Genomic DNA, 72089 nt, shown 5'->3' with positions numbered 1-72089 from the left:
AACATAAAACACCCCTCACCACCCGCCCAAAAAACTACTGAATGTTGTCTAATGACCCATAAGAGCTTGAATTTGGTTAGACATGTTTTGTTTTTTGTGATATAACTCCAATTAAATTTGGAGTGACAATCAGGTTGTGTTAATGTGACATGACATGCTGCTGCAACTCACTTTTCCAGCCACAGATGAGGACACAGTTTCAGACAGAGACAACACAGGGTCTGGCAGGAAATCTCCCATCAGTCTGACACACTGTGTTTTGATGACATAAGACAGATTTACCATGAAGTCTAAAGCACATTACAGAGAACCCAGTAACAATATCCCATAGCCTGTAATTACTGAATCAGTGCTTTGTAATTTTAAAAAATATTTATACCAGTGTAATTTATTCCTAAATCCCTCTTAAACACAAAGTTGTTAACTCCTTGTTTCCTAACCTGCTATTACCTTCTCTCATGTAAGGAACGAAGTAAGTAAGTATCAGCCCAGATGAACAAAAACATCACAGTGCAATTTGGCAACTTTAATCTAAAACATCACTCCATTGTCTTTTGTGCAACAAACACTGATGTACAAACTTTTCACTCTCACGATAAGGTCCCAATGGCTAAAGAATATTCTTTGGAAAATCAACCCACATGGCAAACACTCATTTTTAGAGTAATGGATAAAAAGCAAGCAAGTTTCAAAAATAAATGTCAAATGGATGTTAAGACATTAAAAGCTCAGTTTTTTCCAAACTTTTCTTTTTCTCCTTTGTGTGACAGACTATATGTAGCTTCACTTTGTATTTGTGAAAACAGGGAATTGACCTCACTCTTTGTTGCCTCTGGTGGCATAAAGGCCACTTTAAAGAATAACTGTGGTATTTTTACTTACTAAAAGGATCTGAATCCTTTTCCCACCACTGAAAGTCACACAGTAACACATACAAACTAAATGATTGAGGCAGAGGTATTCCGGCAACTCCAGTGTTCTGCCCAGTAAAATTACTGTTTTTGTCAATGGAGTCTGGCAACAATATATAGCAACGTTTCTGCTTTTAAAAAAAGGATCTTACTCTTTAATAAAAAGGTCTTTCTATGTAGGAATCCTATCCACAAAGCTGTCAGACACTTGTAATAACAATCTGAGCCTGTCAGTGGCAAAAAGAAACACTTTAGTGGACGAACTTTGACGTGGACAACTGCCTATTGGATTACATTGCAACAGCTACTTGTGGTTGTGAGGTGCACCAATCTCGCTCAATACTGCACTGATTCCAAAGATTTTTGTCACTATCAATTATTTACACCCAAAAACATGGGAAATAAGGTTAAAAAGCACTAGAGTTATCCTTTAAGGCTTATTGATGCCATGTAATATTACATCAGCTAAGCCATATTAGTAACCCTTGTAAGTCTTATTTTATCTCTGACTTTACTGAAACAAATGACCCATTTGAGAATATTCTCAATCCTCTGCATATTTGAAATATGCTTCCTCTCCAGCCTTGTGTGTGAACTAATGCCACAAATTCATAACAGTTTCTGAATTTATGAAAAAGCTACCTCTCCAAGCGTGAATATCAGCCAGAGTAGCAGCTCCATAATCAGAGGAAAACAAAATTACACTGGTGAAAGCAGATGTACGTCTTGCACGCTGAGCATGCTGTAACATATAGAAAATATTGCATCTGTCTATGGTTAAATAGTTCTGTAAGAGAAAAGAAGACATCAGATATCTTACAGAACACTGAGGTGTTTATTTAATTTTCTTTTTTATGCAGAACATGCACTGAATATCAGAGAGACTAAATTGATCTGATGATGCAAATGTAAGCAACAGTGATGGTATGAGCTGCAGAGACAGTTGTCACTGTGGTCAAGATTCAGACATGGACATGTGCAGTCTTAAAAACCCAGCCACTGTGCAGACAGGGAAATCAATACAGCATTTTGTTATCTATCTCTATCTTACAACTTAAAAGAGAAGGATTATATGTCATAGAGTGAGCCCAGGCAGACTTAGGCATAGATCTATCATTGTAGGGAGTCACAGGCCTTTTCCTGTGTAAATCATGTGTCACATGGGCAGCAAGTTCATTCTCCGGCCATGGAATACATTTAGGCCTTGGACACGGACTTCCATTTTTCACTTTTGATCGAGTGCTTCCCTGCAGTGCTGGCTCTGTTAGTAGATTATTTTCTAACATGACGCTTTCATTGTTCGTTTTGTTACTGTTGTCCATACAAGATCAAACACAGGAAAAATAACTTCATGTGCTAAAACAAGTGATTGATACATTTTAATTACTCCACTTCTCTTAGGAGTGCAACTGTCAGAGCCGCTGAGGTTTTAATGTGACAAATGCTTGACAGCGAGACAAGAAAGGCAAATGACACACCTGTGGCAAAGTTGTGAAGGTACTGAATTTCTCCCACCTGAGCACTCAGTCCTGCACATGTCAGGGGCTTCAGCGCAACCGCAGGATCGCCATAAACCAAAGCCTCAAATGGAGCCGAGACAGTGAATGATCCGACTTCATCGTTTACAGGACCCTCATCCTTGCGGATGTTTCTGAACCATCTCTCATGTGGAACATAATGCTGACCGTGCGAGGTGGATAAAGTGAAAAGTAGCCACAGAAAATATGAACCGTCACACACTGTAATACATCCTTTCAGGCAAAGATAAAGGCTTCTGCAGGAGATGTTCTGTGTTATCGTGCTTTACAAAAAAAGAGGAAATCTTGTTATTAATATATAATATCCAAGCAGTGATTGATTCTACATTAATGACTGCTATACAGAAAGACATAAAGACATAAAGAAATTGATCCCCAGCTTCAGTCTCACCTCTTGTGGTTGGCATAAGAAGGCAATCTTGTGGCGTAGCTACTGAGGTGGGAGCTCTATTTTACAGGTACTGTACATTCTCAGTTATGGGTACAAAGACAGACCAGCAGGTAGTCACTCATTCAAGACATCTATATTACATCTGTGAGATGGGGTCTTCCAGAGACAATCATTCCTACGATTCACTCTCAGCACACAAGAATCATCTTATGTCATGAAAGTATGTGAGCGCTGAAATTGTCAGACAGCTCCCACTCCTAGCTTTCATCATCTCTTCCCAAAGCATTTCGATTTAATTTAAGTGTGCTGGGAAGTGCTTTCATTTTGTTTTAATGAAGTTTTAAAAGTTGGCTGATCTGTAATGTAAGCTGCTGCTGCTGTGGCCCAACTTTCACTTACCTATCATCTGTTCTCTGTGTGATTGCCACAGAATACAATATGATGACCTGTCAAGCATTACACCATGTGTGGGATATTCCTGAGTTCACCCAGAAGTTAATCACTGGTGCGGAGAAATAAGTCTGTCCTGCAGTTTCTCTGCGATGATGAAGAGCCATACACATATTGAGCTGTAAGTACCCATGTCATCTATCCATCTATCTATCTATCTATCTATCTCTCTAGTTTTCACATCATTTCAAAATGACAGTACTGATGTTTTAAAACTAAAACTGAAAATTCAAACTATCTACAGTCAGTATCGTCAGCATCACGTGCATTAAAACAAAGGCTGCCATGACTATCCTGGATATGAGCACACTGTGTGGGAATTTGTCTCTTTAAGTCTCTCATTGCTGAAAGTGACCCAAGATTATGTGAAACAAAGACACGGTAAATGCCGTCATCTACACAAAGACAATGAGATGTTACGTCCAATGTCATGGCATTATGTTGGAGAATTTAAACAAAGAATTGAACCATAGACAATATCTGCTTGGGAATGGAGAAGGGGTCTTAGCTGCCACATCAAAATGGAGAAAAAAGGCATAGCATTTGAAAGCCTAAAGGCTTAAACTAATACAAAAAGTCTAATCAGACTAGCAATCCCTGATGTTAATGAAGGTGTCACACATTGCACAAAGAAAGTTGTGCCTGGCAATCTTCCATTTTTCGGCTGCCTACACCAGTGACATTTCATCTCACATTCAAAGAGCGCTGAGGCCCCTTAATGAAATGCATAATTAACATATTCTAATTGTGCTGAGCACAGTGATGGTTTTGACAGAGCTCACTTTCCATGTCTAATTCAATGCTAATTTAATCTGTTCTTTTCCCGCCGACATGACCTTTCTTGATTGAGTTTCACCGCAAAGAATTTTTTGATGGATTGATTTATCAACCTCTTGAAATGCAACAAAAGTGCCAGTTTTAGACAGACGAGAGAGGAAAATGACGACGATGATGGCAGACAAAATCAGGTGACTGTGGAGAAAAACAATTTGATATTTTAAAAATTAAATGAAGCCAGGCGAGCCATATAGAATTATGTCCGATGATACATTGTGGTATTAAAGCTCTCCTGTACAAAACATAGCGTTTTGAATCCTGCAGGTCTAATGGCATCATTTCTCAGTCACAAGCAGAACATTGCTTAAGCCATTCGGCTGGCGCACCTTTAACACGGGGATTAGGAGGAATCTAAAGGCGTCTTCATGACAGAAAGAGCAAAAGATACCAGCTCTATTCATGGATCTTTTTAATCTGAGTATTTACCAAAGGTTGATGCTGAGTAGGCAGCTAAGAGTATCTCAGCCCACTCAGCTGTTGAAATCCTCATTTTTTTATAATGGTATAGAGAAAGTGATATTCAACACAGGAAAAGACACTGACATAGCCTATAGGAGACTTTGTTTAGCTTTGAGCTTTGGGTCACAAATTGTAGCAAATTTGTAGTAAGCAATAATTTGCTTTCTTGATACACATGCAGTTCCCTCACAGTCCTTCAGATGTCAAATAATCCTTTCTCTCTTTCTTTTTTTTCTTTTTCTTTTTTGGCACTATTCTAAATGGAAATAGAAATGACAGGAATTCGCTCCAATGTCTGATTCTATGTCCCAGTATGAGGCAAAACCTAGGTAGTGAAATTAGGGGAGAAAGCTGGGGATGAGGAGGAATGTGGAGCTGTCAGTCAGTCAGTCAGTGGGAAGGGGGATTATGCAGAGCTCAGAGCAGTAATTGAACACCGTCGGGCCCGCCCTCATTTACATCTCTCCCTTCTGCTGGCTTTGATTGGCAGCTGTACATGAAATGCCACATCAGTTGAAAGTATGTTGTGAGCTGGCACTAACAATCCTGTGGCTCCGGGGAGACCTGCCATATTGTAATTTGGTTATCAGGCATGAAGGAAATAATTCTAAGTGCCAGGAAATGTGAGGCAGAATAAATGCTTCATTGCTGCAAGTTGCCCAGGGTGACAGTTCTTATTTAATGTACAAGAGCGTCCCGTTGCCTGTAGATTTGAGGAGCAGAGAAGGGGAAGGGAGATGTAAACTAGGAGGTGGAGAATTTTCACAAAGACGATGGGTAAATGGAAACCTGCAGACAGGAAAAAATACAGATAATCAATAAAGAAAAATCATTATGCATAATTTTGGGGTCAAGTTTGTGTTCTAAATAAAAAGCAACACCAAATGCACACCAGAATATATTTGGATTCAAGTCCTATTTTTAGTCTCAAACATGGAATTTCCAGACAAAAGGCATAAGCACAGAAGTAATGCAGATTTGTGCGTGTCGTTGCATCATTTGGTTGACATGTCGAGAAAATGGGTCCTGAACGCAGCCACTTCTCTTAAGTGGCTCGGGCCTTATTTGTTTTGATGCACTGTTTTTGCATGGGGAGTCTTTTCTCTTGAGATGGAGCTGTCACATTGTAAAAAGAAGCCCCTGATGCTGGCAGCAGCCCCCGGGCAAAATGAAAACAAGTAAGTGGCATAGATAAATCATGCCAGCCAACGTCTTGTTGATGAATCAGATAAGACCAGAGCATCTCAGGAACACTGGGCTTAATGGAGGTCCCAGCGGCAGCTGTGGGTGGGTTTATAATGACTGTAGAGTGTTTCTTTTGTTTACTCGCAATTATAACACAGAACCCAGGGTGAGATAGATAGATAGATAGATAGATAGATAGATAGATAGATAGATAGATAGATAGATAGATAGATAGATAGATAGATGCCCATTAAATCAATTAAAAAGTCATAGCAAAACAGTGATCCAACTTGATACCTAATAATCAGATTCATACTTCCAGGTGATTGTCTGTGCAGTGTGAATGGGAACTGCTGGTAGCAGCAGCAGCTGTAGTGTGTGTAGTTTAAAGTTTGATAATTAGACATTTGGCAAGGTTGAGTTTTCATCAGTTTTCACCCGAAGAGTTGCACAGCGCAGGATGAAGCCTGGCTGATGTTGCTCAGGCGTTATTTTTACCTCATGTTCCCATACTTGCACTCTGGTGACTTGACGGTAGAAAAATGACAAGCTGAAGTCAGGGACTGTCCTAAAAGTGCAATGCAAAATGGCCAAGAGAGCTTTTTAGATTTTCACAAATAGCTTTTATAGACACTTGTAAACAAATTCATATTCATCTTGCAACCCTGTCTCCCAGAAATTACAGTAATACATTTTTTTTTAAAATGTCTAATTATGTTGTTGTACAAGTGTTTCTTCATGTGAAGGATGGGCCAAGTTTTCATACTGCACAGGAGTCACAGAGAAGTGGTCAGGGTGGGCGGTGGTGCATAAAGTGCAGGACTGTGACACCAGAGTTCAGCCTGTGGTTAGGTTTAAGCAACAAAAGTACTTTAATTAATGTTAGGGAAAGATAGAGATTTTGGTTAAATGTTAACAATTTCTGTCCATATACAACCATGATCTTTCCCTAACCTTAACCAAATTCTGCAAGGTCCTAAAGGTAACTGTGAATAACTCTGCTTTAGTTGTTGCTATGAGTGGATGTTGCATTGCCAGAGCAGAATATGTTATCAGTGAACATTTTGCTAATATGCTTAGTTTGGGCAAATGGGTTCATTAACAGTGTTTCCACATCCAAATTGTATTTGCTGTTGCAAATTAGTGGTAAATAAACTTAATTTCTGGGAGACAAGGGTACATCTAGACCTCCACCTATTACATACATAACCTCCATCATGAAAAATGGCCCAATGCAACACTGACAAATATTTTCCCCAATGTTAAAAATCCCTAGATAGATAGATAGATAGATAGATAGATAGATAGATAGATAGATAGATAGATGTGATTATCCTATTTGTTGCTACAGGGCTAATTATTCATAACCTAATAGGGTTAAGGGAAAGTGGCCTCTGCCATCATCCCTCATGTGAACGGACTGACTGAAAGACATGATGGCTGACATCCCCTGGCAGAGTGTGGATCATTTGTCCGCAGGAACAGGGGCCGCTCAGTTCCAAATGCCATGGTGTGGGGTGCCCAGACAATGGGCTCAATGCTGGGCTATTATCCCCTGTGTCAGCAGGGATTGGCCTCCCATTTGAAGAGGTCCACTCGTCTGCATCCATGCCACTTTGAGGAGCATCATTAGGTGGGCCTGTCAATTTCCAACCTAGTGTTATCTGGATGCTATAAATACCGTGCATCCTTCCTCCTTATATTTGCCTTCATACCATCCATCCAGCTGTCTGCAGTCCTGAGTAGATGGTCCGCTCGGTGCCAAACAATCTCTGCCACTTGTTTTTAATCAAAATGATAAATATAGTTAAGTTCATAGCTTAATGATAGCATATTCTTCTTTATGTGTCCTTTGTGGAGAGATCAGCATATTACATACATCAGCATGCATCTTTGTTTAGAGACATGTTTATCACTCTTTCTGACCCTCTCTCACTCTTTTAATTTTAGTACATAGTCCAACATAGTTAGACAGAGTGACAGGTGACAGGTGCTATCTTGTAAATCTGATATACATCAGTTTAAATTACACCTCTGTTGATCATCTGTCAAACTCATGACGTGATTCAAACTGGTAAATACTGCTGAATGTATAGTGAACTTCATGTCACACTGGATTTCTACTGTACCTGATCAAACGGGCCTGTGAAGGGCCAAGACAGGCTTAGACCATCATTAGTCCATAGTGAGGTTGCAGACTACTAGTAGCTATCTCAGCTCATGGCCAAATTGGCTGGATGTCAGTCTGTCTGTGTCTTGTGAGGTGTTAAGAAGCCTAATGATGCCTGGTCTTGGCTGCTCCATTGTTTGGATGTTGATCTTCCTCTGCAGGTGAGGTAGGCGGCTGAATGTTACTGGACTGTAATCCAACACAGGGTGAATATCAGTGATAAGATTTTTTTTTCATGTTATATGACATACCAGTGTGACGTATGGATGTGCCTCAGTGAATAGAAAGTCAATCAAAGCCACTGGATTTACACTGAAGCCTCAAAAATTCCCTTAAGTGTTTGAATTTTATAATTTGGAGAAATGAGTCTGAGCAGGAGAGAGAAGGTGAAAGGGGATCTGGTTTTGAAATGTTTTGTTTGCACAGATTTATATATGGTGCTGTTTCCTGACACATCTCTTACTCACGCTTTTGGCTTGTCTTTAAACCTCCCTTTGGCATTGCCAGACTAAGTTATGTGGATTGTCTGTGAAGATGTGATATCTTGGAAGCACTCAGACTGCCCCCAGAGAATTGGCCTGTAAACCATCATTAGCGAGCGGAGAAGTGTAAGTCTTTAAAACGTTAGATCCAGCTGACGTGCCATATAACCCCTTTTATTCCTGGTGACAAACCAAACCATCTAAAATCATGTATAATTATGGCGAGGTAAATCCAATTTACCCCTTCTGAATGTAGGGTTTTCTAAATACATGAATTATAGATTCAGAAACATAAAGCAACTGCAGTATTTCACAAAGAGTATCTCTGGATTTGGATTTCTATTCCACTTGTGTGGTGCAAATAAAAGATGAAATTCAAAGTGATTAATTGATTTATTTGGATGATTTTTAGATGTGATGGATTCGGCTCAATAGACTCGTGGCAAAGTCGTGGGATTTGTACTGTGTGTCTGATCTTGTGGACTTGAAAAAAATGCCCTGACTTTTGATGCAGCCATGGCAAGACAGAATTTCATATTTAGCTTTGACATCTTGACAATTGGGGGAAGAGAGAGGCAACCTTCACAACTTTCAAGCGCACATAAAACTTAGATCAGTTGTATTTTTAAAGGTGCAAAGGGAAGTCACCATACTCAACCGAATCAACATTTCAAAGTCTTCATGGAGCCCTTGACTTTTGTGGCAGATCACAGAGAAGTGGATTGGCAAGACTCATTTACATTGTTCAGAAATGTGCTGCTGGTCTGTCTTGAAAAGAAAGATACCCTTTAAGAGGCTTAAATATAACCTTTTGTCTCATACTCCACACAGGGAAAAAGTTAAAAAATACATAGCTGGGAACATAAAAACCAATATAAAATAAATGAGTGTTACATGCAGTAATAAGAAGCCAAGAATAGGACAGATGGAGATGTTAATGTTCTTAAAATAAAAAGAAGAGTTTGAGTGACTCCTTGAGCAAGCCAGATCTGTGGACCTGTCAGTTGATTAGTCCTCTTGATTACCATTTATAAGAGGCCCCAGCGCTCTATTATTTGCATTCCTATTTAGCCATGATTTTGCGGAGGGCACACCGTGATTAAACTTGTCAAGAGGCCTGATTGACAGGGTCAAATCTTCACATTCCATTCTGCTGAAATGAGAGGGAAAAAAAGAAAGTAAAATAGACACTGGATGTGTCAGTTTCCCTTTCCTTTCCTTTCCTTTTCCTCTCCCAAGCTCAGCAAACTCCCCCTTTCTCTCACTCCCTCCCTCTCCCTCCCCCTCTTTCCCTCTTACAATCTCGGTCAGGAATGTTTTAATTTTAGGGATAGATTCTGCCTGTCAAGCGAGGCTGGATGGCCTGTAGTTCAGACGATGAGATGTGATGGGTGTAAAACAATAAAAAAAAAGAGCAGGAGATGGGAGAGAACAAAGAGGAAAAGAGCTCACTTTATTGGACAGATTTAATTACACTGAATAGAGATTAAGGCAGGCAATCCACTGAGGTGTGAAATTAACCCTTGATTACTGATGAAGCTCTGAACAGAAGCTGAAAACAACAGTTAAAAAAAGATTGACCACTTGGCAGTGGTAATTATTTCAGATATCACTTTAAAAAAAAAAGAATCTGGATAGGTAATGTTGGCATGCATAAATGGACGAGGATAGGTAACTACATTATTAACCAGGCTGAAAACGCTAACAGAGAAAGACTTGACATGATCTGAAATCTAGCAGCTTGCTTGCATCAGAGATTACTAACCTTTCTGTTAGACCGGGCTCTTTCCCTGGAGGGGAATGGGGGCACAGAAGAAGAAAAAAAAAAAAACAATTAAAAATGCAGAAATGAGTTGATGCAATCTGCTCATGCTAAATGATGTTGTAGACTTATTTTCATGAAATCTCAAATGCTGTTGTACGTTTTAGAAAACGGACAGTTGTGAACTGCAAATACCTGAAAGAAAGGATTTCATATTTTCAAAATAAACTATTGTAGGCAGTTTGAAACACTCGGTTCATTAAATATCCAGATATCTCAGGGTAATTCTCACTTCTTTGGTGCAATTCAAAGAACGAAAAATAGTAAACTTTATTCATATAGCACCTTTCAAAACAACATAACAAAGAGCTTTACAAAAACACAAGGTAAAAATAGTCAGGTAAAAAAACAACTTAAGCATCCCAAAAATTACAAAATGAAAGACTAAAAAATAAGAGCATTACCAGCTATTAAGTAAAGTAGTTGAAGTTTAGCTAGTAAAAAGATACAGAGTTGTTTATGAATGAAGCCATTGTTTCTATCACAGTGATGTTTATTCATCTTACCACCACCACACATTAACAGCCAGTCATCCAGGGGGGAAATGGGACATCCTCTCGTTCAGACCTGATGTTCACGACTCAGAGACAGCCAAATGCACTGCCCCGCCAAGGCTAGCTGTTCATATAATTAGCAGTAATTAATGAACAGAAAGCGAAGACTCGTTTGTATTTTAAATGATCTTAAATGATCCCATTAGCACTTGTCATAGTCCTGTACACTAAACAGCGTGAGTTCAATTAGATTTTTGTCATATTAAAGTGCTTTCACGATGCCACATTTGAAGTCTTCCAGTTGTGCCTTTTTCTCCAAATTATCTGCAAGATGGCTGCAACAAATCTTTTCCTTGCTATAAGTTTTCAGGCCTGTGCGCTGAAATTACACATATTCCAGAATATTCATATTTTGTGGCTGTTTTCTTCAACACACTTTGCACTGTCTTATAAGAAAAGTGTAGTCAAGTGTATTATATTGGGTAGCTAGACTATACCACCACTGCCTACCTCTTATCCCTAACTGTGCGTGCATGACAGCATGCATACAATAAAATATGTACCCTGTCTTGTACATTTCATTCCCAGTGCTGAACGGACAAGGGAGGAGGACAGAGAGGAGAAATAAAGTGCCATAATGAATCTAAAAGGCATAATTCATTCTGATCAAACGCACTCAGGGATGAGTCATGCTCCGGTGAACCCTTCTGACCACTGATGGGTCTACAGCAGAGAAGAGGATGAGGCGGGATTGACGAGCACACATAAATTCTAATTATTCCCAATGTATGCGATCCTGCAAATGGCCGTCCTCGCAGTGGTGGCCGTTGACGGTTTTCTCTAACAAAACCCCCCTCCCTTCTGAAAATGTCCCCTCAGACTTTTTTATGAAGGGCTCTGGCTGTAAACCTGGGACAGGAGCTATAGAGCAGAAGGAATGAAAGCAGCGGGTCGTGTAGTTGGTACAGGAGGGAGAAAAACACACCAGCTCCAGCTCTGGCGCTGGGAAAAGAAAGGTACGATGATCAATTAATCCAGGCAGTAATTGGATGAGTGTGTATGTAATGCGGTAATGCTGTAATGAAAGTCATCCATTGTGCACATTCTCTCCCTGGCCGGTGAACCATCCCCCTCATCATCCTCTGGATCTCAGGTGCTTAGCCATGCAAATCTGTCTGACAGCCCAGTACATCTCTGTCTGCCTAATTGGACAGTATAGAGTTGTTTATGGATATTGCAGACATTTAGGACTCAGTTGGGGGCTGCTCAAAAATCATTAGCAAACGGCCCCTGTTACTGGACTGTCAACTTCACTTCACCAACGTCAAAGCACTGCGATAAAAAAAATGTTTATCTCTGTCAACAACAGGGAAGGGCTCTTTTTAAATGGAGCAGTATACTTGCTGAACATTCAAACATGTTATGAAATGAGAGTGTCTGGATACGAGCAGCTTGTTATATCAGTCCCGCCACTAGTTTTTGATGTGTAAGCGAGCTGGCGTTTTTGTTAATTAGAAAAACACTCCTTATGTAGAATTTACAGTGGTGGATATTTACACATACCTCAGACAAAAGGTGTACGAACACACGGTAAACTCGCCTCCTAATATTTAGTTTTACTGCTCTGCACTCCCTTACAGTTAAGGTTTTCAAGGTCTGAAGACTTAAAGCTGCTGTATGGTCAATATTTTTATATTAACAACTGATCAAATTACAAAATATATATGAAAAAATTCACTCATTGCAATGAACCCACAGATAATTGTCACCCAACTCTGCAGGTTCTCTTAGTTTTATGTAGCATTTAAAAGTATTAAAACTCATTGTTTTGGTTTAATGGCCCGTAGCATGTTTTGGTTCACCCTCAGTGATCTCATCAGCATTGTTTCCATGTACAATAGGCAACTCTTTCCAGCAGAAAAACAACAGCTCTAAAACAACCCCACCATACTGTACTTGGTTACAACGAGCATAAAAAAAACAGCAGATGTTAAGAACTAGCTAGTGACATTAGCAGAGGATTTAGTACCTAAAGGCCAAATTAGTTTACTGGTGGAGACAAAAACAGAGCTACAAGGAAAAGCTGAACACAAACATGACTCCAAATGAATGCTAATGTTGCTCTGTGTCTGCTGGATGTGTGAAAAGGCAATGGTTAGCTAAAACATTAGCCACGTCAACTCAAAATTTGATGTCAGCTTGTTTTTGCTGCCCCCAACTATAGTTAATTCATGTATGAAGAGCCCTTTCCAAACAGTCTCTTCTATTTCATCCACATTTGAAATTCATAAATGAAATGGATTTGATCGGTGAAGTCAACGAGAGATTATATATTGTACAAAATGTCTCATGCATTGGGTTATGTCAAATAAACAATAACATGTTGTTGTAGTGACTAAAAAATTGGACAATCCCAGTAATAGATCGAAAGAAAAACTATGACAACATTCAAATTGAAAGTTGGATCTGATCATGTTGCTAGAGGAAACATCAGAATCCATCCAATCCTTGTTGAGATATGAACAGTAGTGGACCAACTGATATAGCAACATTGCCAAATTACCCTCAGGTGCCTCTAAATGTAATATGTACACATAAGTTAACATATAAATTAGAACAGTGCTCATTTGGTTTAGTGCAGGACAAAGCATTTCTCTACCTATCCCTCACTTTTTATCCTTTCACCAAAATATAAAAGTTGCCTATTCTACACCAGGCAGTGCTGTGCCCCCTCTGAGCTCCCACTGGCTCCAAACACAAGCTGCAGGTCCGGCTTATGAATGTTCAAATTGAAGGCACTCTGATTTGCATGGCTGAACATGGTGAAGCAGGGGAACAGGTCAGAGGGACTCCAGACTCAAGCTTTTAGAGGGATGAGGCTGTGCCAAGCTGCATGGAGGTGATGTGCTCATTGTACTGATGTGACCTCACACACAGTGTGAACAAAAGAGGAGCTCGAGGGCTCAGCTAAGATCACACACCTAACAGATAGCTGGGTGTGCTGTAAACATTACAGAACATGCAGGGATGACTAAGATTAATCATCAAAGTTATTTATTAACGTTCATTAGCACAAAGCCATTTCAAAGACAAACTATCAGCCAACTGTAAAGGCCATGTCATCAAGTGGTCTTCCATTTTTGCAGAGGAACTGTTTTATCATTGCAGTTATCTCTGTCAGGATGCAAATGTACCGGACGATTGATCGGAGTGACCACAGGAGGAGACTTTACGCAATGCACAAAAACTGGTGACAAGACAAGGGTAAATTCAGGAGGTGGTGCTCACTCTAACTTTTTTACCTCTCTCATTTCGTCTCCCCCTCTTCCTCTCTCTGGCTCTTTAAACCATTCCATCTTTATAGCTGAGCCAATCAATGGCAAACCAGTGTCTATTGTCTGTTCTGTGCTCAGGCCACTGCCCTCCTCCAGCACCCCCCATTACAGAAATGTTTCTTCCCATCAGTGCCTTTACTTATCACTTCCCGGGTGACATTGAACTTCCTATGCCCCGGCCGCCGAGACACATCTCTGAACTCACACAATTACTCTTCATCCCCACTAACAATTTAGTAATGAAGTATTGATTTCCAGATTCCTCTCTTATGGATGATATTAGATTTTGTTTGATAAACTGTGCCTGGGCCTCTAATCTGCACTGTCCCTTTTCCCACTGTCTGTAAAACAAAGTGCCACTGGAGAGATAATGACCAGAGAACATCGATGAACTCATTTCATCAATTTGTAACACTTGACAATGAAAAAGGGCAGGCATTTTTCAAGCAGCAATGTCAAAGTTTATTGCTCTGGGTACGGTCTTATTGGAAGCCAGACATCTTGAGCAGCGTTCAGCTCTAATTTATGGGCCCCAATGTGCCAGTTACTTTTAAAGGAAATGTTTGGATACTGGGAGGATATTAGTGTTGCACCTGGGTTGTCTGATTTCCAGGGCCACCGGGGATTCATGTGTCATGTTAGAAAATACAAAAACAGCAGAGGAGAGGCTGAGACTCTGGTTATTTGCAATGCAAGAAAATGCTGCTTAGGACATAAATCATGCTGAGATGTTACATGCGAGTCACATGTGCATGGATTCAAGAGCCACATAAATGCTTGAATTCCAATTCTCTGGCTTAAACTGTGTGCTTAGGTTATTGAATGCACCACTGCTAACAAAAACAAATAGGTAAAGGTTAGGAGTGAATCTCTGGTAATTTGTGCAGTGCATTTCTCAGTGTCACCCTCCCCAAAAAAGGCGTGTTGAAGATAAAGTGAAATCCTTGTATTAGTGAATACAATACTCATGGTTTTTACACAGTAGAAATAAATAATGGCAGTTAGCCTTCAGTTGAAATGTGTTTAACAAAGCAACATTACCAGTTAAACCAGTTGTTACTGTGTCTCAGTAAGGCAAGCGTATTTCCCCCAATGCAGGTTTACACATCTCTTCAGACTACTCTGGTCCAGGTTAGGATGGCTTTCAAGCTTCACACACATCAGTTAGTCTGATCTCATCAGCTCTCAGTTGGCTTTATGAAACAGATTAATCCTGGTTTGGCTTATTAGGCTCGTTTAGGACAGGTTTTTCACAATACACTCTGCTTTTCTGAGTCACCTTTATGAAACACCCCTCTGGTCATCCTTGACACCAGATTAGTCTTTGTTGTTCAATAAAGGTCTCAGTAACAGTTACAGGTTCTTACAGCTGCTGCTTTGATGCATGCCCTTTTACTAAACCAAAAAATGACACGTAAACAAGTCTCACCTGTGTTTGGGTGATGAGTGAAGAGAAACAGCAGAAATGTTGCCTCTAGATTAGTTTATGTCCCAAAATATGATGAAGACAACTTCACACAAATCACCCAACAGTCTTGCAGATTTTTAAACTCGTATTTTTGTATTAAATGTATGTGGTGCATCTCTGTATGCTCAATAACCCCAGCGTTGTATTTTATTTTATTTTTTTAAACTACTGTGCTCCTCCTTGCAGACAATTTATCTGGTGCAAAGTCAAATTATTTATTTCCCCTCATTCATCCTGATAGAATGAGAGACCTGAGGAACAACAGCCAATTTAGACTGAAAATCCCAGTTCAGCTCAGGGTAATCTGATTTCTCTGCTCCCCAGAAATCTACATGTATAGTGCTTATCAACTGGATTACTGGCAGGTAGGAAGAATAACCCAATTTGAGGTTACTTGTTTCTCTGTGTGTAGTATTCAGTGTCACATTGCATTAGAAGAGGAGGGCTATTGCTTTGTGGAATGGATGCGTAACTTCCTCGCTCCTCCTTTCCCAGATCTAGCTGCTCATTCATTCCCATGTTTCGTTTTTTTTTTTTTTTGGTTTGGTTTTTTGCATTGCACCACCACATGGAATAACAAAATGATCAAATGTAAATGCACTGCAATCAGATAATGGCCTTAAAGGATGCATTTAAAAGAAAAATACAGGCCTGAGCATCCCCATTTCTTACTCGTTTCATTTTTCTTTCTTGAAGGCAGCTGTGTTTGTCTTCCTCCCTACTACCAGGCATGTGGTGGAAGTGACAGATTTGAGATGGGTTTACTGGAGTGGTCACAGAGCCAGAAGGCCACCTACTGTATGTGGTACAATAACAGGGCTGCTCCCAGACCTCCCACCCTCCCCATTTGCAGATATTATACAGGGTCGAGTATGGGTTGTGGTAACGGATGACCACCGTCCATGTACCCTCATCACCACAGAGGTCAGTCCCCCTCCAACAAGACCAGCACTCTCTCCAAGGTGATTATTGATAAAGGATGATACGCCAATGTAGGCACAGGAGAAATTATACTCTGGGGCCAATCACTGCTCTTCTCTTGTTTCTAGAGAGGGACACCTTGCTTAATGTATAAATACTGTGGTGGGACACTATTCCCTTACCTATTGAGTGACTATAAAAGAAACGGAGTGGAAACCATCAGGGATGCAGGGAGCCATGTCAGCTTCCTTTAGACACAGTCCTCCTAATATCTTTTAAAGGAAACAATCATCTTTCCTGATGAACCAAAATGTCCTGTAGCAGCCAAGGTCAAATACACCGAGTCCACACACACAGACACACACACACACACACACCACTACAGTAAATGCATCATGTGTTCAACTGTGCATTGTGTCTCTCATTTCACCCTTTGCTCCACTACATGGTACGTTCTGATCTCAAGGTGCTGAAAGGCTGGTGCTTCAAATGTGTTTCACATAAAGGTGGTGACTAGATATATCACTTTAACATATATAATAATATAGCCTGCAGGTAGGTCTGTTTAAACCTGGAACTAGACTGTTTGTCTTTGTAGTCACCTACATACTGCAGGTTAAATTAACCCAGCCTGTTCAGCATTTACTAGAAGTATATAAACCATTCATAAATGTTTTATTACGCAATGTAATGTAGCTGTAAACAAATATAAGGACATTTAAAGTGTATATCAATGCCTTTGTTAACAACTGTAACTCATCACAGGTATTCAAAATTGGATTATAAACATGTTTTATTATTTTATTAGCAAATGTCAGGAAGACAACATAACGATATACAACAATATGAAACATAAGAAGATAAGAAAATATAGCAAAAAACCAGAAAGACAGAAAATAACATCCAACATCACATTAAATTGAAACTACATCTAGCTGAAGTCAACAGATGAATTTCAAATTAATTGCAGGACATGAAGCTTTGTGTTCTTGATTTTTGGGGTAGAACTACCTCAGAGGGGGGAAAATAGATAAATAAGTAAATATTTTATATGATATATGTTATATGATAACACACTGCAAATGTATTATCTAAATATACAGGTATAATTAGTTAGTCATAGCTTAATTTTAAAGACAGGATAATTTATCAGCATTAATAAAACATAAATAGCACACACATTAGGTTACCCTCTCAGAGAAATGAATAGTTAATAACTACAACTACTAATATCACTGTGTATTTATTAATGCATAGATCAGATGTTCTAAATTATCTGGGCTGAGTTCTCCCCTGAACAGGCCTTTTTACACAAGTCCATGCTTCAGTTTTGAGACGGTTCCAGGTTTTTCTCAGCAAAGTTATCCAAATAACTCAATAAACATGCTTCTTGGAACAGGCCCCAGTTCTAAATATATAGCACACAGTTATGATCAGCAGGAAATACACACTGATTTCATTGTATAAATAATCAATGTCCAGCAGCACTCTTGTGGGAAGTAATTCATAGTTACAGGAGGTGGACAAATCAACAAAGTACTTTGCTTTTTTTTAAAATAAGGTAGGATGAATGGATGGGTGGATGGATGGAAGGAGAGATGCACATGCCAGATTATGGGTTGAAAGGATCATATATGACCATTCAAATACAGGAAATCCTCACAATTTCTTAATTTATGTAATTTGTAGTGTTTACTAAACATTTCTTAGCTGCTTTTACACATGTAATGTCTCAGTTTTACTGTGTGCTATAAAGCATTTATCAAACCTGCTGTACCTGTTTACAAACATGTAAAACTCATGTCCAAATGTATTACTGAGGATATTATATGTGATTACAACTGTGTTATATTGTGTTACAAATTATTCATTAACTGTTTAGCATCCATAATCCCTATGTATGCGTCATAGTCACTGCAGTGACATATAAACATTTATAAATTGTGTATATACCGTTTATAAATGCACAGACACAGATCTAGATTATTTAATTTGGAGCACACAACTATTTGTTATAGATTACCTAATGAATAATGAACACATTGTATTGCATATATTATCACAGCTACAAAAGACGATTTCTTAGGTGACATTGTAGGCATATTTACTGCACTGTAGCTTGTTGATGAGAACTGTAACATGGAGGAACTCAGGAAAAAACAGTTGCTTAGGAGGTGCCATGTCCTACCAATCACTCTCCCCTTCTAAAGGGGCTCCAATGGCACCTGAGGGGGAATCTCATGGCTGTCATCCCAGAAAGCCTGCCGCACTGATGCCTGCTTACCATCTGCTCCCCATATGAGCAAAAACAGGCAATTGTCTCAGAGAAGGCACCTCAATCACACTGTCATTGAACTAATATACTTTAACATGTTTTTCGGGTAGCTTTGGACAACATCTTGGTAGAATCTGCAGTGCTGGAAGTCCCTATTTGGTTTGTGGAGATAACGGTAAATGATTGTGTGTGCATGCGGTGCGGGTCGAGAACATTTGAAATGTATATCATAGCTCTGCCCTGTCTCAGCATGGACTTGGCATCTGACAGTGAAAAAGCAGAACAGTGGGACCCTGTCAGTGTTACACTTCCTGTAAATAACCCCTCCATGCCTTTGGTTTTATCATTCCCTGCAAATGATTCCGGGCCCCTCCAGAGTCGACAAGAAATAGCATTATTTTATGGCATGGAAAAAAAGAGGAGATAAAAAGAGGAGCCAGGGAGAGAAAAAGGGAGATGGGGCTAAAAAAGGTCCTTCAGGGAACATGGTGTAAATGAAGTTCCAGGAATGACACAGGCGAGCAATGAGGCGTGGATGGAAAATATACGCTGCACATCATCGGATAGAGATGCCAGTGGAAATGGCTTCATTGAAGTGTCAGCCCTCATCCATCAATCAATCATCCGCAAGAAACAATAACGCTGCGGCGATGGGGCAGCTTTTATGGGGCTTACTCATGGGTATCGGAAACAGCACTTAAGTGTAGTTCTGACACTGGGAGAAAAACAGAGGTGAGGTGCTCGGCTTATTCCACATGCAGGTAGAGCAGATGGGGGGGGGCTAAGTATACAGTGCCCCCCTGGCAGGAGAGCCCTGGACAGAGGAGTTTTTATCTCCACAGCAGCAGTGGATTTCATCCTCTGAATGTCTCCTTTCTCTTGAATATCTGATACTGATATCTTGGATTTACAATACATTTATGTTGTTTTACTGTACGATTTTTACATTTATTGAAAATGAAGCAAGAGTCTGCAGCCACGCATGCAGCTGTGAGAGGCCCAGTAGTGCTCTGACGTCAGCATGCTAACATGCCATAGCAGTATGTCCACCATCTTAGTTTACTGTTAGCATGCTATTAATTCATTGATTTTATAGGTATTTGGTGATGCTTTAGGAGAAGTCAGGTGATCACCTAGAATAGATCATCTGGTGATCATGAATGCCTGTACAAAATTTAATTTCAGTTCATCCAGTAGAAATTTCTGTCTGGACAAAAGTGGTCAACCAACCGACTGCTGTCTGTTAGTGAGCCAAAACAGATATAGAACACTACTGTAATTTTTGTATCTAGTTTACCTACAAATCTACCCTTTATTTCACTGCTCCTTTAAATCTAATGTATTAGTTTTAGTAAACAGGAGGTTGGTTCACTCTGCTGGTAAAGCATCTGCTGTGATATCACATACATAGACCTATATTTCATAGCCAAAAAGAATCCTTTGTGTGTTTACTTACAAATAACCTCAACAGACCAAAGGGACTGAAAATAGAGCAACACATCCTTCAAGGCTATATGTTCAGCACTCTCAACATAAAAATAAACAAAAATGCTAAATAGTCCAACAGTCGCTTTTGCTGTATGTGAGCCTTTTGATTTCCCCAAACCAAGTCTCTTGATGGCTTCTCGGCAACATGAAACATGACACGTCATCCATTATTCTGTACATGTGCCTTGCTATCTCAGCCTGCTCCATATGGCCCCTGTTGTCTCCAGACACCCAAATCCCTTTCCTTAGGCCAGGGGCTGTTTTTGTGGGAACCATTACATTGCTCCTCTTCCTCAGAGGAATGGGGTGACGATGATGAGCAATCACAGCCAGAGCAGACTTTCTGCCTCAAATTCTGACAGGATATTCAACAATTGACCGTATCCGCTTTGTTGGCCCAATTGCTAATTCATGCAAGTTGACAATCTGGAGGCAACAATTATGAGTGATGAAAAGACTGAAAATAAGAGGAGAGAGCACTTAAGGGGAAGGAGAAAAACATGAAGTTTACTTTACAAGGAAGGAGGGAGGTGGGAGATTTGATATTTGTGCTACTAGAGAGAAAAAGGATGGCATTGCTAAACACATCCTCAGCCACAGATGAATATAACCACAACTCTTAAACACAACCTCTTCTAAAACCAAACACACTGAACAGATGAGCGGATAGCAATGCAAGCATAAAATGGCATTTGTGTATTGAATTGTTAACTAAAATGGCTACTGTGTGTGAATCCTTATCAACACACAAACCTAATGCGATGACAGACACTTGATAAGGAGCTTTGAAGACCTCAGGTGTTTGTGCTAAAGCATTTTGAGAAAAAAAATTCCCATGTGAATTTGCATGAAATATGGGGATTGTGTCAGGTTTTCCTGGTCTAGTGTGCTGTGCATAGCTGGCAAAGAGGCATGGTACTGAGGAATAAAGATCTAATATGTAGTTTTAAAAAAAAAAGTTGTATTCAGATTGATAAAATCTGTTTTCTGTAACTTGCAAAGAAAGATAATGTTTGACTGAAGCTCAGTATCATGAATTGATAACTTAACTTCTACAGCATTACTGTATTCATTTAAAATAACTTTATGGCTTCTACATTATTCAAAGGCCCAGAGATGATACTTCTTAGAGAGAGGAAGGCCTGCAGTGTCATTCATCTGCAAGGAATTAAAAAAGAAAAAAATGTTGAGCCCAAATTCTCACAGAAATTCACAAATTGCACACAAAATAGGGAGTAAACAGGGAAAATTCAAAGTTTATCTTTGCCCATTAAAAAGGCTTTTGACATGAAAACCCTCGCAGCATTCTGGACACAGGCATCGAGAGCAACAGGACGCATGTCATAAGCTGTTGTCGACTTGCGTTCTCTGCCACGCGTTTGCACTAAGTTTGCCAGAGTGTGGGGGGAACATGAGGGTGATGCTAAGTGAAATGCTCATTTTGCGTTTGTGATTACCAAGGCCCATGGGCGATATGCACTAATGTGAGCTAATGCAATAGATTACACAGTGCTGGCCCAGGGGAACAGACAGCAAACAGATGTGGTCTACTCAAAAAGGGAGGAGGGAAGAGAAAAATCAAAGTTTAAAGTGTTCAATGTGCTGAAGATTGTCCCTTGCAGTTTATTGTTTACAGAATGCACAGCCATGATGTGCTTTGCCAGTCTTCTCCTTTTATAGATATGAGGAAAGTCAACAATGGTTTGCTCATGTCCTGCAGATGTAGAAGCTATTACCAAACTTCTCTGAGGAGGCTTTATTATTTTAAGGTTTACATGCTTACTGCATCACAAAGAGAAAAAGTGAGATGCTGCACTGCTCCATTTGAAGCTTTCAGTCATAACAAGTGATGTCACAGCAGGTGTGTTGGCTGACGGGCAACACCTGTGTGACATCACCAATTAGGGAGTGGTCGCAGGTGCAGCATACTTCTTACTGCACTGAAAAGATCAGTGCAGCAGCATTTTTAAATCCTGTGCAGGGAGGTGTATTTGTACACGGGAGACAGTCGTGTATTTTAAGCTTTGTTCAGCATCGAGGCCACTGAACGCTACTTTAATTTGCGCTTAAGCTCTATAATTCCAGTTTCAACCTAACAACAATGTACAGTTATCAGACCTTACTGCACTACACACTGTAGGTCTGTTTTTCAGGCTGAGCATGCAAAGCTCTGAGACCAGCATCTAACAAGGCTGTAATCTAGACTTTGTAAATACTGCCCTCTAGTGGTCAATCTAAGTCATTGATGGGGATAAGAAATGTATGGCACATGTTCTTCAGTCTAGAAACATTATTAAAACATCCTTTCATTGTGCAAAGGAGTTTCTTTCTTTTGTTCATGTTGTAATGGAGGAATGTGGATGATACATGTTGCCTAAATTGTTTCTTGTTTGAGACTGAAGATCAATCCATGATACTGCAACAGCATGCGTATTAGTCTGTTGATGATGTAGCTGAAATTATGAATGAAGAGATGGAAATAGTGGAAGATTGGGTATGTACAAACAATTTAGTACTTAATTTATCCAAACCTATGCTTTTCATATCTGCAGCCAGACTATTCACTTTTAAATCTGTCATTGCAGGGTGACCCCCTTGGAGCAAGTTGAGGAAACCAGGCCATCGGATGTCACTTTGAACCACCGTTTCCTGCTACGCATGACATTGGTTCTAACTGACCTTGAATATTGCTCTGTAGCCTATACAGATTCATCAGACTGGGACCTTTTACCAAGGTAAAGAGAAGTTTCTAATCCAAACAGCTGAAACAAAAATTGACGTATTCATTAGTTCATTTGGTGTAAACATCTAACTTCCATCACTTTTTGGGTCATGCACCAGTTTTAGTCTTGTTTCAATCCGATCATGTATTTTTGTGTGTAGTGTGACCCTGTTAAGAGTGAAGCTAATAGAGATCCTCTTCAACAATACACATCCTGAAGAGAAAAAAATAGTTCAATGTAATGAGAAAAAAATGTTGACAACTCAAAAAGTATTTCAGCTACAGGTTTATACAACCTTTGGCCGGTAGACGTCCAAATTTAGCACCTAATAATAGCAGTTACTGTCTCATTAAGTGTATGTAACCTACAACTAAATCAGTTTTCTGTGCATACAGGAAAGAAGTCATGAAGATTATGGGTGACCAGGAGCACATCAGTGAGGTAAGAAACAATGCCACAAAGCTCTTCTCGTCTCACTTTATTATTGAAATGTGTAATACAAATCTCAAACAATATTTTAATTTTTACATATACATGTATACATGTACACATGTAATGTGAATACAAAAGAAAAACAAATAACTTAACCAAAGCCTTTCAAAGTGGCAAAAATACTCAGTTACACAATAGACCAAACTGCTTGTAAATATGAGTTAACCTGAGACTTTTTTGTTCACAGTGTATAATTAATTGAGTCACTCATCAACACAGCTGCTCTTGTATTTTTCTTTCCCAAACCACACAGTCATACAACATCTAAAAGGCCACTTGATAATCAGCCAGGACTGACTGCTGTCACTTGAAACAAAACACCACTTTCAAGACTCTGCATAGTAAAGGCAAGCTCCTGAATAGTGACTAAATGTGCAGCCCAAAAAAAACACAGCATGACTATTAAACACGCAAAAGAGAACACCATGGAATTTGGTACATTTTACAGCTTATGGATTTGAGCCACCACTAGAGCAGATGATAGCCATTTCAAAGGGATAAACAATAGCCACGAAATCTGTTCTGTGTTTAAAACTGGGCTTGTAAATACCACGAGTATCAAAGAAATCCACAACCCAAATTGTCTTACAGTTAATCGTGTGCCATCAGTTTGATATGGCCTCAGTAGTAGCTGCTCTTTGTCACCAGATGAGCTTGTATTTTATGTGGTGTTTGACAAATACTGTGATGCCCGACAAACACATGTTCATCTAGTTATACACAAAACATGTCTCTAGTCAACAACTAGACGTAGAGGTTCAGCTGATATGATAGCTACAGCAGCTTAACAAGAATAACAGTGTCTAGAGCGCAACATGAGGTAGACCACTTTAACAAACACAGAAGGACTTGTTACTGTGGCCTGTTTGTAAACCACTGGGCCGAAGCCATCAAGTTATTCGACAGTAAATCCCCACCCTCCAGTGCTTTGGAAAAGGGAAAAAACAGAATAGTGCTTAATTACTGCTTGGACATCAACAGTAAGAGAACAGAGCAGCAATTTTTCACACAAATCATTATTCTTAGGTTTTTACTTAATACAAATTTTATATACTGCAAGCTTACAGATATATTTATGCTGTCCCACATACACATTTTACCTTTACGTCATAGACACTTACAGGTGTATGAACATTAGTGTGGGTCAAATAAGGATTAAGCGACCATTTTGAGTGAAAAAACTAAATATCACAGTGCACACCAGTGGAATAATATCTTCAAAGAGAGACAATCAGCACTTTTTCATTCAAAAAAGAAAACAATGTACACTGAAAGCCTGGGCCCTGAAATGTCTATGCAACATAAATTTTCTTCTATTGAAAAAATATTAAATCAGGGGAGCCTGGATGCTTTCGGAGCACAAACCATCTCTACTCTTAAATCTGTACATTGAACAAATTTTTGTAGGTTCTCCAAAATAAGGTAGCAGCACAGTTCAATCTAGAGAAAGGAGGAAAAATTCTTTTCAAATACAACTTGATTCATTTATATCAAGTATCAAGTAAAACTTTTGGTCACAGTTTGACAATCCAAAGAGTAAGCCCTATTATATGTGTTACAGAGTATTTTTCAACCTTTTACCTTCATGCCACTTTAGGCACTTTTGTCAGTGGCCCCATAGCGTTGATTAGGGAACGAGCCTGAGGGGTCTCTTCTCTGCAGGTTGGGCAGAGTGGGTAAGTGTTGGTACAGCACAGTTCTGCCCCCTGAGAAAAAATCTTTCATGTTAACTCTAACAAACTGCTAGAACATGCAGATATAAAGTAGCCTAGTTTAAATTTTAAAAAAGACCTACTGTATGTATCTCCCCAGAAGCAGCTAACCTAATACCTACCTGCTCTTGGGTTGGACAGTCCTCCATGACTGGGGTTAGCTGGTGTGCTGTGATAGAAAGATGCCAGGTCGTTGGGTGTGTAGGGGCGCAGCAGGTTCATCATGTTCCACTCAGTGTCCAAACCTCCTCCAATTGCTGTTGATGTATTCTTTACAGGACCCAACGTCTCAGGAACTGTGGTTGGACCCGACCCTTGTGATGTGGTTTTCATACTTCTCCCTGAGATAATCATCCTGCTGGATCCATCCCCTGTTGATCCTCTATAGCTAGGCTTCTCACCAGTGTCAGCTTCTCTTCCTGTGGGTACTGAATATTTCAGTCTTTTGCCGGAAGGTTCACCAAAATCCACCTGGGGGAGGCTCCCGAATCGGCTCGACAGACACAGCCTGGCAGCTTCTGAGTGCCAAATGACACCGCTTCGCACTGGGTAACTACTCTCACCAATTCCCACTCTATCTGGGGGACCTGGTCTCTCCATAACATACTTGGTGCTTGTATTGGATTTCTTCATGAGCTCTGTGTACCTGGAAGACTCCTGACTGGGATGTGAATCAGTGTTCTGTCTATGACGCTGGGTCTCCTGGACTACATTATGTAGGGGTGCATGGATAGGGGACCGCTTAGGACCTTGAGGTGGGTTAACAGGTATCTTCTCTTGTGGTTTTGCAGATTGGGGGGGTGGGGATTTGGTTCGACGAGGGTGGCGTCTGTCAATCAGCGGGAGTGGGCTGACATCTTTTCCATCAAGCGCAGGGGGGCAGCCTGTGAAACGTTTTTGTTTCAAACTGCCCGCAAAACTATTTTTCTTCGTACTGTCTGACTTGTCTTTATGGGTCAGCTTTTTGTGCATTATCAGAACCTCCGGGTACATGGTTTTATATGCACAAAACGAACAGGCAATTGGACTTAATGCATTTCTGGGTTCTGCACTGGCAGGGATGGAGAGAGACACTTTTAAGGACAGATTTAATGGGGCCTCAGAGTTTTCTTCTTTTATCTCTTCCCTCTCTATCTTCAGGTTAACAGGCACAGGGCACTTTATGAGCACATCATCAGTCGGTGAGTAAGCAGACTTAGCAACTAATTTCTCATACTCAGCATTCATCTGAGTGAGTGGTTTGCCAAGCTTGCTACCTACGCCATCAAATCTGTCCTCTGGTGTTCCATTGGGGCACGATCTGGCTCCAGGAACCCAGAGTTTGGATCGTTTTGGGGCAGGATTTTCATTGTCATTTCCATGTTTTCCATCAGTAGGAGAGGGTACTGAAGGCACAGGTCTGCTGGGGATCTCCACATAAGGTTTGTTCTTGTGACGACGATCCAGGTGATATTTCAGTGAAGTCTTCTGGGCTGCAGCATAGTCACAGTAAGCACACTTGAATGGTTTTTCACCTGAAACAAACAGTAAAGAATAAGCATAGTTATAAGAAAAATAAAAATCACTGAATTAGACCTATTAAACACAATAAATAAATCATTTAAGCCAACTGTGTTTAATATACCTGTATGAGTCCTCAGATGAACTGTGAGGTAATAGCTTGATCTGAATGACTTGCCACAGTAACTGCATTCCTTTGATCTGATTTTTGATCGATCAAAACCATCTTCACCTTTAAAAATAGACACAAATACATAAATGAATACACAGTAGGGAGGAATAAACAGAACAGAATAAAATCACAAAAGCTGTGTTATCATCCTTCATCAGCAGAGGGAGCACTTGGTACCAGAGTTCTTTGTATACAACAATTCCTTTATCACAATTAAGACAGTATGAGTGAAATCTAAGTGTATAATCATCCCTAAATTTACCTGAACCAAGGTTTTCTGTCAAGACTTCCTCAAAGCCCTCCTCAGAGCCTTCCTCTGCTTGCTCCAGTGAGCCTACTCTTGACAACTTCCCATCAACAGAAGAAGTTGGGCTCTCCTCACCACCTCTCTCACGCTTGTGCACTCTGGAGTGAAGAACTAACTGGTGGTATGTCCTGAAGGTTCTCTGACATTCCTCACAAGTGGTTGGCCTTTCTTTGTCCTTATCTTTTTGCATCAGAGACCTCCGCTGTGGCTCTGGGTTTTCTACTACAGTCTGCTGCTGAGACCTGAGCTCTCTCCCAAGGACCTCTTTCACAGCCTTGTCTGCTTGGCCTTCAGACCAAATATTATTCAATTCCTCCTTATCAGAGTTGCAGTCTTCGTTGTCTGTGCTGGCTTCCTGGCCAATATCTTTAGTATTATTAGGGCCAACTGCTATCTTACCCTTTGTAGCAAGTTGCCAGGCCTGATAGGTGTTGAAGGGATCTAACTGGGGAATCCATTTTGATGATCTCTCATGTTGCAAACTATTTCCTGCAGAGCTAGGTCGAAGGTTTAGACAGTGAAGAAATGTTTCCTGTTTGGCAAGGGATTCAGTAGTGGCATCCATGTCCTCCTTGTCTTTATCTCTGCCATGATCCACCTCTCTGTTGTGTACTTTACTATGTTCAACCAAACTGTCATGGTCAGGGAAGAAAAACCCACAAACCATGCACATTTTGTAAACAGTGACTACAGGGTCTGAGGCAGGCTCCTGAACAATCCCATTGACTGTGACTGGGGTCTCCAGTTCTTGCTGGGCCTTGCTCTTTGCTCCTGGTTTTACATGCATCTTCATGTGGTTCTTAAGGAACCACGGCTCTCTAAACCGCCGTCCACAGATATTGCAGCAGTAAGTAAAGTAGTCCTTGTGCTTCCTCATATGGGTCTCGAGCTCACTGGCATCTTGCGATACCTGGCCACACACAATACAGCTATGAACCTCCTCTTTTTCAACATGGAGGCTGCTTGGTTTGGGTCTGGGTCTCTCTCCTGGGATCCTGAATTCTGCTTCAACTCGAAGCACAGTGGGTTCAAAGAAAGTGGTTGGGTGCTGAGTTAATACATGGGGTCCTAGCTCATCCTGATGAGTAAAGCTTTGATCACAGAACATACAAGATAGCAATACGCTTCCTCCAGATTGCAGCCCAGCCTTTTCTGAGTTGGTGGTGTGTGGCGTCATGCTACAGCCAGGCCCTGGGATGCTTGCATTGTTACTAATCAGAATATCTTGGGCAAGTCCATCTGGGCTTTCCACAAACGGCAGCAACGAGTGAGTCGGCATTGTCCTCTTAAGGCAGAGCAACAATGCTGTAGACACTGTCCAGACTATTAAGAACCTGGAAAGAATGAAAAGTGTCTTTAGGCTTTGGTTGATATCAAAATGACATCAGGTAGCTACTATCTAACTTACGATAAGATCACTTTAAATACAGCACACACACAGAGAATTGCCTTCCTTCATACTGAAACAGGAAATGTATCTTTTTAGCAATCAACTGCACAGTCATTTCCTCTATATGCAGGCCACTGATAAAACGTAATAAAACAATGTTTTTCCTACTTACAAGCATCATTTTCCATAATTCTAAGTATCTATGTAACCTTTAAGGTGTGAACTGTCAACTACAGACTCCACACTTCAACAGTCACACTACTTTAATGAGGTTAATATATGTACAGGTTAATACTGACTTTGTTAAAAACAAAGATTATTTTGTAAAATACATTGTTTCAAATTAAAAATAACAGTCATTACTGAATACAGTATACTGCAGTTGAATAAAAACAGTATTCAAAGACCATATTAAGCCATCAATATATCTATATCTAGCATTTTTTCTATCTTCAGATTCTTGTTTTAAAGCATTTTTTTCTGAATTAAATTTAAAATAAAAATTAAAAGTTATCTATAGACTTGGTTTGAATAGCATTTAACAGAATTCAGTCACCAAAAAAATCCAAAACTTCTGTTTAAGCTGTTATACTATCCTACAACCCTTGGCTAACTCTGATATGCTCCAGGTGTATAATGTTCTGTTTCCCTTTTGTGACCGCTGGGGACCATGTGGCTTTGCCACAATAAGTGTTTCAGCGTGTATAATGAGTTGCTTATATATAAAGGGAAAAAGTTTAAGAAATTCAAAATCACATTGTTATTTTGACAGGCTCAAGAGTGGAGTAACTGGACTAGCAAGTTCAAAGGCTCATACAAGTGAAGTGTGACAACAGCATAGCATATAGCAGCCCACTGTGGCATCTATGTTTTGTTTTCAGTTTTTTGTCTTTACCCTTATCAACATGTATTAACAATATAGTGTTAAAACTGGGCAGTGTAGTTGATATGGGGAAATCCCAACTCTAAGTTTCTAGTTATTTTGCTGTAATTGAATACTATTCTCCTCGATAGAATAACTTAAAACATGGCCTATCAACGCCCAAGTTACTATTTATTGTTTGCCTAGCTGTAATCAGCTTCGCTGTGTCTACTTTTGACATAATCCAGGTGAGCACAGGCAACTATCGATAATGACAGTGTGGTTTTTTTAAGAGCACACACATGCTTTGTGTGAGGCAGCGTTAACGTTAGCCACCTTGTTATTCAAGTGAGCACAGCCCTCGTTAAGACCATTAACGTAATTTGCTCGCGAGTGGATGCTCACAGTAACAGTAAAAGAGCTCACAACGTTTAACTTCATCAAAGTCATCGTGTATTTACCGCAGTGGCTATTACATTTCTACGTGTGCATAATAAGCAGAACACGAGGAATTGAGTAGTTTCTGAGCGATACAGATCGATATCAATCAAGTTAATGTTCCTGGCGTTAACTCTGATTGTTTCAAATCATTAAAAAGGAGCTTAATTTGGCTAGCATTAACTCAACCACCAGCACGTTCCGGCAGCGATAACGTTATTTTCATGACAACAGATTGTTGCAAATGAACATGAGCCATACCTTGTGTACTTACGTTGTTGCTTATTGGTTTGTTTAACGCCAGTTTCTTTTTAAAAAAAAGAAACTTAAACCCAGATTAGTTACTTAACGACACGCTAACGTCCCCAAATTATGTCAAACCATGAACTCCAGCACGGGTCATTCGCATTCTAACGACACTAACGTTAGCTAAAACTTCACTTTCTGTTGTCTCGACTTCGACCAAACTGTAGAAACTCACCAAACAATACCTACCAACTCTGAGTTTCCGGATTAATAATGATACTGACACTACGAGCGGCTGGAGTCAAGTGAGCTAAGCTGTTTGTGTGAGTTGCTTCTTCATTTCACAACGCGTTGCTGCTGCTGCAGTTGCTGCCGGTGGCGGCGGCGGTGCTGGTGGTGGTGGACAGCTCACCTATTCAATTGTTTGAATGTGAATCATATTTGTTCTTCTTGGTGAGTCCTCACTGTGCAGCTGTTGAGTTCTGACGCGCGCTCTCTCAACGATTCTCTCGAGGGGGTGGAGGGGGGGGGGGATGGAGCGCGTGCACGGCGGCCCCCAAAAAACCCATTGGACAGTCACGTGGTCGCGAGTAACAGAAAAAGGATTAGTACACATAATCTCAACTAAGAAAAAACGAATTGCATTAGTTTATCTGACTAATATATTTATATTAGGTCCTGCTGTCAGTCCCGGCTTCTCACCAGTTACTTTAAAAGTTTCATCCACATGTCATGTAGGCTCCATTTGTATTTTAAATCACCCAGGTTACGCTTCCATTTGTATACAGTGATACCTAATATTGTGTTTTTCTCCGTTTGGCTCGCTGACCTTGGGCCAGCCCTAATGATAATGCCTCTAAACTTTCTCTTTCTAAACACATGTACACTGTCACAGATCTGAGTTAGTGTGCTGTTCTGTGCAGTCTAGACACAACAACACTGTGTGATATTTAATGCTGCACTGAACCTACCTAAAGAGTGTAGCCCTTCTTCTTCCACGTTCTCACGTCATGCATCAGCTACCATGTGGAGATGGGGGAGGGGTGCCTCAAACTTTTCACAGAGATACATGAGGTTTTTTTTTTTTCTTTCTTTTTTTTTGCAGAAGCTGGTTGGTTGAGTCATAAGAAATTTCAGGTTCTTCCTATTTCCTATCAAACGATTTTTAAAAAGTACTGAGAGTATTATCATTGTAATTCCTATTCTATTTTACTGTCACCCAAACATACTCTGGATAAACCCCTGTACTTTATGGAGGATATAAATTTACAGGAAATAAGGAAATTGAGGCTTTATATAGTTTATAATGAAAGGAAAAGTCTAAACAATAATGCTAATGATAATAGTAATATGACAGAGACACTGGAAACTATTGGGCTGTGAGATAAAGACAGTCACCTACAGTAGCACCCACTGGCTAATGTGTTGTTAAATAACAGCCCCTCCTCCACTCTTGAACCCTTCCAAAGAGACATCAGGCAGTGATGGTAGCTTAAAGCCATACATCATTCAATCAATGAGGATATTCAGTGGACTTCAGTGTACACTGAGTATTGAGACACGCACACATAACCTCCCCCTGAATGACAGCAATGTGTGAAAGAGGGAAAAAAAAACTTTATCAGTAACCACTCCCAGCTAAGGAACAGTGAACAAAGGGTGGAAGACTCCATTTGCCAAAACCATCTCTCACATTAAGGCTGGGCTGTTGCCTGAACCTCCCTCTTTGTATAGGCTATAATGCTTTTTGATGGATATATTAAAAGTTGTTTTCAAATTCATGTTGTTACCAAACAGGTCAGACAAATGTGGTGTTCACTATGTGATGAAAACACAAGTAGATCTGCAGGTTTGGCTAGCAGTAATGCATGTGATTATTGTCTCCATGCCAGATACTGATGAGAGATTATATGCCTCATGTTAGACATTTCAGAATATTGTACATATTCTTAAAGCATTCTTTAATGGTCATCTTATCTGATCAAATTGTGTCAAACTGGTGGTTAGATATGCCACGTGTTCTTTACCCACAGTACTAAACTGTAGTTTTGAATTGTAGTTTTGTATTGATTCAATCACTTACATGTGCTGCCCTAAATTAAAACATTTTTCTACCCCCCTTGCAATACTCTGATTCAGTTTTTGGTATTCTTGCCTCACCCTGAGATCCTGTTACACAAACAAGTCTAGTATGTTAATCAAAGGCACCACATGTGACACATCGAGGCCTCCCGCTCATTTCCCATTGTTCTGTGACCACAAAGGCTCTGTGAAAGGCTATCAATCTGGAGCAGCAGTATGATGCCTCTGGATGATGAAATTGCCAAGAGATGTTTAGCTGATCATATATAATCCTCTGTATGTGGAGGTGGTGGTAGTTTGTGTTTAACCACACAAAAATTATTTTTAAACTTTAAACATGGCAGTTTTATCTCTGATTCTATTGCAGTTATTTAATTAGCATTCATCATCTGAAGTGGTAATGACAGCAACAAGTGGGCAAACATTGTTTACTTTTAACTGATTTAATTAACTTTGTCCTATTGTTTGACTTTATGCTAATGTAATTTCTCTTCCAACATCCTCCAAACTCATTGTCTCAGATTGTTTCCTCACAAAACAAAACATACATGTATGGATTCAGCACTAAAGCGAAAAAGCAGTAAATTCTAATTAAAGGTAAAGTAGCATTTAAAAAAAAAAACGCTTGAATGAATAATTATGTATTCAGCAGACAGACACCCCTGATAGGAACTGGATCTGGATGGGGAAAGGCTGTGGTGGCTTGTTTTTGTCTTGACGTGTCAGGAGCAGCTGACTGCATTGTTCTCCTCCAGATTCACAGCCTGGCTTCTTTCATAATCCTGGTGTTGCTCCTGAAAGACACTGATAATATATAATCTCCTTTCTCACCCCTAGCCAGTAATGTTTATTCAATGCAACCAGCTGTTGTGTTGTCGATCATCAGAGAAATTTTATCAGTCACCAAAAGCATTCCTCTGTGCAACTTTCCTGCACATGTTTGAGGAGTCTGTTTGTTCTGCTGCTAGAGTCATGCTGTCTGTATAACCTTTTCTGACTTTTAGACTTTTTTTTCCCCAGATTTTTCTTTAATCCTCCTCAATGAAGGTTGAGGTACAAGGTACAAACAATATCCAGTAAGTGGGCAGCAGCACTTGTAATAGGAAAATACAATATAATAGATAAGAAAATGATATAAAATAATGTAATATTTTTTTGAGAGCTACTTTGCAATAATTATGTTCATAGTGTCAAATAAATTGACAGTACTTGGATTAATAATGGAGTATTGTTTAACTGAGTTATTTCTCTCATCGTCAAAACCAGGACTGTCAACTTGATCTCCTGTTAGACTTAAAGAGCATAGAGCATGGTTGTGAGACTTAAATATCTCTTTTTTTTTAATTTGCAGACTATAGTATCACACCTAAATTTTAAACAGATTTGCTCTGTACCCAGGGCTGTACAGATATTTTTCAAAAACAAAACCAGTCTCAAAAAGTCTTACACCAAGGGTTATCATAGACCTCATTATGTCTGTCCTGAAAATCCATGTCCTTAACTGATTCTGAGTTTAACCTGAAACTTTATGTATTCTGCATTGATAGCACCACAGTCCACCTGAATTATGTTATGTTCTCACCCATGTCTGTTTGTTGGTTTGTTTGTTTCTCAGCAGGATAACACAACAAGTAACTTAGTGGACCAATAAGGCATGGCTCAGGGAAGAACCCATTCACTTCTGATGTGGATCCAATAGCCTTGATGGAGGTATGTTCTCTATTGAGTGTCATTCTAGTTAAGAATGCTTTTAACCTTAGAAATCAAATTTGCTTACATTTAGAAGTCACACAGTTTCTGTACCAAGCTAAACACTATACATGATTTCTTATCTTGGCCATAAAAAATGAATGACTCTAATTTTTACAGTTCTTTCTAACTATTTCTTAACACTGTGTTATGTACAGTTTCTACATTTGCAGCAAACTTTCCAGGAACCAAACTAAGCACAAAAAATGTAAACATAAGCATTTAATCTCAACATTTGCCTTAAAAACCTTATAATTTACAAAGGGACTTGTGAGGTCAAGAGTTTTTCTCAGCACACAGTTGATCATTTTATCTTTATCTGTAAGTTAAAACATGATTACATCATAATTTGAATATCAAGCAAATGTTTGAATCTCATTCAACTTTTCAGTATTTTGAATGGCACCAAAATAGTCGTTAATAGTGTGTCTGCTATCACACCAACAGATGCCTTTTGTCCCTGCAGCAGGATGTGAAATTCCCTTGAAACACCAACACTAGAGAGCATCTGCATTAGAATGCCTGCCTTACTATATAAACATGCATGTTGTGCCTGCAGGAGCTGATGATTCAGCCTTGGTCAAAGTGAATGAGATTGTCCTTTAGAGGCTAAATCACCACTATTAATTTGTTATCAGATCAGAATCAAGCAGGACAGACCTGTTAGTAATGAGCAGCGCCGTGATGCACATTAGTCCTGACAGCAGGCCTCCTGTCAGGCCTCCCTGCCCACTGTTCCCTTGTTCCACCCCCTCCAAACTCAGTGCATTCACACAGTCACATCCATTGTCCTGGGATGAACTGCAAGCAACATGGTGGTTAAGCAGGCCTTATGCAGTGTGTACGTCTTTGCATGGTTAAATTCCATACCTATAACCGTTTCCATTTTAATAAGCCTCTCAGTTTCATTACAGTGCAGAAGGGATTGACCGGCCCTCATGAAATTTGATTGCTTTCACCACTTTACAGAAAACCCTTCCCTTTAAAAGCTCACGATTCTGGCACACTGCATGTAGGGAGATGCAGCTGTTATCTTCGTCTGCACCGTTTTTTATTAGGACACCCAGATACATAAAAGACTGGGCAAATTTCTGAATAACAACATAAGGAAGTGAAGGAACCAGGAACAGATGGTGAGGTTCAGAGTGAGTTCTATGAAGGTTTTCATTTCAAGATAATGTAGATGTGTGTTTGTGTGAACTATTGTGTGAGTACATTTTGTTTAAAGGATATCCAAATGAATTTGTCATAGATCTTGCAAAAGTTCCACATTGTTATTTCACTGATTCATATTCCTCTCTCATTAAAGCTCAAACTCAAGATGTGTTTCTTCTAGTTCCATCAGCAGTATACTTTATGTTTAGTAATGAATAAGAGCTCATAGCTCAAAGCAGCAACACTTGTGGCAAAAATGTCACACTGCATCTTAATTTGAAATCATCCTCAGGGAAAACGACAGACAATGGACCACATGCCTTAACTGTGTAGGCAATACCTCACTTTTTCACCCTCAGTGCCATGGCAATTACTTTGATGCACAATTTAAAATGATCACACCTATTACAGAGGGTAATACAAGAAGAGTGTGTCTCATTGATAACAAAGGAGCAGTGTGAGTTATGCCTTCAGGGGCCGCGACTCATCACTTAACGCTGGGGGAATGGTGGGTCTCAGACATTACTATCTAAAACACATCCTTCCAAAGACTACACACTGTGCCATGAATCATAGAAACTACGCCATAAAAGGTAAAAGAAGATTTGAGAGATTCCTTTGCCTGAAATATACAATTCTTTAGATCTTGTTTTACATCTTTTATCTCTAAGGCGTGTCTCTAAGAAGACTCTAAAAATGTAAATGAGTATTAACTATTGATGTCAGCAGTCATCTCACTGTCTGTCAGAGTTACAAATGATGGCCAGCTCTGCAGTCAGTTTTCTTTTTTGTGGCCATGTCTGTCAGATAACTGTCACTTTTCTGTCAGTAATACAAATAACCACACAGATGAGTAAGGCTTACAGTATTTAAATCTACACCCAGCATAGCAAAGTGTGACTCACATGTCACACCTTACTAACTCACGGGTTTGGTGCATTAACTTGTGTGTGTGAAAATGATTTAGATGTAAAAGAATGTTGTGTTTAATTTTTTGCCAAACTCGCTAAGCCACATACTTTTGCAGTCGCTGCAACACCCAGTTATTCTTGATTAATTGTAGTTTGCACTGATGAAGAACAGACAAATGGTGAACATATTTATTGTCTTCAAGATAACTGAAGTTACACATACACACATACATTTAGACAAACAAAAGCCTGATATTAATTGCACATATGACAAACACCATAAGACTTCAGTTTAATGACATGACACAAAATGTTGCTATCAAATTAAAAGCTAATCGGCTTTGATTCATGACTACTGTGGCTGCAAAACATACCACAAGGACACATTTGCACAATGACACCATTTTGCCACCTCAGATGCATTTGTTAACACGAATACTTACAATCAATTCCCCACAGAACACAGAACACTAAAGATTGTGATTTCCCATATGGCCCAATATATGACAGTTATGATATGTATGTATGTGCTTTAGTCTACATATAGCCTACATAGAGTTAAAAAGTGTGTAAGTGCAGTTTGTTATATGAAAATGCTCCTCCTATCAGCTCTATTATGTCAGAATGTCATATACATATAAGTATCTTTTTCAATATAATTTCATATTGAGCTCTGCATTGCCACAACTGCATGATTTTTGTGGTATGAAATGAAAAAATAGAACATATATATGACATGTGCTTTTAAATGTTTCAGACAGATTAGTTGCTAAAAGCAAAGCGTGGTACAGTCTATTGCATAAGCCCAGTGTGTTAGCTTGCAAGATCAGAGAGAAGTCACATTAAATGTCTGTAGAAAAGGTTTCACACTCACGTTGGTGTATTTGTCAAGACATTTATATGACCAAAAATATATATATATATTTATATGCATCTCAACAACCTCACAACAAGGCTTTTGACCATTTCAAATCACCACTAGTTCAACTACCTGTTCACTTCTCTTTCTCACAACTACTCACTTACTGTTATCCTTTTATCCAGTAACTTTGCCTTTTATATCGTAACTTATAAACAAAAAATGTAGTTAAAGTAATTCAAGGGTTTGAGGGGGTAATGGGACAGAGAGAGAGATAAAAGATTGAGTAAGAGAAAGGGAGTCTGTACAGGGAAACTTCAGTGTTGCTTTTGGTTTCATTTGGCCTTCTCTGCTGCTGGAGCAGCAGCAACTGGTTCTGTCTGGACTCCGGCGTCTGTAGAGTGACGTTTCTGAAATTTAAAGGCAGAAAATATTTTTTCATTTACAATATTTACTACTCTTATCTTTAAAGCCATCCAAGCCAAACAAGAATTTATTAGACATTTATTTGTGTTTTATTTGAGTTTCTCTAAAACTGTGTCCTTTATGCAAGCTGGGGGAAGCAATTTCTAACCTAATTTCTTTGTTTTTTTTCCCCTTCTTCCTCACTTGTTGTATCATTTCACTAAATTTCACCACTTGCAATGCTGCACAAAATGTGTGTCTTCTGTAATAAATTACACTAAATACAAAGTCAAAGTTATTAGAATCAAATTGTGCAAAATTCAAATGCAATTCTCAGGAAGTTAACACAGTGTACGCTGCTCTGTGAGATATGGCCCACACCTTTATTTACTTATTGAGCTGCTGCTGCCATCTAGTGGAGATATTGTAATTTGCCATGACACTCAAAATAAATCCCAGTAAGTATCACTGCATTATTGTGCGATTATGTGATTTATGTGATTTAACAGTGTTTGATTTCTGCTTTGCTCTCCTTACCAGACTTTTAAACAACAGCTGAATGGAGTTCCTCTTCTCCAGTTTTTTGGGACCTTTGGCTGCATCATCTCCAGCTGGGGAGGCCGCTGAAGCTTGTTTGCTATCTACAGCCGCCTCTGAGGACTTGGCTGCTGCTGTGGGTTCCTCCTTGGTTTTAGCTGCCTCTGCTGCTGTGTCTGGGGCAGGGGTCGCCTTCTTGGGTTCAGCCTGTAAGTGTTGAGGTAAATAATGGAAATCTAAATTTATTCCAGACGTAGAGCAACAGAGAATAATAGTGTCTTATGTTCGCCTATCATTAAGTGCAGATGGACTTTGACATGACATTTGAAGTGACATTAAGATGTACATCCACTGTTAGGATCCAGTCTGTCTTAATGATTGCAACATTATGAGGGATGATAACAGAAGCACTGATGTGTGTTGTTATGGTTTCAAATATAATAACACATGGAGAAAAATACTTAGGCCATAAAAAGCTGTTTTTAAAAGCAGGTTTTAATTCCAGATGTAATTAATGAAATCACTCTGGTTAATAATGCATCTGTTCTCCAGAGGTAATTTTACTGTATTTACCACTCTAGTAGTTTTCCTGAGGAGCCGAACTCCACTTGTGGAGGCTGCCTGGACTTTTGTTGTCATGTGGTCTAACAGTACCTCAAATTCACATCAATCTGTTACTTTCTGTTTAAATAATTCCACCACAATTCATATTCAAAAATGTTCAGATATTTCTAAGGCGTATATGTGTAGTGAGTAGGTCCTTACTTTAGGCTTGAAGAGAGAGAAGAAAGATGGTTTTGAGTCTGTTTTCTTTTCTTCTTGAGCAGGTGGTGGTGGTTCTGGCTTTGCAGCAGCCTCCAGAGTGCCAGCTTTTGAGGGATCTGCTTTCTTTTATCAGAACAGTAGAGAGCGAAAATACATATCATGAGCTATTTACAAATTAAAGGAATGACCATCATTGAAGCTGACAGAGTGAGAGCAGGACCTGTCACCTGCAAGTGAAAGAGGAGGTAAAAAGGGGGAAAATATCCAAGATCACAGCAGAGAGGAGGCAGAAAAATCAGACACCATTAGATCCAGCCCCTGTAGGAATAGAGAACCCTGCACCATCATGCAGAAAAAATGTTATTTTCTGTAAAAGAAAAAATGAAAGGAATTATTTCAGTCTCCACTGAAGACTCTGAGATTGTAGGTCTTTAAAAGAATAGTTTGACATTTTGGGAAATATTCTTATTTGCTTTCTAGCAAAGATTAAGATAAGAACCACCCATTAAATATGAGGCTACAACCAGCAGCAGGTTAGTGTAGCAGCCTGGTTCAAAGGTAACAGGCAACAAAAGGTAACAAAACATATTTCATTTGTTTAGATCCATACAAAATAAAAGTTTAAAAACTAAAAGAAAGCAAATAAGCATATTTCCCAGAATGCTGATTTCCTTTAATTTACCTCTGGCTGTGGTACCCCATCCACCGTCTGCAGGGAAGGAAAAGTTATTTGTTTTCCCATAAATTTAAACACTGTATGAAATGCAGTAAATGAAGCCCTGACTCATCTGTCACAATGGAAACTGTACAACACACACCAACTGAGTGCAATGTGATAAAAAAAATGCTCTAATAATTGAAAGAATTAATTAATCAAACCAGTAAAAAATGTTTCATTTTTCTTTCTTAAAGAGCAAATGCCAAGTTTGATGTTTTCACTGAAATGAATGAAAGTTTATTTTCAACATAATATTTGCTATGTCTGTAACAGCATGTCAGAGGTGCCTGTAGAGTGAAGAAAATTAACAATTAATATTCCCAAGCACTTCTTGCTGATTTACCTGCTCTTCTACAACTGGCTGTGCCACCTCTTCAGCTGTCTCCTGAGGTTCAACCTTATTTTCTCTCTGAGCAAATGCAAATGAATCAGAATATGTTAAAAAAATAAAAAATAAAAAAGCCCACATGCAATTTAGAACATGGTGATGTGTTATAATCAGAGGATCAGAAGATTATTCCACTCCCTAAAAACAGCAAAACTCCAGTGTTGTTCTTTGAATTACCTGGAGTTCTACAACTGGCTCTGGTGCCTCCACTGGCGTCTCCTGCAGAGTGAAACTACTAGTTTATTTTGAACAGGTGCAAATTTAAACAGCCTTAGCATGCAAATTTTTGTAATTTATCATACAGCATGTCTGTTATATAACACTAACATTATGCTTTGTAAGCACAAGTGAAATTGTGTGTAGGTACATTCACACACACCAGAATACATTAATATATAATTCCCTAAATAAAGCTGAGAAGACTGAGTAGACTCTCTAGTTTACCTGTACTTCTACAACTGGCTGTACCTCTACTTCTATTGTTGGCAGTGGTATGTCCTTGATTGTCTGCAGAACAATGAGGAAGTTCTTATTGTTAGTAAAAGTCAACAAATTATAAAACAAATGTCCTAAGAACCTTAAAAAAATACATGAAATATTCAAATCATGAAAAGCTTAATAAGTTAGCATTGCAAATAACTAATGTGGACTGGTTAATGGGACAGTTTGATATCTTGGGAAACACTTTCTTGTCAAGAGTTAGATGAGAAAATCCCACTGTCATATCAATACAGATTAAACAAGATGCAACATTAATTGGTGAGCAGTAAAGATGCTGGTAGGTATGTTTGTGAATTGTAGACAGAGCCAGGCTAATTGTTTGTCCTGTTTCCAGTGTTTATGCTAAACTAAGCTAGTTGCCTCCTGACTTTAGCTTCAAACACTGTGCACAGACATAAGAGTGGCATCAATCTTCTCATCTAACTCCAGTCAAGTAGCAAAAAAGCATATTTCCCAAAATGTCAAACTATTTGTTGTAAATTAAATGAATTGCAAATTTTTGATGAAAATGGACTGTGGTAGAAACAGTGGTGCTGAGTTGAGATTATTTTCCAGTGAAATCTTTTGACCAAAGTCACACTGTTATTGCACATCCAACTGAGGACTCACATTTGTGAAACCCTATTCGCCTGCATTAATTTTCAGATCAGGACAAATGCTACCTTTCATAAAAATGTTCCAATTAAGAAACAGCAAATTGTTCTGTTTCTGCCACCTCCAAACAAATCAGCTCTTGTTCAGTTAGTACCAGGATGAGCCATGGTCAGTTTGAGAATATGATAATCTACTGTACCACTGCTGCAGTCTTGGCTGAGGCATTGGCTCCACTTGCCGAAACACCCTTGCCTTTGGATGCCTTGAAACCTATCAGTACCTCAAATTCACATACAGCATAATTCACACTACATTATGATCTAACACCCTGTGGAACATGCACTCACTAAAAGCCAACATGAATAAATACCCCTTAAGATAATGATCTTATCTTGCAATCTCCAGTTACAGTTGTTTATTTACCTTTGAGCTGAAGAGTTTACTCAGAGCAGCTTTGGCTGATTTTCCTTTTGAGGGCTCGGGTTCCTTCTCAGCAGCTTTTGGTTCTTCTTTTGGTGTGGGCTTCACAGGTTTGGCAGCTAGCTCTGCTTTGACTTCCATTTTTGGTGGCTCTGGAGGTGGTGGTGGTGGGATAGACATTCCTTTGGGTGCTGCAGGCGGCTCAGATACTTGTGCAGCCTATTCAATAGGGAGAGAGGATGTTAAATTAATGGCCTGCTGAGAAAACTCGGAACTGTCCACACTGTCACCTTTACCAGCAAATACATTTCTGTAATGGCAATTTTAGGTGAAATATAATATCAGATATGGTATCAGGAATTAAATTTCTTACAACTTCAACTATTAAAAATTCAATTAGTATGCAAAATATAAAATTAAGGTAATTTCTAGAACTGATGGCTTTTCTTGTGAGTTACACAAATCAAAACAGTTAATGGGCTATATGCTCACAGTAGTGGTAGCCGCTGGTTGGATCTCCTTCTGGGACTATTTGGCAACAGAAAAAGGAAGCAGTTAGAGAGATAAAGTTAAACTGAAGCAAATAAGGATCTGCAAAAAGCTTGTGTACATGTCCTATAAATGCTCATCCCTTAGAAATAAAATGTTCTCAGCAATATCCTCAATTTAAGTTACAAACGGAACACAAACAGAAATGAACAGAAATGCATGCCAGTTACAGATAACTAATAGCAGCCTGTGTTCGATAATCAGCCCTGTCATCACTGATTTCACTCAACGGCTTTATAATTAGAAATAAATGACATGATAATAAGAAGTAATAGAGAAGTCAAATAAGAGCTTCATGAACATCTGTTCACCTGATCTTTTGCGGCATCAGGAGTAGCTGTTTCCTTTTTGGATGTTTTAGTGGTCACCTGTGCATCAAGGGAAGGAATATTTTATTTAGTTTTATAGTGTGTACACAAAAAATAATAAGAAAACAAAATGTGTAACCATCAAATGTTAAATATGTAAGCACTGTGGAGCATTATGTTATTTAATGTAGCTAGCAGTACAGCTGCAGTGTAAAATGTACAGAAACAGAGGATGTAGTTGATGTAACAGGAACAGAAAAATTATTATTTAGATAAAACAGAAGCCTTTCATGAACGCAGACATAGGCTTTTATGGTAAGCTAACTAACACACAGAGTGCACTCTGAGGTCCCTGACAGAGCACATACAGTACATGCGCTGTCATTGTGACAGCTATTGTGCTTTGGAGATGGCGTAGGCCTGCCCTCGCTCTATCTTCACAAATCTCAACTTCCAACCGCACAGGCCTCCCTTGTGAGCTCACACTATGGGCTGAACAATAGGCCACCACATTCCCGCATGTTCAAAGACTTGATTAGCATGGGGCTAGGGCAATGGCAACTCTTTAAAACGGCATGAATCCAAAAGACAGCATGATGAAGAGGAAATACAATAGCTGCTTGTTGTAGGTTTTCCATAAGGCGCTGTCATCATGGCAGAATTTATTATGGATACCTTAAAAAAAAAAACTTTCACATTCCTCAACATGGAATGAAAGGAATTACAAACAGACAAAACAAAAATTAAAAACTACATCTTCACTGTGTAATTTATTATCACTGATCTCTACTTTATCGGGCACATTACCAAATGTCTTGGCTTCAGTGGCTTTAAAGAATAATTACAAAACACACACTGACTTCATCTTTGTGGTTTGAGCAGCTGTTTTCCTTCAGAAAAAGTCAGAGATAACAAGATTTGATTTGTTTTTAAACTTAAATTACAGCAATTCAACTATTTATTTTTCCTGAGCAGTCTAATTTTACAAACAGATAAGTAATTAGAAATATCAAGAGCATATAAACCACACTTAATGTCTCAAATTTGTCACTTACTAGTGTTTTGAAGAAGTTCATAACTGGATTCTCTTCAGGCTTACTCTCCTCTTGGTTTTCCACGGGCTCACTGTCTCCGTTGTCAGTTTCAGGAACTTTTTCTTCCTCTGGATCTGGGTCTAGAGTCACACTTTCTGGCTCCGCTAATGATTCTGACTCTTGCTTTAGGTTAGCTGTCTCCTATACACCATCACAAAGAATTAGCCTTTGAGTATTATGTTAGAGCAGTGGAGCTGATATGCAAGCAGTGAGTGTCTTAATCGCAGCATTGAGATCGGAGCACAATTCCAACCATGCCTCTGCCTACTCGGGCATTGTCAACAATCACCCTTTTATTAATGTGTGTGTCCCACCCCTCACTCATTGATATTCAACAATGTGTGAGAGTTATGCCCTGAGAAATGTCAGAAAACTCAAATACCTTGCTGTGTCCTTATGGTGCATGTCTCTAAAATATAGAAGTGAATCTGAATGAACTGGATCTTGACTTTAAGATTATTTTTAGTGAATCTACTCTGACTTCACTTTTGTGTGTCAAGATTCATTTATTGTTTTGTGTTGACTAAAATTTCTAATTTTTAGCAAGTATTATTTGCATAAAATAAAAGAGAATACAAACAAATCAGGAACAAAATCATGAACAAAGAGAAATTTGCATTTAACATTTTATTGGAAAATGGTTCAGTATTTTACAATGTGAACTTTGCGTTGATGATATATACAAACATTTGCACTTTGCATAATTATAAGACAATCATCTTACAATCCAGTAATTGAATTACCACTACATACCATAAAACACATGATATCCTAATGAGGAAAAACAATATTTTTCAAAACAAAAACATTTGGATAATTCCTTCAACATTTTATTGCTGTTCTGTCTTTGGATCCACATGAATGGTAATAGTAATGCTGTATCCCAGTGAGGATATCTCTATACCACCAAGCCTATATACTTGATTCCACAACAGCTGATGTACAAGCTGACTGCAACCTATCAAGTAAAGCTTCCATGTCTGCACTTTTGACTGAGGTACCTTCACTAATTTCAGTACATTCTGAGTCTAGTGTTGAATCTGTTGTGTCCATGCTTGATTCATTCTCTGCCTTCTCTTCAGTCTCTTCCTCTGCAGTGATCTCTGGTCCAGCCTCCCCTGAAGTCACATGGTTACATTCAGCTTCTTCTGCAATGATCTCTGGTATTACCTCCTCTGAAGTCGCATGGTTACATTCAGCTTCTTCTCCAATGATTTCTTCTACAATACTCTCAAGAACGGCCTCAACACACTCTGCCACAGGCTCATCTAAAGTTTCAACGTCAGAGTTTTCCTCAGTCGCACCTGAAACATCACCAGAATTGTCTGTTTTGTGGTGTATCTCCTCTGTAACTTTGTCTTCAGTTGTCTTCAGGATTAACATAAGCACTTCAGAGTTTGGTTGTGGCTCACTCTCCTCAACTCGCTCTTCAGAATCAACAGGGTTTGCATCAGTTGGCTCAATTGATTCCAACACTTCCACATCAGCCGCAGGTAGAACATCTTTATCAGGATCCTGCAAAAGAGTTTCAGTTTGGGAAACATTCTCCTCCATGAGTTCCTCTTGGACGGAAACACAAGGCTCAGACTCTTCTGTTGCCTCCATTGGTGGCGCATCTTCATGCACATTTTCAGGTTCCTCAACTACGTTTTCAGTGACTTCAAGCTTTTCTGAAATAGCTTCAACAACTGATTCTACTATGCTCTCCAATACTTCAGTGGTTGTATCTTCATCACAAGGGCTTGGAATTTCTTCTGCAGGTTCCTCAGAGATTAGAGGAATTTGTTCCGATGTTTCGGTGCTTTCAGTTTGTGCCAAAACATCTTCAGATTCTTCAGTTTTTCCCTCTGCCACGTCACTTTCCTCTAGAGGTTCTTCAGAAATGACAACCTCGATGACTTCTTCAGTAGATGACTCTTGGATAGTAGTAGCCTCCTCAAGACTTACTGGCACTGTTTCAAGCTTCATTTGATAAAGCCTCAATAGCCTCTTCATTCATCTCCTCAGCTGTCTGGTCTTTGAATGGGATAACTGTTTCTTCCACAGGATCCTCTGGAATGGTAAGACTTATTTCTTGTTCCTCAGAGAGGGGCACAAAAACTGTTACAGTGATAACCTCTTCTTCCACAGGGCTGCCATTATCTGCTGCAGGCTCCTGAGGAGTGGTAGCATTGGGTTCAAATTCTTGAGAGAGGACATCAATTGCTGCCTCTGCTATCACATCATCTTCACTGATAATAACAGGACTTGGTTCTGATTTGTCAGCTGTTTCTGGCTCTTTTTCAGTTGCAGGGCTGAGTTTGTCTTGATCACTCATTTCTGGTACATCACCAACTACAACAGCATCATCAGAGGTGAGTTCTTCATAGGCAGATCCCTCCATAATTACAATCTCTGTCTCAAAAAGGGCAGGAGGTTCTTCCACAGCTTCTTCTCCAATGATTTCTGGTATTACCTCCTCTGAGGTTGCAAGGTTACATTCAGCTTCTTCTCCAGTGGTCTCTGGTATTACCTCCTCTGAAGTCGCAAGGTTACATTCAGCTTCTTCTCCAATGATTTCTTCTACAGTACTCTCAAGAACAGCCTCAACACACTCTGCCACAGGCTCATCTAAAGTTTCAACCTCAGAGTTCTCCTCAGTCGCACCTGAAACATCACCAGAATTGTCTGTTTTGTGGTGTATCTCCTCTGTAACTTTGTCTTCAGTTGTCTTCAGGATTAACATAAGCACTTCAGAGTTTGGTTGTGGCTCACTCTCCTCAACTCGCTCTTCAGAATCAACAGGGTTTTCATCAGTTGGTTCAATTGATTCCAACACTTCCACATCAGCCACAGGTGGAACATTTTTATCAGGATCCTCCAAAAGAGTTTCAGTTTGGGAAACATTCTCCTCCATGAGTTCCTCTTGGACGGAAACACAAGGCTCAGACTCTTCTGTGGCCTCCATTGGTGGCGCATCTTCGTGCACATTTTCAGGTTCCTCAACTACGTTTTCAGTGACTTCAGGCTTTTCTGAAATAGCTTCAACAACTGATTCTACTATGCTCTCCAATACTTCAGTGGTTGTATCTTCATCACAAGGGCTTGGAATTTCTTCTGCAGGTTCCTCAGAGATTAGAGGAATTTGTTCCAATGTCTCAGAGCTTTCAGTTTGTGCCAAAACATCTTCAGATTCTTCAGTTTTTCCCTCTGCCATGTCTCTTTCCTCTAGAGGTTCTTCAGAAATGACAACCTTGATGACTTCTTCAGTAGATGATTCTTGGATAGTGGTAGCCTCCTCAAGACTTACTGGCACTGTTTCAAGTTCATTTGATAAAGCCTCAATAGCCTCTTCATTCATCTCCTCAGCTGTCTGGTCTTTGAATGGGATAACTGTTTCTTCCACAGGATCCTCTGGAATGGTAAGACTTATTTCTTGTTCCTCAGAGAGGGGCACAAAAACTGTTACAGTGATAACCTCTTCTTCCACAGGGCTGCCATTATCTGCTGCAGGCTCCTGAGGAGTGGTAGCATTGGGTTCAAATTCTTGAGAGAGGACATCAATTGCTGCCTCTGCTATCACATCATCTTCACTGATAATAACAGGACTTGGTTCTGATTTGTCAGCTGTTTCTGGCTCTTTGTCAGTTGCAGGGCTGAGTTTGTCTTGATCACTCATTTCTGGTACATCACCAACTACAACAGCATCATCAGAGGTGACCTCTTCATGGGCAGATCCCTCCATAATTACAATCTCTGTCTCAAGAAGGCCAGGAGGTTCTTCCACAGATGTGTTGTGGTTTGCAGGTGTAGGATCTGTCTCCTCATGAGCAGCTTCAGAGATTGTTTCCATCACCGTTGTCACTGACTCTTCATCTAGGGGGGGAACACCATTTTCTTCCCCAGCCTCGGGAGTGACAACATTATGCTCAGGTTCAGTGGTTTCAATCAGCACCACATCAGCTGACATGTCTCCAGCTCCTTCACCATTGTCCTCAGTAATTACTTCATCTACTCCTGGCTGTGGCTCTGGCTGTGGCTCTGACGTGTTTATAGCAGTGTAATCAGTGGATTCAGAAACAGCAGCGAAAACTGCCTCAATACAATCTGCCACCACTTTAGGAAGGCTGGAAGAGACCTCCAGTGGCACAGTTTCTTCGCTCTTATTTTCCTCTACAAGTATTTTGTCCTCTGGTCCATTAATACTCTCTTCCTCAGGATTGCAGTGGCTCATTTCAAAATTGTCTGTAACTTCCACCCGCTCCGCTCTGAACATTATATTCTCATACACATTGTTCTCCGTGACGACCACTTCCTCAATGATGATCTCAGCTGTCTGATTGTCTGACCGCTCTGTATTTGCAGTCTCTTCAATAGCCTCCTCAGCAATTGTAATGGCAGATTCATCCAATAAATCTTCTTCAGTTTTTGTTGACTCTGTTATGACTACCACTTCCACTGGGCCCTCAGAATTAACAGTTGTATCATCATCATCACCAGTTTGTGTTGAAATATCAGCTTCAGTTTTTCTGTCCGTTTGTGTGGATGTTTCAGCTCTTTGATGTGGGTGTCCAGCCTCCTCTTGGTGCTCAATGATGATCTTGGTGGTAGTTTCTTCTCCACTTGAGTTCAACTCCTTTACCATGGAAATCAACATTCATATTTAGATAAAATTTAGTTTTTGTTTGCTGGACACATATGACAGCAATGGTCTCGGTCACACTGTGTAATACACCAGAAGTGACCAGAAACATAGGAACCTCTCTACATTGTAATGTCATAACAGTCCTGTAGGAAATCCACACAAAAAGTTTAAACACTATGGAGGTTGTAGCATGTGATGTTGTTGTATTGGATTGCATTATATTGTGTAGTCTTTTTGTCATCCTTTTCTGCTGCGTATACAGTATATACTGTAAATGGGGTGAAAAAATATTGTAAACACATCAGTAAAATGCTGTCCAATACAAAACCACCAAAGCTTCAAACTATACCACAGAATTCAAGGTACTACTCAATGTGTTTATTGCAGTGATGTATTGCAGTACTTTATTATACAAATGTTTGCATTTTTGTGGTCTCTCAGTTGTTTTGTGATTAAACAAATTATTATTTTTTCTTTTATTAATATGTTTTTGAGATTATTTATGTTCTGTTATTAAGTTATTAAATTACAAAGAAAGTCTAAATCTAAGTGATTTCAAGCAGTCTGGCAGGCAGATTGTTTTAGAGATTAGCACAAAACAATAAAGGGTAAGGCTGGCATTTTCCTATATTTTTGTTTTAGCCAATAGTTAGTCCATCTCAGCTCTTTATGACTAAAATACAGTGATAAAGCCCTAAATCCATTTCATCTTACTGAAAATGAAGAATCAGTTCATTTTTGGTTTTGGCCTTGGGACTAGTTGGCAATAAAAAAAATATAGAATATCACCAGACTTATACTTTGAAAATAAACATAAAAACTCTACTCACCGGCTGTGGGTCAACAGCAGGAGGATTTTCAGGACTATCCGTTTGATCGTCTTTTGACGTCTCTTTTTCCTGAACACTCTCGACATCAGCTGGAGGCTCTGCTTTCTTTTTGAACATTTTGCCAAAAAGACGACCTTTTTCTCGTTTACTTTTCTTGACCTCTTCCTTCTGGATGGTGGGTTCAGGGATTTCATTAACAATTTGGGCCTCAGCCGGTTGAGCGTCAGATTCGACTACCACAAAATCAGGCTCAACTGAATCTGTGGAAAGGTTTAGAGAGAGGGGTTCGCCATTTTGAAGGACTGTTGTCTCACTGTTAACTGCAAAAGAAGACGACAAATCAGAGATCAAAAGGGTTGTCTCATGCACAAAGTTTCAAAATATAGGACTGGATCACCAAACCAACTGACTCTTAATACACAACTAACACAAGGGTAAAAAGTCAAATTATATATTGCTGTTACTGATTGGTACTTAAAATAAGTTCTGATTTCTGTGCTGCGGGAATTAATCTTGTGTAACAGTAAAATACTTGAGAATGGTGCACTAGTTCACAGTTGTTATTGCTGGTAGATATTGAATGTTAAGCTCTTTGCATGCAACAGCAAACTCATGCATGATATCTATTGTGCAGTGCTCCATCAAGCAAACATGGGCTAGTCAATTCAAGAAAGCGACATTATCTTTAACTCCAGCGTCAACATGAGCTCTTAGACAAACTCAGCTGCCAGTGGGAATCCTACAGTATTATTGTCACTGCAGAGACACAAACCACACCATGACAGGTCAAATAGTTGCTCCTTGCTAATGTCTGAGACTACGCCTATAGTTTACATTGGAAAACTCAAGATACAGTCCAGATGGGAGTCACTGTGTTTACAAAGTATTATGAGTCCAAAGGACTAATCCAATATGGACATGGACAGATCAGCTGATTTTGTCTATCACAGACTGATATGCAGGATTTCACCACTGACCAGGATATAATTAAACAGAATAAAGGGCAGTCAACACCCTTTCTGAGATGAGATTCTCCACATTTTAAGAGAGGAATTCGATAGAGACACCTTTCATTTCTGTCTGAATTTATGTATTGCCATTATGTTATTTTACAGTCATGATAATTTATTACTTTCCTGTTGTTTATCTAAATGTGAAAAGAAAAAATATATGTCACTTACCCTCAATCTCCAATCCATTAGATATGATGGTTGCAGAAAGGCCATTCACTGATCCATTTTCATGTTTCTCTGGAATTGTCCCATTCTATGAGAAAAATTATAAAAAAGAATAAATGTTGGCCTATGTCAGCCCTGCACTTCACAAGACATTGACTATAAGGGGGGTTAATTTCAAGAGAAGAGTTGGTTTTGACAGTAAACACCTGAACAGTCCAGCATGTTGGAATGCATGGAGGCTCAAAACTTCAAGAAGTAACTAACAGTGGCTTTTTCCATGTGCATCTTACAGCTGATTTAAGGGCAGCAAAGTAATGGATACAATAAACATAGCATTATGTTTGTTGTATAATTTGTGTCATTTTACCTTGGTCAGCTCCGAACCCTTGGAATTCTCGTTTCCCATATTTTTTCACAGTTCAGACCTACAGCTCTCAGATTAAATTCAACTGAAACAATTTAAATAGAGAAAACAAAAACAGTTTTGTTATGTTGCTTCAACAAGTAAAGATGTACAACAAATAATGACTAACTTCTACGTAACTGTGGTTTCAGACCTGTAATTTGCATAAGTCTTCACATTTTGGTAATGCCGTAACTCCAATATCATTGAAATGTCTTACCTTATTACACCTCTGCAAGTCAAGCAAGTGATATCCTCCTCAAGACAAATATATGGAAAGTGTCTGTCACTCACTAAGAGGGATGGACTAGCTGCTCCTGCCCAACTGTGTGTGTAGGCTATTGTTAACAGGCTATTTTATGTGTGCTTTAAAATGGGTGGGACTGTTTTTTAAGTAATCAATTGGATTTCCTCCAGTGAAAAGCCCGCCATCCACCCAACAGGCTGTTGCCACTCTTTGGTAAAAGCATGTGATTAGCTCATGCTAATCTGATAATGATGATAATGAGGTTATGCTCTGATCATGCACATGATGGTAAGGTGGTGCATCACAGTTTTGTTGACAAATGTAGCTGTGAAGTAACAGGATGTGTATTAAGGATATTGGTCTGGCACACTTCCACACTGCCAAAACAAAAATAAACATGTGTGCACTTACAACCCTGTTGCTTTAACCTTGTTGTTATGGTTTTAAAGAGAAAACTGTACGCATTTTATCATTTAGGTCATCATACCCAGGGTTGTTTTAGAGTTGAAAATAAAGTTTGCTGATATTAGACAGCTGAAAAATGAATCAAAGTGACATGTGCCTAAAAATATCTACTGTATTACTTTGATATTATTTGATAAAAAGGCTTTTTTTGAAAGGAGGAAGTATCTGCTTTATTATCACAGTTAATCAAGACAGACAAAGAGCTTTGTAATGAAATCATCTGTCTTTAAATGCCTCCACATAGTCACATTTAAATGGCCTTTGTGGGCCTGTCGATGTATCAGTACACACAGACCTATCTGAGAGGCATCCGGTTATCAAAGACAAACTGACAGAAGTTCATCATTTGATTTGTTCCTTCTTTATTATTCTCATCTTTATGTTTTGTTTGTTCTTTTTGTGAGTAAATGTGCCATGATCATGCTGATTAAAGCTCCTTAACACTCATTTTTGACCTCAAATAATCTAATCCATGTTTATGCAAATCAACCAAACCACAAAGTAGCCTATCTGTGTTTTACCCTGCTGTATTTATTGACTTGATTATGACAAGGCTTGGAATCCATGAGCACAATGTCCCAATTGTAGCCTATAGCCTGCACATTGAGGTGGGTGTTGGATTCCCCTGTTTGGATTGTGCGCTTCTGACTTCATGCAAGGCCTGCAGCTGAGAGACCTCAAGCAAACTCTTCATGATGTACCAACGCATAACAGCCTACTAGTTTTATTAGTGGCACAACCCCTTACAAAAAGGCCATTGATTTTTAAGACTAGTTGGGAGAAACAACATATCAGCTCAGGTCAACACAGTATGATTTCTCATGATACTGCCCAGTTGCAGATACTATCTTTGACACTGACATCCTCTACAGCCAATCTAAAATGGTTCTCTAGCTTTGGAAACGTTTTCAGTAAATATTTGAACTTGGGTGCAGTCCTGTTTGCTGTAGAAATATTTACAGAGCAGCAGTTCCGGTTGATATAATAACTAGTCTGACATATTGTAAGCAAGTTTGAACATATTTATTGAGATAATTGATGATAATCTCCTACCAAACTGGCTGAATTGTCACTTATGGTGAAATTGATAGCATGTCTTTGCTCACTCAATGTCCAGCTGTGAGTTAAGGGCCAAGTTTCATGCCACGTTAAACATTATCTCTTTAAAAAAAACAACAACAGTGCGATCGAGTGACAACCATAGTACACGATTAAACGGTCAAAACTTAGAAAATTAAGCATTCTGATGCTTTATTTTACCGAAACACACAAGGCACTTCCGCCCGCTAGATGGCGGTATAGCTATATTGTGTCGTACAGCCCTGCTGTCTTTGTGCAGAAGAGGAAGTCAAGATGGCAGCCACTGTGAAGGGACCTGTTGTAAGTTTTTTAAAAATGTATTAAAATTAAAATGTATATTGTTTTCGATATTAACTCTGGGGTCGCAAATAAAGACGCGTATAACTGCCCGTGGAAAAACAGCCACATTCACCGGTGTCCGTGATATTTAAAATCCCAGTCACGCCCTCGTGTAGCTCTGCTCAATGATAGCGTCCACCGTTAAGTGTTAGCTTGTTAGCTAATGCGGTAACTAGACTTGTCCTACGATTAGTTGACTGTTAACTGTCACTCCTAACTGAAAGTTCACCGGCCTAATAGTAATAATGAAAATAATGACAACAGTGATGGTAACTAGCTAAGCGGAAGCTGTGATGCTTGACAACAGTGACCACACGCCACTTGCTAGCTAACGTTAGCCATATTGACCATTCATAGTCACTGAATGACGAGTTTAATATATCCGGTTTAACCGGCTAAAACACCCACTAATATTCTGACTGTAAATGTGTTCGTAATAGTAGTCCAATGTTTATGTATTTTTCCTGCGCTGAGCTCTTTTATTCTTTTATTCAAGCACATTTGCTGATAATATTTACATACTTGAGTAATATTTTGAATGCAGGGCTATTAGTTGTAATGGTGTATTTTTACTCTCTGGTATTTGTCCTTAAGTGAGGGATCTTAGTACTTATTCCACCATTGCTAATTTTCTCTTGTTTGCAGGCGGTTGAAGATGTGAATGTCACTTTTGAAGACCAGCAGAAGATCAATAAATTTGCCAGAAACACAAGTCGGATGACAGAACTCAAAAGTGAAATAGAAGCAAAGAAAGTAAGCACCATGTGTTGTGAATATATTTTCAAAAGTCAGATTTTGATAATCATAACAGCGTTTTGGAATAATGACATTTTGTTTAGACCTGATACTCATCATACAATCATGTCACTGTTAAACAGATTCATATTAGATCATGTTTTTGCATTCAATTACCAGTTTATTTGGTATGCCTACCAAGGAATATCAGAAGTTCTATTTTCATGAGGGTTATAATATTCAGTGTTTGAAACGTGAGAAACTGAGAACAAAATACTGGAAACACCCCTCAGTGTAGAACAATATATTTCATCAGCATTGCAAATTACAGCCTCCAAAGTGACCATCAAGTTGAATCAACACTATTCCTACTTGGTTTATATGAGTCACACTTAAGTGTGGTCTGAGGAGCACTGCAGCTGCTAAATTACTAATACTAATTTGTTAAAAGTCATCATTGAGACTCTGTAATGGTCTGTTAATGTCTCCATGCAGAAATCACTGCAGAACTTACAGGATGCCAGTGATGACCTAATGATGTTAGACGACGACTCTCTGTTGATCCCTTATCAAATTGGTGACGTCTTTATCAGTCACACCCAGGAAGAAACACAAGAGATGCTGGAGGCTGCAAAGGTAGGTTTCTTAATTCTTTTTCCATCCTCTACAGACTTGTAATCATCAGTAAAAGACCGTCATTAAGCCAAAGTAATCAAATTAAAGGACCGTGGGAGAGAATTTAACATATAATGATAGAGAGAGAAACTAATTTTACAAACAGCTAGCCTTTAGAAAATGACACTTACAGTGAATTGATTTATGACTGAAAATGCAGTGAAAGAAAAATTAATTCACCCACTAGTTTTATTATATTCAATACAACAAAATGTCAGGTCACAAGCTGTATTGTGTCTTTGTGTTTCATTGTGGTTTGTGTATTATTACTAACACTTTCTTGATCTGGATCATCTTTTATCTAACTGCTCTTAAGCAACATTAGATCATGATCCATTTCAAGCAAAACAGAATGAGGCATTGTATAGTGGCAAACCTTTTTAAACCTTTTTTTAACAATAGGTTTTACTTAATAGAGATAGATCTTTTCATATCTCAAAAGAGAGCCACACTACATGCTTTCTGTTATACTGCATTGTGCCTCTGTTGTAGAATTACCCAAGGAAAATAGAGCATTTTTGAAATATTTTTGACCTATTAGACTGTTTAGAATAAGCGAATAGCTGCTGATTAAGGAATCAAGGGCTAGCTTGTGAAACAATAAAATCACACATTATGTCTGTGTGTGATTGAAGCCTGAGGTGTTATCAATAGGCATTCATATGATGTTCTTTCAGCTGAATCTTTGTGAAATGAATGTGCTGTTTTTAAGATGAAGAACTGGATCCCCTCGAAAATCATCTTGTTCAGACGAGTCACAGTTTAGTGTTATCTGAAGGACGCTACAGCCACAAAAGGTTCTAGGGGGGCACATGTTTCATAAATGTGTTCACAGACCATATTAAAAAGTATTTTTACAATGTTCTCCCTTTCTCTCATGGAGAGAGCTGACATAGTGGTCCAAAAGAAATTCTGATGTGTTGGTGCACTAGGTGGGAATTAGAATAGTTAAGGTGTGCACAAAACTCAAAACTTCTCCAAACTCTCTTACTGAGTGCATGGTTTGATAAATGTGGTAAATGATAATTACTTTCATTGCTTGGACAGATGCTGCTCAGTGCCTGTTCATATAGACTTAATACTGCTGTATTTATTACTGTATACAAAACAGTTATATGGTATTTACCTTCCTGCAGGAAATCATATGATCCGTTAAAAATTAAAAATGTGTAACACAATATCCAAACTTGTTTAAGACATTGTAAACAATAAAAACTTGTTGCAAAAGTGAAAATCACACTTCCATTTCTATCAGTTCAATCAAGAGTGTTAATTGTTTTACAGATTAGCGTTTTTATAGCAATCCCACAAGTCAAAACACATGCTTTCATGACATAATTGCAACTTATTTTAGCAATTTCCTTTTGTTAAACAGTGTTAACAATCAATGCAAAGCACATCTTTCTCATCCTAAAAGAAACCGTAATTATAATTTCTCACATTTTACTGTTGAACGCTAGCTTTAAAAAAAATCTATTATAGATAGATTAGATAAAGTACAAAGTTCTGAATCCAGACTGGTTCTATATCAGGTACAGGTGAAGATTTAAAAAGGGAGAGTTCAACAAATGTACAAGTTGTTAGCAGACACAGTTCACAAAGGTCAAGATGTTCCAATGTTTCCAGATGTGCAAATGTGTAATGTTAGTTCACCTCAGTGTCTGACCATATTTATAGATGGAAGCAGCATATGTTCACACTGTAAATGTGCCCATACACAGATTTTGTGGAAATTGCATATTTTCTTTCCTCACGGTTATGACAACAGGATGCCAGACATGTCAACATCTTCTCATCGAACTCGCAAATAATCAAATGTGTGTTTTTTACAAAATGTAGAACTATTCCTTTAAGTGTACGTGAAGGTGAGATTAAATAGAACACCACTACACCAGGCCGGCTCAGGCTCACGCCTCTGTGTCAGAGGACGTTGTTTAGCCAGATGGCAGTTTTCACAATGGGGCGCTTGAGATCCTCCTTGGTGCACCTGTGGGAGAGGAGCTGGGCTGTGTCAGTGCTCCATAGAAGCTAAGCCATAGAGAGGGCAGGCGCTGAATAACAGGGATTTTGTCCTTGTCCTCCCTTCTGTCAATTCAGGATGTCCCTGTTTGTCCTTGTGTTTGCACCTTTTTCATCTTACAACAAAAGCACACTGCACAGGCCTGCACTGATTGATGTGGAGTAGTCTGCTACACACAGTGAATATCAAATGTGTTAAAAGATTTTTTCTTTCCTCATCAAATTTTCGCCCCTTGCCTTTAGAATATGTTTTTAATTATACAACTATTAAAGTCATTTTGCTAAAACTGATTTTCTGTAAATGTTTCAACCTTGTTATTGCTTTCCTTCTCTTTTGCAGTCACTGTCATATAACGACTTTCCATTTTCTGTAATCAGGAAGCACTGGAGCAGGAAGTCAAGGGCCTTGAGGAACAAGTGTCAGCAATACAGCAAGTGTTGGGGGATCTGAAGGTCCAGCTTTATGCCAAGTTTGGTAACAATATTAACCTGGAGGCAGATGAAAGCTGAGCAGTGAAATGGACATTGAAGGCTGCCCCAGCATGGACGTTTTCATGCAGCTCTCGTATCACATCCACCGGACGTTTTGCCAAACAAAGCATCAACATGAACAGTTTAGGTTTGTAGCTTCTGGCTTCTGTTTCCACAGATGATGTATGTGTTTAGCTTTGTTACAAATTCACGAAGACAACAAAGGTAAAGATTTGGAGATAAAATAAATCTGCATAATTTCTAATCTATTTTAATTGGCCCCTTATTTAATGCTCATGTTTTTTACTCTGTTGATAAAGCTGAAGTAAAAATGAGGAAAGAAACAGCTGTGTACCATTTTAATTCAAATTGAATTTAACCTTCTGAAACATTCTCCACAAAAACCCATTTTATTGGTGATCTCGCTGCATACTTGACTACCCTGAAGGTTTGGATGAAATTAGCAAAAGCTCTCTTTGACACAACCGTGCTCTCTGCTTGGTGAATTTACTTTAAAATGATAGTCCTTCCTCCACTTTATTACAAACGTTCTTCAGATCAAGTAAAAATTGATTAAATTAGAGTCCTCTCTCACTGAACTGTATGTTTTCATTTTTAAAGAAATAACAGAGAATTGAAAGGATAAAAATGTTAAATATTTAGCCAGAAATGCAGCCACAAACTGAGCTAACCTCTGGATTTCTTTAACTAAGTTATCTCATGTTGATCTTTTAATTAGATATGTTTTAGCAAATGAAGGAGTAGAAGCCTGGCCCTGAAATCCACAGAACTGACTGGAGTTCAAAGACAGACTTGAAGGTAAAATAAATCTCACACTACACAGATGCTTTCTATAGTCTATGCAATTGTGGGTGAGATGGAGGCTTTGGTTGTGGTGGGCAGTCTTTCTAAAGGGACAACAGTCAGTAGACTTCTTTTGAAATCTTTGTGGCCGAGTGGTCACAAGCACCTCATGGAAAAGCAGCTCATGACAGGCTTAAAGGAGCAATGAGTCTGGTCTTACTTCATGAAACCAAAAATTAATTCTTGAGCTGGACAAGGATATAAAGCATTAAAATAATAATTGGGCTTTTAGGCTGTTCTATGCTAGAATATGTGTAGTATTTCAAGCACTACACTAATTTTACCCAGTAATCATAATTTATTTCTATCCATGGGCTAAAACAAATGCAAAGATTACATCTAAAGTGCTGTTTGTCTTTTATTTAACTAAACCGATCAAGAGCACTCTTCCTGAAGGTTTTATCCCACACAATTCTTTTTGTTGACAAAATCTTTACAGGTCCTCACATGGCTCAGGTAAACTGATGAGTAGAGGAGATGGTTGATCAAAGTCATCTTTAATGGTAAACTTAGGGAGAGGAAACTGACTTCCTGTTTATCCTGTGTAGATATAAAACTATCAAGGCTTGTAATTTTTAATGAAATGTTAATACATACAATACATTACAGCGCTGACAATTGCTCAAAAGATTAGGTGGTTGACAGAAAATCAATTGGCCACTATTTTGATAATCAGCTTTTAAATGAAAAATGCCAAATTCACTGGTTCCACTCACATATGTTAATATTTCATGTTAGTCTATGACACTAAATGAATTTTTTTTTCACTTTGGAGTATGCACATTTGCCATTTTATAGAAAAATATATAGAAAATAATATGCTAATTAAAAAGTGATGAACATAAATGTTAGTTGCAGCCTTGGGGGGGGGTTCCAAAGGCGTGTTGCAAAACAACAACAATTAGAATTAGATTCAAAGAAGAGACTTAAAAAGTCAAATAACAAATTAGATCCCAGGATGATGGAGAACCCACAGAGCATATAATTCCCAGATGTGTGTGACAACTGAATATTTATAGAAAAATGTTTCAAATTAAAAAGTTACCAAATCAGGCAAAAAAACAAGTGTATTTAAAATATGTTAATTTTAGTAGAAAATGTATGTTTCAGCAATTCAGCATATCAACCCACAAATCAAAATAATGCTCAAACTTGATTAATTCTTGCATCATTGTAGTACATTTTGTTCTCTGAATATCCGTACTCTAGTTTTCCAGATAATTCTCTATATATGCCGGATGGTTGGTGGCTCCCACAAATATCAACAATGCACAAACTCATTAAATTGTGCCCTCAAGTGTGGCCTGCATGAGCTAATAAAATATCTGAAAAAAAGAAATGGAGAGCTTGAAGTTATAGCAGACACCTCTGGAGGATCAAGATCTCAATTAACAAGTTTCCACTCCCAGAAGGTTTCCTGCTGAACATTCATAGCTATGATTAAGAGGAACTCCACCCACACAGGCTTGTCTTTATGCACAGCTTGTTAAACCCCAGCTCAGAGGAACACACATGGAAATGACTGGACTTATTTCCCGGATGGCCTTGTTTACTCTCTGTCTCTCCTACTCTCTGCCCCCCTCCTCTCTCTGTCTATCTTTATCTGTGCATTTCTATCTGTCCTCTCACTCCCCTGCTTCCTCTGATGACACAGATGTTGATATTTATCCACTGTGCAGTTGCAATGAGCACTCAGAGCACCGTGAACGCCTTTAAATTGGTAGAATTTCCACTGAAGCAGCCGGTGTATTTAATTGTCAAATAAGGTGAGCTGTAGTCTGCGTGAATCTTGACAAACCGCTGATTAGTGTCTCACATTTACAGCAGTAGAAATGTTAATAACTGGGCTAAAATATGACAAAAATATGTTCACTGAACACTAGTGGGATGCTTTAACTGTGTCACTTGCTGTACTCACTGGAATGTCAAAATATGTTGATAAGACGGAATCTGAATTTGTTTCAGAAAGTATATATCTATATATGTATGCAGATATATGTACATGGGTATATTTTGAAGCCCAGGCTGAGTGCAGTAACAGCAGAAACAGACCAGAGGGTGTCTCTGTCTCCCCAGTAATGTTACAATGAAGTCAAATAGCTTTAAGTTGTATCAAGACAAGCTCTCAAGAGTCTATTGGATATGACTGCACATTGTAAATATTGGACAAATGCGTCAAACACAGTCACGTCATGGATCCTCAAGAAGAATTATGAATGAGATGTAAAAAAAACTACAGAAATGTGCAGAGTAACTCTAGGAAGATACTTCTTAAATAAAGTTAAGACTCGTGCTACAATCATATGATGTTGGATTGTGGTTGGGTGCGTGATATCCCATGACCACGTATTCATCACCTCCCCCTCTACAAGTCTCAGTAAAAGTACAGTGTCAGTGCAGGTTTAGCCCGTGGGTGGCATCTTCCTCAAACAGTTTGTGCACACTTTGTCATTTTCTGCACTGGTGCTACAGTGAAAAATTGTGTTTGTTCACTGTCTCTGTATGTTAGCCTAAATGTCAGGAGAGTCAACCCAGACGGTTTGAAAAATCCATAGTAGCTACAGCCATTCTTCATCACTTACAGCTGTTCTGTCTCAGTCAGCTTCTATTCATTACAAGAGAGGAGCAATGTCAACACTTCTCCAAAGCACAGTGTAACACACAGTTCATATTGTGATCATTAATACTTGTATTTGCAAAATAAAAAAAATAGCATATTTGTCATTTGCCGTAAGCATATAACTAGTTTTCCCCCACATTTTTAGGAAACTAGAATTATTTTGTTATTGTCTCTCTTCAATGAACAATTACATCAGAATAAAGATGGTGGTATAGGGAGGGACAGATTTGAACAGTGAACTACATGGCTATGTGTCTTAGAGTGGAAGTGATTTGTCTGTTAATTGATTGTCAAAAGATTAATAAATCAATCTGTTGTAATTTCTCTTAGCAAAGTGGCCAATTACAATTCTCTGGGTGCAGCTTTGATTTGATTCTTTTCTCTGTTTTATGACATTGTGTACTGGATATTGTTGGGGTTTAGACTATTGGTCAGACAAAAACAAGACATTTGGAGATTTCACTTTAGGCTTTAGGGAACTGTGATGGGCATTTTTCAGTCTTTTCCCATATTTTTTAGATCAAACAAATCAATTACACACAACATTTATCATCCAATTAATCAATAGTGAACAGAGTCATTAGTCTCAGACCACTGGGCCACCTCTATGCCCCAGTCAACTAGATTTGAAAACCCAGCTGAGTTTCTGAGTGATGGGGCAGGATATGAGGGTCCTTAGCCTTGACAACTGTAGTGCGACACATTATGAGAGAATGTCAAGTAAGCTATATCATGGGGATTAAGACAGGAATCCTAAAAAGCACAAAGCAAGATTGAGTGCAGTGAAGAGACCATGTGTCAGGGGCTGTGAGAGGCACAGTGCTGCGACGCACCTGTGTGAACAAATGTCGCGGATCATTTAGGAGGCAGCGAAAGGGCACCGAGTTTAAACTGTAGATGGACTAGAGGCCTGATAAGTTTTCTATAAGACTTTTAAGACTAATTAATTTGTTGATAATGAATTCCTTTCCCTCACTTCCTGTGGACAGGGACTCTGGATTGTTTTATGTGTGGAGGCTGAGCACTGCAATGCTGGGCTATCTTCTGTCATTCATTTCATTACTGTCTGTCAAGTTGATCAGCCAAGACAATAAAGGCACAATTCCACTGCGGCAGCGCATGAATCATCTGAATGATGAAGACAAGTCTTTGTGTGGACTGATCCCTCTGTGAGCATGTGTGAGCATCTGTGTGTGTGTGTGTGTGTGTGTGTGGCATCAATGTAGCAATCAGGACTTATAAGTGCTTTGAAAACAAATTGGTGTCCCAGAGCCAACATCCAGTGGATTATTTAAAGATGTTTATCTTTCATTTATGAATTGCTGAATTGGAAATTAAAACTTTCAGTCGTGTTTCATCAAGTCTCCGTCTAGAATTCCTAAAATGTGTAGGAGTCTAAGCTTATAAGTTTCCATCAGTTATCTGCTTTAATCAGAGGACTCTAATATACTGAGAATATTACTTCAGAAAGGCATTTCCATATCCACCATGGAACAATGGACCAAATAAGTTACCATATGAAAGACAGTAGAATGCCTCTAAATATTTCAATGAATATCATTACCAAAGACTGAATTTATGTCAGTTACATTGCAAAGACCTTGAGGAAACTGACACATCCAAGCTGTCGAAAGAATGTCTGAATTGTGCAAAAATCTATTCTTGAGAACCAGCAGACAACTTCAATCTTACCGTATATTTGATTTGTGAGGTTACATGGATTTTATTGAACCAGAACATTTAAAACTCTACTACTTTAACCATTTCAGCCATGAAAGTGGTCCACTCCACTTCGGATTGCCATGAAAATTGTTACAGACGTTCATGGTACCGAGAGGATTAAGCACTTTGGTGTCCCCCTTAAGCCAAAAGGCTTCGTTCTTGTACTTGTTAACAAAATGTGATATTTAGCTCTCGCGTAGTGTTAGCATCTCACTGGACAAGATTTAAACCTCAGTGATTGGATGTTTCTTGCCTGAATACTCCCTTTGGGAGTAGCCTCACCCCCAAAGACTTAACGGACACAAGCTTGTACCTTTGACTTTTTCTAACACAGTTCTTAATCATTTGGACTGACAATTGAACTAGGAGAGTTTTGTATCAGTCCCAGCACACAGTGTTCCAACTGTGACTCTCAGGACATTGTCTATGGAGAAAAATCTAGGCAACTGTATCCACTTTGGTGCTCCCCTGATTTTTCCTGTAGTGGCCCCATGAGGTGGACATCGTTTTGAGTGTTTTTAGTCTATTGGATGAGTTGCAATGGGATTTGGTTCAGAGTATCCCACTCATGATTAACTGTAATTACGTTAGTGATCCCTTAATTTTCCATCTAGTGTAATCAGGTCAGAATTTTACTAATGTCCAATACTTTGGTTTATGACCAAATACCCCACAACGGCTGTAAGTTGTATTTAGTGCTTAACAACTAACAACTAAATGTTAAACTAAGCAAATGAACATGTTTCATCATACCTGCTAAAAACCAGCATGTTAGCATTGTCACTGTGAGTATATTAGCAGCATGAGAATATTTGATAGCTCAAAGGGCTTCTGAGTCTAAGAACAACTTCACAGGGCTGCTAGCAAGGCTGTAGACTCTGTCTTGTTACTAATAAGGTTTTAGAGTCATATTTTACTTGCCCAGTAAGGGGTGTTATTTTTAAGCACACATACCACAGGGCAGTGCAGTCTTGGTGGTCCCGTCCCATTACATGCTGAGCTGATGACCACTGGGCAGCTTCAGCAGGCCAATCCAAAGTTCTGTGTATTGCACAACATTACTCTAATGGCATTTGCTGGGGAAGAATGAATGCTTCACATTCACTTCAGCAGGATTTTCCCCAAGTAGAGATTTAAACCAGTGATCCTTCAGTCATATTAGTGTTGCACCGACTCAGCTCTGCTGTCGCCCAATTAGCCTCAATTTATGGTGCATCAACAGCAAATAACAACACACAAGATTTCATATAGTCGTCCTTTAGGGTGACATTTTTCTGTGATTTTTATAATCACTCCTAGTATCCATGTTTCCCCCCTTGTTTGAAATATAAACATTGCTTAATTAATGATGTAAAAAAAAAAGAAGGATAAAAACAAGAATGAATTATGACTTGTCTGTTTTTCACCCAATTAAATCTAATTGGTCAACATGCGGTCCAGATTTAAGAACAAACAAAATCAGCATCTGCACTGTGGCTGAGCAGTAAAAGGGTTCATCAAATCATAGTCTTGCATTCATCTGTGTTCCTGAATTCCATTATAAAATCCTCATTCATGTGGTTTTTGAATTCCATTATAAAACCTGACACTGTGATGTCTGTGGGTGTTGTTCACCTTGATCCTGCTGCTGAATCTCTTCTATTAACACCTCAGTAGGTGCTGTGCTGTGTTTTCACTTCAGTTTTGGTTTCAATGCTTCAGTCGGCTCCAACTGGCAAATGTAACTTTGATGTGTGCCAGTAAGCTAATGTCATCCTGCCAATAAATCGTCTATTGAATACTTTCAATTAGGCCACTCGACCAGCTCAGAGGAGAATACCATCAGAAAGGGATGCAGAGGGATACATAATATTGAAGCACAATTAAGTCTAGTCTGATCGTAGGTGGTTTAATTGGATAGAGCTCAATGACTGGAAGCAAAAACAATCTGGATTGTGTCATTTTACCACACACATGTCCTGCATGTAGGGCACTTGTGGCTGAAGTGTTTTCTAGGATTTGACATTTCAATGGTCAATATGGTTAGCAAGATCGTGTAATAGTTCGTTAATTCCTAAAAAAACATTCAAGGAGTCGGGATTTTGTAATACTAAGTGTATTCTATTACTTTGTCCATCCCATTTATAGCAGTGAGAGTAGGCTATATAACAGAAATACTACCAAAAGCGTAACTTGCAACAAAGGTCCTCTAACCTTAAGTATGGACTTATTTTAACCTAACTCACAATCTTTTCCTAAATTTAACCAAGTTATTTTGTAACCATGTGAACATGACTATGATGCGCCGTTGCTGGTACACTCAGCATGTTTATTATTAATAACGAATGTCCAGTACGCCTGCCACTGTAGGGGAGCTCTTTCAGGAGACACTCCTATGGGTTCTTTCAGAGAGCAGGGGCAAACAACTTATATGGTTGTTCAGGTTGTACAACTTCTTGTGTACATCTCTTGACAGGATTAGGAGGGGAACTGATTGCTTATTTCTATTTATTGTTCCCTTTCTTTTTGTTTGTTGCTTTATTGTTGTTGATAAGATGGCAGAGTGCAGGCAAATTCCACAAACAGTATAATCCAGACTCAAAACTCATCTGTTTAAGATAGCCACTCACTGTGACCGTCTACTGCAACTTCACCGTCCTACATTTTTTAAATTGTTCATTTTATCCATTGTTGTTTTATTGATTATTGTATATTGTACAGTGTCCTTGAGTGACCAGAATGGCACTTCTAAATAAAATGTATTATTATTATTATTATTATCTTGAGTGCTTTGACTAAAAAAAAAAAAAAAAAGGCAATTAATTGAAGGCTAATTCATTGTGGACAATCATTCAACATGTGCTTATGTCATAAGGACATTTCATTCAGTAATTCAATGAGTATCAAAATGTAATGTAACGCATAAAAGAAAGTTTTTACCAAGTGTAGAGTGGGACTCACTGTGTCTCACTGTATCTGTAGATCAGTTGTGCAGGCCTCCCTGGTTGGAGATCTGTTACAGGATTAAATTTATACACCATCTCCCTGCTGCTTTCATAGTAAATGTTGAGACCTTATTTGCATTATCCGATGAAGGTAACAGTTTAAAGCATGCCAGGAAAACTGAGCTACTTTTGAATAGCATAGACTTTTTTTGGAGATGCTACCCTCTGTAGAGACGTAAAAATGCATAACAGTCACTGCAAGGGCTATGTCTATGACACTACTGTGAATTATTTAGCGAGCGAGCCCGTTTAGAAATGTAAAAATAAAGTATGTAATATTAATCCTGGCTGGAATGAACAACATGAGAGGCCTTTATGTTGTGGGCTGAGGCCGGAAAATGTTAGCAAGGGCTCTTTGGTGGGCTTAAAAAATGAGCCAGTGCAAGATTTAAATATGATCTCAACTTCATTAAATGAAATGAGAGCACTGCGAGGGCTGATTTGCTTGCTAGAAAAGCATTGCAAAGTAAAACTTCTAAAGAATTTTTGGAAAGAGGTCAGAAATATGAATGAACAGTACTGATGGTGTTGCATGCATACATGAAGTATCACTGGATCATTGATTTCACACAGAAGTGAACTTGAGACGTTTTCATATTCGATAGGATTGCTTTTTACCGAGCCTGAAGTTGTGATTGGCTCAAGTGGATAGTGAGGTCAAATATATTGCTCATTTATAAATTATAGTACTTAATGGTAGAGATACAGTCATACTTGTACAAGTATTTCACATGTTCTCAACTGATATGAAGGCCAGTTCAGATCTTGCTATAGCCCCATTGTTCTCATCTTTAGTGCAAGTGTAATAGGAACAGTATGCAGAGACCTACAGTCAGTGATGTTATGAGGATGTTATTGTCTACGACAAGATTTATAATGAAAGTCATTTATCAATATAAATGTACCTACAGGATAGACAGTGATAAGGATCCTTATGTATAAATGTATGTGTAGATTGGATAAGGTAGAGAACAGCATAACTGATGCACTGGCCAATCATAAACTTCTAAGGTATTAAAACTGCGGTTGTAACTTGTGATTTATATCTATTTCTATGTATTTAGGGTCTGTGTGATGGCAGATTTTTGATGTCTTCATTTTCTCACTTGTTTTTTTTTTTTTACTATGGACTATAGTAATATTGTAAAAAAAAAAAAAAAGAGAGAGAGCTGCATTTGAACTGAAATCAAGTGACTTGAGGAAAAACTTGAGTGAGCATCCTCAGATATTTTGACATTTAATATATACAATTTAACACCAGATATCCAACCACAAGAAAATAGGTTAGTATTCCACAAGTGATTAGAAAATCTGTTTAATTAGTTGATTTCTTCTTATGTAATTAGATTAGATTTTGTGGCAGCTCAGCCCATAAAACCTTGTTGAATCTACAGATCTAAAGATATTCTTAGTGTTTTGCAACATTCATTCACACAGTATTAACAGACTGACCTCATTTGAGGATATGGGTTAGAGCACTTCCTCCTTACAGAAGCTCTATAAAGGATTAGAAATAATCATGGGAATTCTACCCTCCTTCATTGTGACATATATCCTTATCATTCAGTTGTGCGTTTGTAAACCACACTCTGTGAATATCTTTTAAGTGTGGCTAATGTGAATGTCTCTGTAGGGCAAATTGGACGTTGCATGAGAAGAATAGTTGTGTAATGACACCAGTGTAATGAATAAATTGATGAATATTTTAACAAGTGTTTACGTGTTTGGAGAAAATTTTTTTATTTAGAATCAGGCGTTGGAGGAAATTTGAAATACCTTCAAACACCAGTGATCATCACTGTGAAGCTGTAGTGTGTAAAACAAGTTTTCACTACATTACACATGGATGTGAAAACAAGTCTCAGCTGTCTAATCATGTTCTATCACAGGACAGATGTCACACCATACTGTAACATATTTGGATATCAAACCATCTTTCCGAATCAGCTCTCACTGCCAGAGTGAGGAGAGACCGCTAACCTCATTTGCTTTCAGTGAGCCCGTCTCTGTCTGAGTATTTTTAAGTGTGATGTTTTCCAACTCTTTGAAGAAAAGACAACCTAGATTTTTTTTCCTCTGGAATTTCTGGAAACGTAGATTTGAATGGATACTGTGAGCACCAGCCTTATATTACCAACAATGCAGAGAAAAGTTCTGATGATTCAAAATGAAGTGAACACTTCATTTTGCCCGTCTAGAGTTACAACATGTTTGAGAGGTTTAAACGGTTGGTTGTACCCATACAAACGAGGCTGTCTGCCTTAGGCCTGCAGACCCCTGGGGCCTCCAAAGCCCAACACAGTCACTGTGTCTCTTGGCTTTTGGCAATTTGAGTAACTGTAAATTGACACCACAGTGCAATATCTACCAAATGCATCATTACGTAAAGGAATAGTTCAACATTCTTTGAAATCCACTCATTTGTGTCCTCTCCTAGAGATATATTAGATGTTTAGACTTCCTCATCCAGCTGGTCCACATGGTCTTGTCGGATGGACGGACCCTATTATTGTATTTCCTTATATTGTGCCCACTTGGTGGATAGTCTTGAATAAATGGAAGTAATTCACCAATGGAATTCAAGGGTAGAAGGTTTTTTTCTTTGTATTAATAATTGATTTGCAGATTTATTGAATTGAACTGAGTGGATTGAAGAATCCACTGTTAGATTACTGAGTCACTTGGCACACCATTGCTTCTAGTGATATGTTCAAGAGGGACATTTTCTGACGTTCACAAATAACATTGAATTAGAATGGCTCTATTGTGCCTCAGTGGAGTGTCTGTTGTAGAAGCTCAACCATTATGTAGAATACGAGTATGTGAATGCATTCCTGAAGTGGAGTGATGCATAAACCGTCACTCTTTGGGAAGTTTGTGTAAATTTGGGTTTGGAAACATACAATGGCAGACAAAAATTAAATACATTTATTCAACTACTGCACTTAAATACAATTTAAAGGTACTTGTGCTTGCTACTTGTGGTACCTGTGCTATTTTATCCTTTTTTTTTTAATACTGTAAGTTCAGACTATTACATTTATCTTACAACTGCATTCTGCATAATTAGTACTTTCACATTTTATACTTGACTACATTTCACTGAGCATATTTCTGTATTTGGAGAACTTTATTTCCTGTGAAGTGTATTTTACACTGTAGCATTAATGGGGGCCTATTATGCTAATTTTCCAGCTCTATATTTTTATTCTCAGACTCCGCCACAGTAGCTTTGCACAGTTAAAAGAAATCCTTACTTATCTTGCACTAGCCCTTTATGCAAACCCCAATAGGCTGTTTTACCTCTAGATAAGTCCACTCTGTTCTGACTGTGTTTTGGCAGCTTCCTCCATTTGTGGAGCAACGTGGAGAAGTTATAGTAAACCAGTGCTTGTGAGCATTCGCAATATTATTATTAACTAATTATTTGTAACGTTGTCCATGTTTAATATGAATATCCAACATTTTAACATCATATATATGACAGAAGGAAAAGTATAATATAAGTAAATACTAGTATGAAAGCTACAATTAGGAGCAGACCAAGTTGTGTTGTTCATTGTAACTCTGGGGATAAAATTCAAGTAGTGCAACAGCTTCATTTTCAGGTGCAATCTTAATTTAATTTCTCTACATGAAAATAACAATGACTACATAACCCCAATGATCCAAACCATCTGACAGACTGATGCAGTAGTTGCTGTAGCATCTGTCTCACCAATTAAAATTCTTCTCAGAGGTGGAGGTAGAGTGTTGAAATTGGTTGGAGCAGAGGTCACTTGGAAAACCCTTACTGTATACAGCAGCGATGTTGTGTTATTTAGATTTGTTTACTTTTGCAAAATATTGCCCTTTTACTGAAGCCTCACCAAAACACAGATAATTAATAATACTCTCAAAAATACAGTAAATTTCCTTTTTTATTCATCTTTTCAATCGCAGAGTTCAGTTTGCATTCTCAAATAGTACTTTCACCTTTTCAAAAGAGAGAAAAGACACACTTTTATACATAGTGCATTATGGGTTCTGCATTTGTAATATGTTTTATCAGATAAAGCGATTTGATGCATAGAAATATTTTACACTTGAATTCTCTCTGCATCTAATCCAATTTTGGGATACAGTTTGGCACAGTCCATTAAAAAAATCCTATCAGTCAAACAGGAGGTTGTTTACTTTTAAATGAACACTATCAGGTAATGGAAAAATAAATAACTGAAAGTACCAATAACAGACTCCACTACTCTGTTGGCACAGCTGTGTAAAATTAAGACCTACATTAAACAGGGCATCCCATCAGATTGTCGTGCATTAACATCAGAAATGGAGGAGAAATGAAAATGACAATATTTAACTTTATGGGTAGAAAGAACACATGAATAATAACGATATTAAAATGGATGAACAGCCAAAACTCTCACAGACAGAATTTCTGTGGAGAATCTTAGGATCAGGCAAGAGCTAAGAGTAGAACTGAAGTCAGAAATGCTCACTTGTTGTGTTTAGGTGCAGTGTGACACCGCAGTGAAAATATGTAAAAAATAAAAATAGCTGTAACATGCTACTTCTCTTTAAATTGAAATTATGTGTGATAATCACAGCTGGAGTCTCATTTTCCCAATTATAAGTTCTGTTTTAAACTTGCTGTAACTCATCTACAGTTAGAAATGTGTTGTTAATTGTGGCATGCAGAAGCATATCTGTGTTGGTTTCTCAGAAACTGTAACCAAGAAAGAGAAAAAGAAAAAGAAGAAATGATGAGTTGAAAAGAATTCAGTTCTCTCTGCTTTACCTTGGCCACGTTTTCATTTCAAGGGTCTTCAAGTTATTCCTGTATTTAGAAACTCGGTTAGCAAGGTCTTAGAAGTACTGCCCATTCTGTCATCATTCTGCCGCATCACAGTGACTGAGTGAGTGAATAAAATATCATGCGTTTCTTACTCTAATTTATTTTGTCCTCAGTACTGCAACCTTTGTTTTATCAGGGTTTCCTAAAGATGCTGTTCTTCAAAATGCGCCTTGTCTGAGACAAATCAGTTGTTTAATATCGCCCACAGCCATGCAGGGGCTTGTATTCTTTTGAGCCATGTCCCCAAGTCAGTAATTAACCTTAAACAATAACAGCTTCTCCTAATGAAAAACACGCCAATGGTTATTCACAGCTTTATCTTTCTACAAAATCCCTATATAATCCCCCCCCAACATCTCCTGGCATATTGGTGGCTAGGTGGAGGTGGGCAGCTTTTTAAGTGTGATAGATGGAGTTTAGTTTCAGGCTGCTGCTGCTGCAGCTTCCTTCTCCGACCCAGCCATCCCCAGAGAGCCTGGGATGAGCCTGAGCCACAATATAGTTCTGCTGAAAAGCCTTTTGTTGTCGTTCAATCTGTATTCAGGCGAAGAGCAAGCAGACCACCTTTACTCAATGACTCTTTTTTATTTGTTGGATTTATGGAGTTTAGTCATCTGTATTTAGATTGTATTAACAATAATTTTACAAACACAACACAGCTTTCCAATATGAGTTTGTCTCATCAAAATCCCTTAAATATACATTTTCTGTATTGCAGTGCTCTTTCAAAGCAAAATTCATATGTTTAATGACAGGTTCATTGTTCAGTCAACACACACTCACTCAAATCAGACCAATAGTCCACCATGTGGACTGTGGAGTGAATCTCCTCTGGGTGGAAGTGGAAGATAATAATTTGAATGATACTGTACCTCAGATGATGTAGTGTAAAATGCCACACAAATTGGTCCTTAAGATGTAGAGAGACCGTTCTCTCAAAGATAATGACGGCAGTCATTTCAGCAAATCCCCAAAATAAAATGTTTACATGCAAATGTAAACCGTCTAGGGGCTGTAGCAATTATGAATCTTGTCCATTAGGAGCAAATATGCAGGGTTGGTTGATGTTGTTAGAGAGAAGCAACATGTGAGATTGATGTTTGCTTCCCATGTTTGACTGACAGTCAAGATTAGTTTCTTTTAACTGACAGTAGTTGCAAACTAGCTTTACCATAACCATAACCAAACTTTAACCATAGTTTTGTGAGATCATAAGAATGATTTATTCTTCAGTAGCGATTTCTAACTGGTGTTGGAAGGACTGACAGACAATGTCCCCCTGTCGATTGAGGCATCATATCAGGCCATGCACGAACAACATCCCTGCTCCCTGAAGCAGTGAGCTGTAATTTTGTGAGTCCTCTGAAAAACAATTGGTCATCATTTCCATTGATTGTCTTTCAATGGACGAACTGATATGATCCTATCTATATTCTATTATTCCCTAAGGTATCCTAGTACCTAAAAAAAAGTGATTTGTGATAATCAGGGTTTTCCCTACCATTATAGGACTTGGCTGCAGCACCTGAGCCGAATGAACAGAAAAATCTATGCAGAGAGTTCTGCTGCTCTGGAGAGAAAGATGTTCATTTTTTCTGGAAATTAAGCTTGAAAAAGAGGGGGTTGTCTTCTATTTGAGGATGAGGTAATTATGGTTCACAACATCAGATATTCTTTTTGAATGGCGTGAATAGCAGTGTAATTACAGTCCTTTACACAGTGTTGCATTTTGGGTTAATGTTGCCCTAATGTTGCTAAGCTAGTGAGCGTTTTCAGGTCTGTTAATAGTCTTTCAGAGTTAATCAGCCTTTAAAATGTTTCTTTCGCTCAGTTTGAGTTTCTGGGGGCTCACATGGGGGAAATAAATTCATGACAATTGAAAACAAGTTCATAGCGTCCCCTGATGTCTTTACAGCAGAAGTGAACTAGAGAGAAAATCTAAGTGTCAAGCCAAGAATTACAACTGTCACAGATGATGAGCTCAAAAAGACCAGAAAATGCTAACTGTCAGAGAAAATGATTCTGAGAGAGGAGTGAACCCTCTCACCCTCTAAACACTTTCATGTCACTCAGAGGAGAAATACTTTTGATTTGTGGCCTTTTCTGTGGCACCACCCTCAGGCCAACCTTAACATTTTTTGCCTCAAAGATTTACCTCCACTGTTTAAATATCCGACTGCTTGGTGTGTACAGACAGAATGACCTCATAGAGTTAATATGGTTATTACAAACTTTGAGTCTATTCTAGTATAAAATCCTCAGTGCTGCATATAAAGCCATGAGACGTCTGTGAGCTTTATAAAGACTGAAGCTTGGTAATGTTCAGGACTGATAATACTGCATTCATGCTTTGTTTACAGCTGACCCCATCATTGCCCCATACAATATGCATCTAGACATCTTTGTGTGATTATTCAGTGGGATTTAAAATACTGTAGACTGTAGCATCTTAAGGGAGTTTGTGTCTGTCTGAAATCCTGTTACTTTCAGTATGAAAATTAGCTGGGACTCTCACTTTAAGGTGAGAGAATCACTTTTGGCCGCATACACTGGGTGAAGTGTCTTACCAGTTAGAAAGAAGGCAGCATGACTTGGATTGTGATAAAGTCAAGATTATCATAAAAAATAAGATTTGAAAGAAAACAGCTTTTCACCGCTCTTGGCTCTGCTGTGACTTCACTTGCATATGAGGATTTTATTAGTCGCAATCTAAAACAGTGTTACGAGACAAACAAAGCTTAATGTGCTCCCTGGTTTCTCAGCACAATTACTTTGCCATGTGTAATTAAACCTGAAACACATACTGAGAGAATCTGCATTCAGGCAACTTAAAACTAAGGTATAAACTTCCTGGTGCTGAAACTGCCAATATTGTACAGAT

General features: G+C 38.8%; 3 protein-coding genes across 17 annotated transcripts; 1 reads left to right on the top strand and 2 right to left on the bottom strand.

The window, feature by feature from the left end:
* Positions 1-23412: 23412 nt before the first annotated feature.
* znf217 (zinc finger protein 217) lies at positions 23413-31095 on the bottom strand. 7 transcript variants are annotated; one of them, XM_018692659.2, is made up of 6 exons: positions 30318-30592; positions 27088-28466; positions 26778-26885; positions 25276-26667; positions 25023-25147; positions 23413-24881 (listed from the first exon to the last, which is right to left on the bottom strand). In XM_018692659.2, the coding sequence occupies exons 2-5, from the start codon at positions 28409-28411 to the stop codon at positions 25035-25037; spliced, it is 2937 nt and encodes a 978-aa protein (XP_018548175.1). In that variant the 5' UTR covers positions 28412-28466; positions 30318-30592; the 3' UTR covers positions 23413-24881; positions 25023-25034. The 7 variants fall into 7 exon arrangements, with proteins under 7 accessions (XP_018548175.1, XP_018548044.1, XP_018547877.1 ...); XM_018692528.2 differs by lacking the exon at positions 30318-30592 and adding an exon at positions 31040-31095 and having other exon boundaries at positions 23413-25147; XM_018692361.2 differs by having other exon boundaries at positions 23413-25147; positions 30481-30634.
* Positions 31096-36140: 5045 nt separating this feature from the next.
* On the bottom strand, positions 36141-50558 carry bcas1 (brain enriched myelin associated protein 1). Of its 9 annotated transcripts, XM_018691151.1 has the most exons (17): positions 50359-50488; positions 50103-50184; positions 49739-49823; positions 48558-48877; positions 43065-43244; positions 42013-42069; positions 41645-41680; positions 41156-41371; positions 40932-41012; positions 40082-40144; positions 39815-39856; positions 39593-39658; positions 39214-39240; positions 38532-38654; positions 38340-38420; positions 37767-37973; positions 36141-37234 (listed from the first exon to the last, which is right to left on the bottom strand). In XM_018691151.1, the coding sequence occupies exons 2-17, from the start codon at positions 50139-50141 to the stop codon at positions 37160-37162; spliced, it is 1698 nt and encodes a 565-aa protein (XP_018546667.1). In that variant the 5' UTR covers positions 50142-50184; positions 50359-50488; the 3' UTR covers positions 36141-37159. The 9 variants fall into 9 exon arrangements, with proteins under 9 accessions (XP_018546667.1, XP_018546915.1, XP_018547075.1 ...); XM_018691399.2 differs by lacking the exon at positions 41645-41680 and having other exon boundaries at positions 50359-50489; XM_018691559.1 differs by lacking the exon at positions 38340-38420.
* A 1563-nt stretch (positions 50559-52121) lies between these two features.
* On the top strand, positions 52122-56513 carry pfdn4 (prefoldin subunit 4). The gene is made up of 4 exons (XM_018690855.2): positions 52122-52230; positions 52915-53022; positions 53500-53640; positions 56077-56513. Exons 1-4 carry the CDS (start codon positions 52204-52206, stop codon positions 56206-56208), a joined length of 408 nt encoding a protein of 135 aa, XP_018546371.1. The 5' UTR covers positions 52122-52203; the 3' UTR covers positions 56209-56513.
* Positions 56514-72089: the final 15576 nt, after the last annotated feature.

This window comes from Lates calcarifer, linkage group LG6 (assembly GCF_001640805.2).
Source record: "Lates calcarifer isolate ASB-BC8 linkage group LG6, TLL_Latcal_v3, whole genome shotgun sequence".
NCBI lineage: Eukaryota > Metazoa > Chordata > Actinopteri > Centropomidae > Lates > Lates calcarifer.
The sequence above is the reverse complement of the archived record's forward strand: the minus strand, read 5'-3'. Positions and strand labels throughout refer to the sequence as shown.

Coding starts and splice junctions, on each gene's coding strand:
- znf217 (XM_018692528.2), bottom strand. CDS start 28,411: ATGCCGACTCACTCGTTGCTGCCGTTTGTGGAAAGCCCAGATGGACTT. Junction 26,886..27,087: donor GACAGAAAACCTTGGTTCAG/GTAAATTTAGGG, acceptor CTATTTTTAAAG/GTGAAGATGGTTTTGATCGA. Junction 25,148..25,275: donor ACTGTCCAACCCAAGAGCAG/GTAGGTATTAGG, acceptor ATTTTTTCTCAG/GGGGCAGAACTGTGCTGTAC.
- bcas1 (XM_051071398.1), bottom strand. CDS start 50,141: ATGGGAAACGAGAATTCCAAGGGTTCGGAGCTGACCAAG. Junction 48,878..49,738: donor TAATGGATTGGAGATTGAGG/GTAAGTGACATA, acceptor CTTCTTTTGCAG/TTAACAGTGAGACAACAGTC. Junction 47,719..48,557: donor CTGCTGTTGACCCACAGCCG/GTGAGTAGAGTT, acceptor TCCATGGTAAAG/GAGTTGAACTCAAGTGGAGA.
- pfdn4 (XM_018690855.2), top strand. CDS start 52,204: ATGGCAGCCACTGTGAAGGGACCTGTT. Junction 52,231..52,914: donor CCACTGTGAAGGGACCTGTT/GTAAGTTTTTTA, acceptor TCTTGTTTGCAG/GCGGTTGAAGATGTGAATGT. Junction 53,641..56,076: donor AGATGCTGGAGGCTGCAAAG/GTAGGTTTCTTA, acceptor TTCTGTAATCAG/GAAGCACTGGAGCAGGAAGT.